The sequence below is a fragment of the Rattus norvegicus genome, chromosome 15 (assembly GCF_036323735.1).
Source record: "Rattus norvegicus strain BN/NHsdMcwi chromosome 15, GRCr8, whole genome shotgun sequence".
Lineage (NCBI taxonomy): Eukaryota > Metazoa > Chordata > Mammalia > Rodentia > Muridae > Rattus > Rattus norvegicus.
In genome coordinates, this window is record NC_086033.1 from 64,442,125 (window position 1) to 64,514,213 (window position 72,089).

Here is a 72,089-nt window from a genome sequence, read left to right on the forward strand (position 1 = left end):
ATCTACGGCTCCTTGTCTCTTCCTTTGGTTTTTTATATCCAGAGTTCTCTCCCTTCATTCTTTCTTTATTGCTTCTATTTCCATTTTTAATTACTTCACCTGTTTGATTGTGTTTTCCTGCATTTCTCTAAGGGAGTTCTTTATGTCTTTCTTGAAGTCCTCCATCATCATGATCAAATGTGATTTTAAATCTAGATCTTGCTTTTCTGGTGTATTTGGATATTCAGTGTTTGCTTTGGTGGGAGAATTGGGCTCTGATGATGCCATGTAGTCTTGGTTTCTGTTGCTTGGGTTCCTGTGCTTGCCTCTTGCCATCACGTTGTCTCTGTTGTTACCTTGTTCTGCAATTCTGACAGTGGTTAGACTGTACTATAGGCTTGTGTGTCAGGAGTGCTGTAGCCCTGTTTTCCGGTTCTCTTTCCGCCAGTTATAGGAACAGAGTGTTCTGCTTTCAGACGTGTAGTCGTTCCTGTCTACTGGTCTTCAGGTGTTCCTGTGGGCGTGTGTCATTAGTCCACCAGGCAGGTCACTTGGAGCAGAAAAGTTGGTCTTATCTCTTGTCTCAAGCCTACAGTCGCTTCTCATATCTGGGTTTCAGCATTCTGTGAGGGCAGCAAGCAGAAGGGCCAGCCCTGCCTTTCTAGTGACCCTGTGCACATGGAGCCCAGATGGTGCTAGGCATTTTCCTCTAGAGTCAGAAATGTGGGCAGAGAGTAGTCTCCTCTGGCTTCCCAGGCGAATCTGCTCCTCTCAAGGTCTAGTTCTCTCTCCCACCCAGGATTTGGGTGCAGGGAGCTTCTTGCCTGGGTCCCTTCAGATCCAGGTGGTGTCTGGACTGCAGGGTGGAGTGACCCTTAATTCCTGTTCCCAGAGGCCTTATGCAGTTTCACCTTGGGCCAGGAATGTGGCCAGGGGTGTGTAGTACTTGCGGTCTCTCCTGCCCTGCAGTCTCAGGAGTGCCACCTGTCTGGACTGTGAGCTCTCTCTCCCACGGGTTTTGGGAGCAGGGAACAGTGGACCGGGATCAGCAAGGTTCTGGCCCCATCTAGAAACTGCTCTTTATTTCTTTCAATAATTATCTAATTATTTAATTAGATAATATTCTTTAAATATTTAATATTAAAAGCTAGTAAAAATTCCTTTCTTCAACCTAAAGTATGAACAATTACAAGTAAAAACAATTAAATTAATCAGCCACTTCCTATAGAAAGAATATTAAGATATTACTAAATTCTATGAACCACATCTAAAAATTTCATATTTATATATTATATAAAAATTTTATATTTATATAAATTTCATTTATGATTATCCCAATGTTTTGATAACATTTTATTGAATTACAAATAAGGGAATATGATTAATTAGACATTTTTTACATAAAGAAACTTACTCAAAGTTTTCTATGTCTGAAAAGTTTAAAAGTGTTTTAATTAATTTTGAAGATTTATTGATTTTTATTATATTTGCATGTCTTCAGATACATGCCAGATATACACGCCAAATAGACAAGAGGGTCAGAATTCTCAGACCCACGAAACTGTATTATAGATAGTTGTGAGTCATCAGGTAAGGTTGCGTATGGAACCTAGATTTTCAGAATGTTTTCTTTTTCACTTTATATCCTGAATAATTTACCCCTCCCCAACCCCATACAGTACCTCTCCCTCTCCGCATCCTCATCTCTTCTGAGAGAATGGATGCCCCCTCCTAGGTATCCCCTCACTCTGGCACAACAATTTTTTACAGACATTGGTGCTTCTCCTACTGAGGTCAGACAAGAAAACCATGCTAGGGGAACAAATTCCATATATAGGTAAGAGCTTTAGTGATAGCTACTTCTCCAGTTGTATAAGATCCACATGAAGACTAGGCTTCACGTTGGCTACGTATGTGAACAAAATTATGACGATGGGTTGACGCAGTGTATGCTCTTTGGTTAGTTTGTTTTGTTTGTTAGTTCAGACTCTGAGAGCCCCAAGGGTCCAGGTTAGTTGAATTTGTTGGTCTTTCTGTGGAGTTCCTATCCTTCTCAGTGCCTGTAATTCTTTCCCCAACTCTTCCATCAGAGTCCCCAAGCTCTACTCAATGTTTGGCTGTGGGTCTTTGCATCTGTTGGAGTCAGCCACTAGGCGGGGCCATAGAGAACAGCTATGCTAGGCCCATATCTGCAAGCATAACAGTACTTTTAGTAGTGTCTGGGATTGGTGCTTGACTGTGAGATGGATCCTAAGTTGGGCTGATTAATGGTTGGTCATTCCATCAATCTTATTAATCATTAATTTGGAGGCTTTTTCAGAAAACTGTGAATAGCTCTGCCTCATGATCCAGCTGTACTACTCCTGGGTATATACCACTATACCATAGGGCCACTTGTTCACTTATGTTGATAAAAGCTTTATTCATAAAAGCTGGGAACTTGAAACAACCTCAATTGAAGAATGTTTATCAATTGAATGTATAAGGTGGTACATCAACAACATAGAATACTATTCAGCTGTTAAAAACAAAGACATTACACATTTCTCAGGCAAATGGGTGGAACTTGAGTCCTGACTCAGGTAACACAATCCCAAAAGGATACATATTCACTAATAAGTAGATACTAGCCATAAAATAAACGATAACTGTGCTATATTCCACAGGCCTAAAGAAGCTAAAAAAGGATTCATGACTCTTACTTAGAAGGGTGAATAAAAGAGTCATAGGAGGAATCTGGAGAGAGGGAACTTGGTGGGAGAATAGATGGGGAGCAGAAGGGGGTTTTCAGGATCAGGTGTGGGGAGTAACAGGAAAAAATGACAAGGTGGGCATGAGAATGAATGGAAATCTGGAGATGGTGAGTGGGGTGCATGGAGGCCATTTCAAGGACATGCCAGAAACCAGGGACAAGGGAGGCAGCCGAAAATCAAAGTATATAAATTTAGCTGAATTTCACAGCAATAGGGATATGGAACCTGAAGAAGACAACTTCTATAGCCAGATAGGAACTGCAGTGGAGTGATAGAGACACCAAGCCACCCACAAACTTTCAACTCGGAGAAGTCGTGGCAGGACAATGGAAGCTGACATAAGATCTTGCTCTGTGTATTTACAGGTTGTTATCAATGTTCTTAAGGGATGGATGGTACTGGGATTTGTATGTTTAGGTGGGAAATTATACTTTATCAATTGAATCTAAGGTTATTGTGTTGTGTGTTCTTTTATGTGATGATTTGAGTGTAGCCAAGTGTGCGGCGGCAGGAGACACTGGGCTGTTGAGGAGTTGGGATGTGTTTCCGCCAAGATATCTAGCAGATATCTTAGGGCACCACAGTGCCAGACCTAGTGAGGTAAAAGACAACTATATCTTTTTTATTTTTTATATTTTACAACAACAGGTGGCGAACCGATGTGATGGGCAAGAATCCTGTAATAATCCTAAGAGTTGAGAGAAAGTTTTTATTTTCTAAGAGGAGGCCAGCACCATGTTAAGTCATGTGATCTCTCAAGGGCGGGGGAATTTAACAAAGAAACAGGGAAGTAGCCTGGGCTGCCAGTGTGTAGATCCCAGGCTGTGAGATAAATAATGGCAGCTCAGAGAGTTAGAGATTAAAGGCTGCTTTTTAAAAAAAATCTTTTAGAAAATCTTTCAGGATACTCATATTCTTTTTAACGTGGGCTCCACGGGAATTTTGGGTTAAAATCCTAGTTTGACAAGCTACTTCTTAATTACAGGTGTTATTAAAAGGTGATTAAGTTTGTTTTTAGAAAGAAGAGAGTAAAGAAGTTATTAAGGTTAAAGAAAAATCTGTGGCTCCGGGTACAGAGCTTAACAGATGGATATATTTTGGGCTAAAGACCTGGCTTGATATGTTGCTTATTGATATTGGAATTGATAGAAGGTATTTGGTTTATTTTATGAATTACCCCGCTAAAGGCCATATGGCTCGTTGATGCTGGCTAGCGAGGGTTTGTGGTTATTTTTGATATCTACCACAACAGGAAGCTCAGATTCCCTTAACATGGGCTACACAGGAATTTTGGGTTAATTTCCTGATATCACAGAGTGCAAAAGCCTATCATGCTCATTGTTTAGCTTACTTCCTTTTTAAAAAAATTGTTTATTCTTCATAATGGGTGTGACTTTGAGTTTTATAGTTATATTATTACTCTAGGAGTGAGTGCAAGATAAAAGCTTTTCTGGTTACAGACTAAAGAACACAGTATTTTGGGAGAAAGATTTTGTCTTTGTGTTTTTAAAAAGTGTGATTAGTCTCTGGAAACCTCACAGAGTCATACTGATCAGAGTTGATAGAGTTAGACCGCACAAAAAAATTAATGCAGGAGAATCAAACAAAAAGATTTCAAGTCTAAACTTTGGTCTTGAGAGTTGTATTTCACAAAGTGTGCCTACTTGGATTCCTGGTCTCAAGGACTTTCAGCTGGGTCCAATCAGAACACATCGGCGACAGCATTTGCTTCATTCTTCCTACCTCCTACCCCTAAGGATATCTCAAAACCCATGTACAGCTTGAAGAAGTTGTATAGGTGTCGTCGCCCCAATTCCCTGGACTTTGGGGGATTGAAAGTGGTTATTCTAAAGTTGTTTTATGAGGAATTTAGAAATGGTTGTAATTTAACAGGAAGGAATTATCTAGATTGAGTTATACAGTCGTAATCTCATTTGTTAATTAAGCTAAAATCATATCTTTGCTTTAATAGAGAATTTATTTGTTAAAAGTTTAAAAGTACAAGGTTTAGACTCCTGAGGCTGCAGAGCGGAAGAGACCACCAACACTGCTCACCCCTGCCCACATCCCTGGCCCAAGAGGAAACTGTATAAGGCCTCTGGGCTCCCGTGGGGGAGGGGCCAGGAGCAGCAGGACCCCTGCCTGAGACACCACCGGAACCTGAAGGAAATAGACCGGATAAACAGTTCTCTGCACCCAAATCCCATGGGAGGGAGAGCTAAACCTTCAGAGAGGCAGACAAGCCTGGGAAACCAGAAGAGACTGCTCCCTGCACACACATCTTGGACGCCAGAGGAAAAAGCCAAAGACCATCTGGAACCCTGGTGCACTGAAGCTTCCGGAAGGGGCGGCACAGGTCTTCCTGGTTGCTGCCGCTTCAGAGAGCCCATGGGCAGCACCCCACGAGCGAACTTGAGCCTCAGGACCACAGGTAAGACCAAATTTTCTGCTGCAAGAAAGCTGCCTGGTGAACTCAAGACACAGGCCCACAGGAACAGCTGAAGACTTGTAGAGAGGAAAAACTACACGCCCAAAAGCAGAACACTCTGTCCCCATAACTGACTGAAAGAGAGGAAAACAGGTCTACAGCACTCCTGACACACAGGCTTATAGGACAGTCTAGCCACTGTCAGAAATAGCAGAACAAAGTAACACTAGAGATAATCTGATGGCGAGAGGCAAGCATAGGAACCCAAGCAACAGAAACCAAGACTACATGGCACCATCAGAGTCCAATTCTCCCATCAAAACAAACATGGAATATCCAAACACACCATAAAAGCAAGATCTAGTTTCAAAATCATTTTTGATCATGATGCTGGAGGACTTCAAGAAAGACGTGAAGAACTCCCTTAGAGAACAAGTAGAAGCCTAGCGAGAGGAATCGCAAAAATGCCTGAAAGAATTCCAGGAAAACATAAATAAACAAGCAGAAGCCCATAGAGAGGAGGCACAAAAATCCCTGAAAGAATTCCAGGAGAAACACAATCAAACAGTTGAAGGAATTGAGGATGGAAATAGAAGCAATCAAGAAAGAACACAGGAAAAGAGCCCTGGATATAGAAAACCAAAAGAAGAGACAAGGAGCTGTAGATACAAGCTTCACCAACAGAATACAAGAGATGGAAGAGAGAATCTCAGGAGCAGAAGATTCCATAGAGATCATTGACTCAACTGTCAAGGATAATGTAAAGCACAAAAAGATACTGGTCCAAAACATACAGGAAATCCAGGACTCAATGAGAAGATCAAACCTAAAGATAATAGGTATAGAAGAGAGTGAAGACTCCCAGCTCAAAGGACCAGTAAATATCTTCAACAAAATCATAGAAGAAAACTTCCCTAACCTAAAAAAAGAGATACCCATAGACATACAAGAAGCCTACAGAACTCCAAATAGATTGGACCAGAAAAGAAACACCTCTGGTCACATAATAGTCAAAACACAAAACGCACAAAATAAAGAATATTAAAAACAGTAAGGGAAAAAAGGTCAAGTAACATATAAAGGCAGACCTATCGGAATTGCACCAGACTTTTGCCTGAATCTATGAAAGCTAGAAGATCCTGGACAGATGTCATACAGACCCTAAGAGAACACAAATGCCAGCCCAGGTTACTGTATCCTGCAAAACTCTCAATAAACATAGATGAAGAAACCAAGATATTCCATGACAAAACCAAATTTACACAATATCTTTCTACAAATCCAGCACTACAAAGGATAATAAATGGTAAAGCCCAACATAAGGAGGCAAGCTATACCCTAGAAGAAGCAAGAAACTAATCGTCTTGGCAACAAAACAAAGAGAAGAAAAGCACACAAACATAACCTCACATCCCAATATGAATATAACAGGAAGCAATAATCACTATTCCTTAATATCTCTCAATATCAATGGCCTCAACTCCCCAATAAAAAGACATAGATTAACAAACTGGATACGCAACGAGGACCCTGCATTCTGCTGCCTACAGGAAACACACCTCAGAGACAAAGACAGACACTACCTCAGAGTGAAAGGCTGGAAAACAACTTTCCAAGCAAATGGTCAGAAGAAGCAAGCTGGCGTAGCCATTCTAATATCAAATAAAATCAATTTCCAACTAAAAGTCATCAAAAAAGATAAGGACACTTCATATTCATCAAAGGAAAAATCCACCAAGATGAACTGTCAATCCAAAATATCTATGCCCCAAATACAAGGGCACCTACATACGTAAAAGAACCCTTACTAAAGCTCAAAACACACATTGCACCTCACACAATAATAGTAGGAGATTTCAACACCCCACTCTCATCAATGGACAGATCATGGAAACAGAAATTAAACAGTGATGTCGACAGACTAAGAGAAGTCATGAGCCAAATGGACTTAACGGATATTTATAGAACATTCTATCCTAAAGCAAAAGAATATACCTTCTTCTCAGCTCCTCATGGCACTTTCTCCAAAATTGACCATATAATTGGTCAAAAAACGGGCCTCAACAGGTACAGAAAGATAGAAATAATCCCATGCGTGCTATCGGACCACCACGGCCTAAAACTGGTCTTCAATAACAATAAGGGAAGAATGCCCACATATACGTGGAAATTGAACAATGCTCTACTCAATGATAACCTGGTCAAGGAAGAAATAAAGAAAGAAATTAAAAACTTTTTAGAATTTAATGAAAATGAAGGTACAACATACCCAAAATTATGGGACACAATGAAAGCTGTGCTAAGAGGAAAACTCATAGCGCTGAGTGCCTGCAGAAAGAAACAGGAAAGCGCATATGTCAGCAGCTTAACAGCACACCTAAAAGCTCTAGAACAAAAAGAAGTAAATACACCCAGGAGGAGTAGAAGGCAGGAAATAATAAAACTGGAGCAGAAATCAACCAAGTAGAAACAAAAAGGACCATAGAAAGAATCAACAGAACCAAAAGCTGGTTCTTTGAGAAAATCAAAATGATAGATAAACCCTTAGCCAGACTAACGAGAGGACACAGAGAGTGCGTCCAAATTAACAAAATCAGAAACGAAAAGGGAGACATAACTACAGATTCAGAGGAAATTCAAAAAATCATCAGATCTTCCTATAAAAACCTATATTCAACAAAACATGAAAATCTTCAGGAAATGGACAATATCCTAGACAGATACCAGGTATCGAAGTTAAATCAGGAACAGATAAACCAGTTAAACAACCCCATAACTCCTAAGGAAATAGAAGCAGTCATTAAAGGTCTCCCAACCAAAAAGAGCCCAGGTCCAGACGGGTTTAGTGCAGAATTCTATCAAACCTTCATAGAAGACCTCATACCAATATTATCCAAACTATTCCACAAAATTGAAACAGATGGAGCAATACCGAATTCCTTCTAGGAAGCCACAATTACTCTTATACCTAAACCATACAAAGACACAACAAAGAAAGAGAACTTCAGAACAATTTCCCTTATGAATACTGACGCAAAAATACTCAATAAAATTCTGGCAAATCGAATTCAAGAGCACATCAAAACAATCATCCACCATGATCAAGTAGGCTTCATCCCAGGCATGCAGGGATGGTTTAATATACGGAAAACCATCAACGTGATCCATTATATAAACAAACTGAAAGAACAGAACCACATGATCATTTCATTAGATGCTGAGAAAGCATTTGACAAAATTCAACACTCCTTCATGATAAAAGTCCTGGAAAGAATAGGAATTCAAGGCCCATACCTAAACATAGTAAAAGCCATATACAGCAAACCAGTTGCTCACATTAAACTAAATGGAGAGAAACTTGAAGCAATCCCACTAAAATCAGGGACTAGACAAGGCTGCCCACTCTCTCCCTACTTATTCAATATAGTTCTTGAAGTTCTAGCCAGAGCAATCAGACAACAAAAGGAGATCAAGGGGATACAGATCGGAAAAGAAGAGGTCAAAATATCACTATTTGCAGATGACATGATAGTATATTTAAGTGATCCCAAAAGTTCCACCAGAGAACTACTAAAGCTGATAAACAACTTCAGCAAAGTGGCTGGGTATAAAATTAACTCAAATAAATCAGTTGCCTTCCTCTATACAAAAGAGAAACACGCCGAGAAAGAAATTAGGGAAACGACACCCTTCATAATAGACCCAAATAATATAAAGTACCTCGGTCTGACTTTAACCAAGCAAGTAAAAGATCTGTACAATAAGAACTTCAAGACACTGAGGAAAGAAATTGAAGAAGACCTCAGAAGATGGAAAGATCTCCCATGCTCATGGATTGGCAGGATTAATATAGTAAAAATGGCCATTTTACCAAAAGCAATCTACAGATTCAATGCAATCCCCATCAAAATACCAATCCGATTCTTCAAAGAGTTAGACAGAACAATTTGCAAATTCATCTGGAATAACAAAAAACCCAGGATAGCTAAAGCTATCCTCAACAATAAAAGGACGTCAGGGGGAATCACTATCCCTGAACTCAAGCAGTATTACAGAGCAATAGTGATAAAAACTGCATGGTATTGGTACAGAGACAGACAGATAGACCAATGGAATAGAATTGAAGACCCAGAAATGAACGCACACACCTATGGTCACCTGATTTTTGACAAAGGAGCCAAAACCATCCAATGGAAAAAAGATAGCATTTTCAGCAAATGGTGCTGGTTCAACTGGAGGGCAACATGTAGAAGAATGCAGATCTATCCATCCTTATCATCCTGTACAAAGCTTAAGTCCAAGTGGATCAAGGACCTCCACATCAAACCAGACACACTCAAACTAATTGAAGAAAAACTAGGGAAGCATCTGGAACACATGGGCACTGGAAAAAATTTCCTGAACAAAACACCAATGGCTTATGCTCTAAGATCAAGAATCGACAAATGGGATCTCATAAAACTGCAAAACTTCTGTAAGGCAAAGGACACTGTTGTTAGGACAAAACGGCAATCAACAGATTGGGAAAAGATCTTTACCAATCCTACAACAGATAGAGGCCTTATATCCAAAATATACAAAGAACTCAAGAAGTTAGACCGTAGGGAAACAAATAACCCTATTAAAAAATGGGGTTCAGAGCTAAACAAAGAATTCACAGCTGAGGAATGACGAATGGCTGAGAAACACCTAAAGAAATGTTCAACGTCTTTAGTCATAAGGGAAATGCAAATCAAAACAACCCTGAGATTTCACCTCACACCAGTGAGAATGGCTAAGATCAAATCTCAGGTGACAGCAGATGCTGGCGAGGATGTGGAGAAAGAGGAACACTCCTCCATTGTTGGTGGGATTGCAGACTGGTACAACCATTCTGGAAATCAGTCTGGAGGTTCCTCAGAAAATTGGACATTGAACTGCCTGAGGATCAAGCTATACCTCTCTTGGGCATATACCCAAAAGATTCCTCAACATACAAAAGAGACACTTGCTCCACTATGTTCATCCCAGCCTTATTTATAATAGCCAGAAACTGGGAAGAACCCAGATGCCCTTCAACAGAGGAATGGATTCAGAAAATGTGGTATATCTACACAATGGAATATTACTCAGCTATCAAAAACAACGAGTTTATGAAATTCGTAGGCAAATGGTTGGAACTGGAAAATATCATCCTGAGTGAGCTAACCCATTCACAGAAAGACATACATGGTATGCACTCATTGATAAGTGGCTATTAGCCCAAATGCTTGAATTACCCTAGATCCCTAGAACAAATGAAACTCAAGACGGATTATCAAAATGTGAATGCTTCACTCCTTCTTTAAATGAGGAAAAAGAATACCCTTGGCAGGGAAGGGAGAGGCAAAGATTAAAACAGAGACTGAAGAAACACCCATTCAGAGCCTGCCCCACATATGACCCATACATATACAGCCACCCAATTAGAGAAGATGGACAAAGCAAAGAAGTGCAGGCCTACAGGAACCGGATGTAGATTGCTCCTGAGAGACACAGCCAGAATACAGCTAATACAGAGGTGAATGCCAGCAGCAAACCACTGAACTGAGAATAGGCCCCCGTTGAAGGAATCAGAGAAAGAACTGGAAGAGCTTGAAGGGGCTCGAGACCCCAAAAGTACAACAATGTCAAGCAACCAGAGCTTCCAGGGACTAAGCCACTACCTAAAGACTATACATGGACTGACCCTGGACTCTGACCCCATAGGTAGCAATGAATATCCTAGTAAGAGCACCAGTGGAAGGGGAAGCCCTGGGTCCTGCTAAGTCTGAACCCCCAGTGAACTAGACTATGGGGGGAGGGCGGCAATGCGGGGAGGGTTGGGAGGGGAACACCCATAAGGAAAGGGAGGGGGGAGGGGGACGTTTGCCCGGAAACCGGGAAAGGGAATAACACTCGAAATGTATATAAGAAATACTCAAGTTAATAAAAAAAAAAGTACAAGGTTTAGAGCCAGTCCTTCTATTGATGTCATTACAAACTTCTGAGTTGATTACACATGTGAGGGCCAAATAGCCAACATATTGTGAGAGTACTTTCAAGATATTATTAAGATATAAAGACAACAGTACAGACTGTCTTATATAGGTAGATAGTTTTCAAAAATGTCAGAAATTCACAAAATTTAAGATTTAAAGTTATTTATCTTTTCTTGAGACATGTCTGCTCCTAACAGTTCCCCTTTGGCGGAATTAACAAAGGATTTGAACACCTCTACCTCCAGATGAGGCAATACTTTCTGGATAGGCTGCCCCTAGACAAAACTGCCCATTTCATCTGCAGACTAATACTGTCCAAAAAAGGACAAATTATGCAGAATTGTTGACTAATAAACTCTGCCAAGACAGGGTGATCAGCCCTTCAAAATCTGCATTTCAAGAATCTGTCAGTTGACTTTGGGCCAGAAGGCTGAAGACTTGCACTCACAGTGTTGCTAACAGGGTACTGTGCTATTGGAGATTTGTCTCTACAACCTCTCAGTTCTGAAAGCCCTGTTAGGCTTCCTATGTGTCATTCCTATTTGGTCATTCTCAGATTTCTGATGGGATTGAAGACTGATTATAGTCTCATAGACCATCAGGCTGTTTAACTCTGAATATACATATTTTATTGGATAGTTATCAGATAGTATACAAGCTAGCCAAGATATAATATAGATTTTAAGCCTTTCTTATCTGGAATGGATAACTAAATGTTCTCTTTAATGGATATAGTGTTGGACTGGGGGTTGGATATATTTTATACTTTTAATTATAAAATAACAATAGTTGTGCTCAGCTTATATTTGAGAGAAAAGGTTTTTTTAATTAGACAAAAAGGGTGAAATGTGGGATGATATCACAAGTGAGGCAGGTACAAGATAGAAGGTGGTCTGTCATTGGATGAAAAGAAAGGATGGGCAAGTGAAAAGTTTGAGGGAAGAGAAGACTGGAAAGAATAGAGAGGAAAAGAGGAGGAGGAGAGGCTGAGAAGCTGTGGCAGGACAATGGAGGCTGACGTAATTTACAGGTAATCAATGCTCTTTTTTATTTATTTATTTATTTTTTTATTAACTTGAATATTTCTTATATGCAATTCGAGTGTTATTCCCCATTCCAGTTTCCGGGCAAACATCCCCCTCCCCCTCCCCTTTTTTATGGGTGTTCCCCTCCCCACCCTCCCCCTTGCCACCCTCCCCCCAACAATCTAGTTCACTGGGGGTTCAGTCTTAGCAGGACCCAGGGCTTCCCCTTCCACTGGTGCTCTTACTAGGATATTCATTGCTACCTATGAGGTCAGAGTCCAGGGTCAGTCCATGTATAGTCTTTAGGTAGTGGCTTAGTCCCTGGAAGCTCTGGTTGCTTGGCATTGTTCTACATATGGGGTCCCGAGCCCCTTCAAGCTCTCCAGTTCTTTCTCTGATTCCTTCAATGGGGGTCCTATTCTCAATTCAGTGGTTTGCTGTTGGCATACGCCTCTGTGTTTGCTGTATTCTGGCTGTGTCTTTCGGGAGAGATCTACATCCAGCTCCTGTCGGCCTGTACTTCTTTGCTTCATCCATCTTGTCTAATTGGATGGCTGTATATGCATGGGCCACATGTGGGGCAGGCTCTGAATGGGTGTTCCTTCTGTGTCTGTTTTAATCTTTGCCTCTCTCTTCCCTGCCAAGGGTATTCTTGTTCCACTTTTAAAGAAGGAGTGAAGCATTCACATTTTGATCATCCGTCTTGAGTTTCATTTGTTCTAGGCATCTAGGGTAATTCAAGCATTTGGGCTAATAGCCACTTATCAATGAGTACATACCATGTGTGTCTTTCTGTGATTGGGTTAGCTCACTCAGGATGATATTTTCCAGTTCTGACCATTTGCCTATGAATTTCATAAAGTCATTGTTTTGGATAGCTGAGTAATATTCCATTGTGTAGATGTACCAGATTTTCTGTATCCATTCCTCTGTTGAAGGGCATCTGGGTTCTTTCCAGCTTCTGGCTATTATGAAAAGGCTGCGATGAACATAGTGGAGCACGTGTCTATTTTTATATGTTGGGGCATCTTTTGGGTATATGCCCAAGAGAGGTATAGCTGGATCCTCAGGCAGTTCAATGTCCAATTTTCTGAGGAACCTCCAGACTGATTTCCAGAATGGTTGTACCAGTCTGCAATCCCACCAACAATGGAGGAGTATTCCTCTTTCTCCACATCCTCGCCAGCATCTGCTGTCACCTGAGTTTTTGATCTTAGCCATTCTCACTGGTGTGAGGTGAAATCTCAGGTTTGTTTTGATTTGCATTTCCCTTATGACTAAAGACGTTGAACATTTCTTTAGGTGTTTCTCAGCCATTCGTCATTCCTCAGCTGTGAATTCTTTGTTTAGCTCTGAACCCCATTTTTTAATAGGGTTATTTGTTTCCCTACGGTCTAACATCTTGAGTTCTTTGTATATTTTGGATATAAGGCCTCTATCTGTTGTAGGATTGGTAAAGATCTTTTCCCAATCTGTTGATTGCCGTTTTGTCCTAACCACAGTGTCCTTTGCCTTACAGAAGCTTTGCAGTTTTATGAGATTCCCATTTGTCGATTCTTGATCTTAGAGCATAAGCCATTGGTGTTTTGTTCAGGAAATTTTTTCCAGTGCCCATGTGTTCCAGATGCTTCCCTAGTTTTTCTTCTATTAGTTTGAGTGTATCTGTTTTGATTTGGAGGTCCCTGATTCACTTGGACTGAAGCTTTGTACAGGGTGGTAAGCATGGATCGATCTGCATTCTTCTACATGTTGCCCTCCAGTTGAACCAGCACCATTTGCTGAAAATGCTATCTTTTTTCCATTTGATGGTTTTGGCTCCTTTGTCAAAAATCAAGTGCCCATAGGTGTGTGGGTTCATTTCTGGGTCTTCAATTCTGTTCCATTGGTCTCTCTGTCTGTCTCTCTACTAATACCATGCAGTTTTTATCACTATTGCTCTGTAATACTGCCTGAGTTCAGGGATAGTGATTCCCCCTGAAGTCCTTTTATTGTTGAGGATAGTTTTAGCTATCCTGGGTTTTTTGTTATTCCAGATGAATTTGCAAATTGTTCTGTCTAACTCTTTGAAGAATTGGATTGGAATTCTGATGGGGATTGCATTGAATCTGTAGATCGCTTTTGGTAAAATGGCCATTTTAACTATATTAATCCTGCCAATCCATGAGCATGGGTGATCTTTCCATCTTCTTAGGTCTTCTTCAATTTCTTTCTTCAGAGTCTTGAAGTTCTTATTGTACAAATCTTTTACTTGCTTGGTTAAAGTCACACCGAGGTACTTTATATTATTTGGGTCTATTATGAAGGGTGTCTTTTCCCCAATTTCTTTCTCGGCTTGTTTCTCTTTTGTGTAGAAGAAGGCTACTGATTTATGAGTTAACTTTATACCCAGCCACTTTGCTGAAGTTGTTTAACAGCTTTAGTAGTTCTCTGGTGGAACTTTTGGGATCAATTAAATATACTAGCATATCATCTGCAAATAGTGATATTTTGACTTCTTCTTTTCCGATCTGTATCCCCTTGACCTCCTTTTGTTTTCTGATTGCTCTGGCTAGAAGTTCAAGAACTATATTGAATAAGTAGGGAGAGAGTGGGCAACCTTGTCTAGTCCCTGATTTTAGTGGGATTGCTTCAAGTTTCTCTCCATTTAGTTTAATGTTAGCAACTAGTTTGCTGTATATGGCTTTTACTATGTTTAGGTATGGGCCTTGAATTCCTATTCTTTCCAGGTCTTTTACCATGAAGGAGTGTTGAATTTTGTCAAATGCTTTCTCAGCATCTAATGAAGTGATCATGTGGTTCTGTTCTTTAAGTTTGTTAATATAATGGATCACATTGATGGTTATCCGAATATTAAACCATGCCTGCATGCCTGGGATGAAGCCTACTTGATCATGGTGGATGATTGTTTTGATGTGCCCTTGGATTTGGTTTGCCAGAATTTTATTGAGTATTTTTGTGTCAGTATTCATAAGGGAAATTGGTCTGAATTTCTCTTTCTTTGTTGGGTCTTTGTGTGGTTTAGGTATGAGAGTAATTGTGGCTTCCTAGAAGGAATTCGGTAGTGCTCCATCTGTTTCAATTTTGTGGAATAGTTTGGATAATTTTGTTATGAGGTCTTCTATGAAGGTCTGATAGAATTCTGCCCTAAACCCGTTTGGACCTGGGCTCTTTTTGGTTGGGAGACCTTTAATGACTGCTTCTATTTCCTTAGGAGTTATGGGGTTGTTTAACTGGTTTATCTGTTCCTGATTGAACTTTGGTACCTGGTATCTTTCTAGGAAATTGTCCATTTCAAGCAGATTTTCATGTTTTGTTGAATATAGGTTTTTATAGGAAGATCTGATGATTTTTTGAATTTCCTCTGAATCTGTAATTATGTCTCCCTTTTCATTTCTGATTTTGTTAATTTGGACACACTCTCTGTGTCCTCTCGTTAGTCTGGGTAAGGGTTTATCTATCTTGTTGATTTTCTCAAAGAACCAACTTTTGGTTCTGTTGATTATTTCTATGGTCCTTTTTGTTTCTACTTGGTTGATTTCAGCTCTGAGTTTGTTTATTTCCTGCCTTCTACTCCTCCTGGGTGTATTTGCTTCTTTTTGTTCTAGAGCTCTTAGGTGTGCTGTCAAGCTGCTGACATATGCTCTTTCCTGTTTCTTTCTGCAGGCACTCAGAGCTATGAGTTTTCCTCTTAGCACAGCTTTCATTGTGTCCCATAAGTTTGGGTATGTTGTACCTTCATTTTCATTAAATTCTAAAAAGTCATTAATTCTTTTTTATTTCTACCTTGACCAGGTTATCATTGAGTAGAGCATTGTTCAATTTCCACGTATATGTGGGCATTCTTCCCTTATTGTTATTGAAGACCATTTTTAGGCCGTGGTTGTCTGATAGCACGCATGGGATTATTTCTATCTTTCTCTACCTGTTGAGGCCCGTTTTTTGACCAATTATATGGTCAATTTTGGAGAAAGTACCATGAGGAACTGAGAAGAAGGTATATCCTTTTGCTTTAGGGTAGTATGTTCTATAACTATCTGTTAAGTCCATTTGGCTCATGACTTCTCTTAGTCTGCCTATGTCTCTGTTTTATTTCTGTTTCCATGATCTGTCCATTGATGAGAGTGGCGTGTTGAAGTCTCCTACTATTATTGTGTGAGGTGCAATGTGTGTTTTGAGCTTTAGAAAGGTTTCTTTTACGTATGTAGGTGCCCTTTTATTTGGGGCATAGTTATTTAGGATTGAGAGTTCTTCTTGGTTGATTTTTCCTTTGATGAAGATGAAGTGTCCTTCCTTATCTTTTTTAATGAATTTTAGTTGAAAATTGATTTTAATTGATATTCGAATGGCTACTCCAGCTTGCTTCTTCTGACCATTTGCTTGGAAAGTTGTTTTCCAGCCTTTCACTCTGAGGTAGTGTCTGTCTTTGTCTCTGAGGTGTGTTTCCTGTAGGCAGCAGAATGCAGGGTCCTCGTTGTGTATCCAGTTTGTTAATCTATTTCTTTTTAATGGGGAGTTGAGGCCATTGATGTTGAGAGATATTAAGGAATAGCTATTATTGCTTCCTGTTATATTCATATTGGGATGTGAGGTTATGTTTGTGTGCTTTTCTTCTCTTTGTTTTGTTGCCAAGACGATTAGTTTCTTGCTTCTTCTAGGGTATAGCTTGCCTCCTTATGTTGGGCTTTACCATTTATTATCCTTTGTAGTGCTGGATTTGTAGAAAGATATTGTGTAAATTTGGTTTTGTCATGGAATATCTTGGTTTCTTCATCTATGTTTATTGAGAGTTTTGCAGGATACAGTAACCTGGGCTGGCATTTGTGTTCTCTTAGGGTCTGTATGACATCTGTCCAGGATCTTCTAGCTTTCATAGATTCAGGCAAAAGTCTGGTGCAATTCCGATAGGTCTGCCTTTATATGTTACTTGACCTTTTTTCCCTTACTGCTTTTAATATTCTTTATTTTGTGCGTTTTGTGTTTTGACTATTATGTGACCAGAGGTGTTTCTTTTCTGGTCCAATCTATTTGGAGTTCTGTAGGCTTCTTGTATGCCTATGGGTATCTCTTTTTTTAGGTTAAGGAAGTTTTCTTCTATGATTTTGTTGAAGATATTTACTGGTCCTTTGAGCTGGGAGTCTTCACTCTCTTCTATACCTATTATCCTTAGGTTTGATCTTCTCATTGAGTCCTGGATTTCCTGTATATTTTGGACCAGTATCTTTTTGTGCTTTACATTATCTTTGACAGTTGAGTCAATGATTTCTATGGAATCTTATGCTCCTGAGATTCTCTCTTCCACCACTTGTATTCTGTTGGTGAAGCTCGTATCTACAGCTCCTTGTCTCTTCTTTTGGTTTTCTATATCCAGGGTTGTTTCCATGTGTTCTTTCTTGATTGCTTCTATTTCCATTTTTAATTCCTTCAACTGTTTGATTGTGTTTTCCTGGAATTCTTTCAGGGATTTTTGTGACTCCTCTCTATGGGCTTCTACTTGTTCATTTATGATTTCCTGGAATTCTTTCAGGGATTTTTGCGATTCCTCTCGCTAGGCTTCTACTTGTTCTCTAAGGGAGTTCTTCACGTCTTTCTTGAAATCCTCCAGCATCCTGATCAAATATGATTTTGAAACTAGATCTTGCTTTTCTGGTGTGTTTGGATATTCCGTGTTTGCTTTGGTGGGAGAATTGGGCTCCAATGATTCCATGTAGTCTTGGTTTCTGTTGCTTGGGTTCCTGTGCTTGCCTCTCACAATCAGATTATCTCTAGTGTTACTTTGTTCTGCTCTTTCTGACAGTGGCTAGACTGGTCTATAAGCCTGTGTGTCAGGAGTGCTGTAGACCTGTTTTCCTGTTTTCTTTCAGCCAGTTATGGGGACAGAGTGTTCTGCTTTTGGGCGTGTTGTTTTTCCTATCTACAGGCCTTCAGCTGTTCCTGTGGGCCTGTGTCTGGTGTTCACCAGGCAGGCCACTTGCAGCAGAAAAGTTGGTCTTACGTGTGGTCCCGAGGCTCAAGTTTGCTTGTGGAGTGCTGCCTACAAGATCTCCGCGGCGGCAGCAACCAGGAAGATCTATGCCACCCTTTCCTGGAGCCTCTGTGCACCAGGGTTCTAGATGGCGTTTGGTGTTTTCCTCTGGCGTCAGAGATGTGTGCAGAGTGCAGTTTCTTCTGGTTTCCCAGGTGTGTCTGCCTCTCTGTAGGTTTAGCTCTCCCTCTCATGGGATTTGGGTGCAGAGAACTGTTTATCCGGTCTGTCCCTTCTGGTTCCAGCGGTGTCTCAGGTGCAGGGGTCCTGCAGCTCCTGGGCCCTCCCCCACGGGAACCCTGAGGCTGTATACAGTTTCCTCTTGGGCCAGGGATGTGGGCAGGGGTGGGCAGTGTTGGTGTTCTCTTCAGCTCTGCAGCCTCAGGAGTGCCCACCTGACCAGGCAGTGAGGTCTCTCTCCCAAGGAGTTTGGGAGCAGAGAGCTGCTGTGGGCCAGGATCCGTGGGTTTGGGACTCCCAGTAAACAGGGGAATTGCCCAGTCCTAGAGGAATTTTGCCTCTGTGTTTCCTGAGTTCACCAGGCAGGTCTCTTGGTAATCAATGTTCTTAAGGGTTGGATGGTATTGGGCTTTGTATGTTTAGGTGGGCAATTATATCTTATCAATTGAATCTAAAAAAAAAAACTTTCAACTCAAAATTTATTCTGCCTCATAGAATGTTCTTACTCTCTCTGGGTATTTGGTGGAGTTCTCTAAGACATGTATGGATAAAATAAAGTATAAAATTTGAGGTTTGCTTTTAGTAAATGATAATATGGTTTTAATTCTAATATATTTTTTTTCTTTTCACATCCTTTAAAATTCTGTACCATAAAAACATGCACAGAGAAAGAAGATTTCTTAGAGGTTAAATTATTTGCCATCTGTGCCTTAAATTTCATTTTGATGTTCAAAATTCATAAAAACCAAGATGAAGTGCCACTCATTTGTAATTGCAGCACTCCTATGGAGGGATAGGAGGCAGATATAGGAGAATCATCCAAAAGCTCATATGTAAGCTAACGTAGCATATGTGGTACAGGATAAACTTCAGAGACAAAAGTTTGCTCTCTGAACACAGTCAGCAGGGACTCATTGCCAAGAACAACATGTACACAACTCATGAAAACAGAGTTGGAACTGGTTATTTTATTCTTCTGTTAGTTTTCAGAGAGGAAATTTTGTTTTATCATTTAGGCCTGGGTTGGAGATTTCCATGGGACCCTCTTGATCAACAACTTAACTGAATTTAACCTAGTCCCTCTACTACAAGTGTCACCTGGCTATAAGAAATGGCCAGTTGTGACTCTGTACCAGGTGTCCTCATTATGATCACGTTAACAAATTCCATGAAATTTCCACTGCTATGTTTTCACATCTCACCTCAAGTGTGTTCCACCCCCATATCTAGGCTTCTCTTTCTGCATTCTGTCTCAAAACCCACCTGTCCTCAGTCAGCCCATAAAAATCTATTTTATTTCTTACTCTCAGAGAGATCCCAGCTTCACTCCTATACCCTTCTTATTTACTTAACCTCTTCGGGAATTAGAGCTTAATTATTACTTACTTGAAGGTTAATGTCCCTATGTAAGGGAATCCATTCCATATTTATCTTCCTGGGTTTGTGTAACCAGAACTTAACTTTTTTAATATGTCTTCTAACCTATGACATCCCTCTGCATCACTGGATACTAGAAATATATCAGACTTTGAAGTGTAGAATTGCCAGAACCCTTCTGTCTATCTGAGTTTTAAAATAACAATCACTGAGTCCTATTTTTTTCTCAAAAAACATGAAAATTAAAACTTTCTATTTTAGTTTTTTCAATCCTCTGCTGTTTCCTTCAACTATCTAATTGTAATATATGCATTTTATATATGATGAAAATCAAATTATACAAAATTGTCTACATTGAAATAAAAAGATTACAGACTTAGACTATAAGAAGATGATTTTTTAAACACCTCTGGCCTTTTACTTAAGTTCAATTTAACTCATTGTTTTCTTATGTACTGTTGCTATAGCTAAAGATTTTACAGTTGGATGGTTCTTGTTAAATGCAGCTTTGTAGTTGTTATTGTCATTTCATTGTTTAATTTACTTTTACTCTGTCTCTTTTAGGTCATTCTTTGAATTTTTGTTGAACCTACATAACTGATGATATAAGGAAAATAATGTATGATATGTAACACGTTGAAGGAAGGAGATGCTAATTAAGGCAATGTCTAATCCTGTGCACTAAAAAAGACATTGGCAAGATAGTTATTGCCTCTTGGAAATGTGCATAGATAATGGTGTTCCAACTGTTTCTTATTTATGAATGCTACAAAGGAAATTAAAGATGAAAATATCCATAAATTATTTTCAGACCCAAAATGTAGTCACTAAAATTAATTCTTAATCTTAAATAAAAAAGTAAATAGAATTTAATAATATACATTATTTAATATCAGAAGGTATCATATTGCCATACGTTATTTGACATCGCACATCAACTATATCATTTTGCCAAATTTATCACACATTAAATAGAACAAATGATAGAGCATTATTCAAAAATTAAGATAGTTATATATATCTACATATATATCCCTATATAAATTATCTATTTATAATTTTAAAATCACCAATTTACTAGAATTTTTGTAACTTGTACTGGCATTAACATCATTATTAAAGTCATGACGCAAAGATGAAGACATTTTGATGTTAATGTCAGTGTCAGCCTCAACAATCATCTAGTAAGTAAATGTATTTCCTTGCTAAATATTACCAAATATTTTACTGCTGTTTAAGGAGTACGCTTATGCCATAAGCTTGTTGGGCTTCATAATTCAGTTTTTAAACCCAGCAACAGATGATTTTTGGTAATTTAACTAGAAACCAATCTCTAAATGTGTCCACCACTACTACAACATGAAAATTTCCAATATGTTCTACAGTTACTCAAGCTGAAAATAGGAAGACAACAGATTTTTGCTTTACTTTGTCACATATGATTACTTCTGTTTCAAAGTTTGCTTGGATCTTAGACATAAATATCAATACTTGTTCACATTAAAAAGTAAAGAAACTTCAAAACTTCTTTTTCCCTCTTGTCTTGTTAGGAAATATTTTGTTGTTTTGGGGGCATTTGCTTTTGACACAGCACAGGTAGTTTCTGGTGAGGAACAGAAGACTTACTCAGCACAGGTAGGATGGAATAATTGAAAGATTCTAAGAAAAACATTTATTGGATACCTACAGTTATTACAGGGTTCAAGGTTCCTTTGTTGTTTAATCACTCAGAAGGAACAAGGCTAGGTCAGAAGTGAAGCTGTTGGAGAAGTATTAGAGTAGTCACAGTTACAGGTATTTGTAAATATGTAGTTAAGAGAGTTGTATAAAAAAATTAAAGAGAATTTTTTCCAAAAATTTCCTTGTGATTGTTATGTTGCACATAATTAAATGTTTTTGCCTATTTATTAAATGCTGAACATCACATAAAGTTCTTTATAAACATTAATATATTTTATTAGAAGTTAAGCATGATTGCTATAGTAGCACATGCATGATTAATTAGCAACGAGGCAATAATTATTTCACATAATTAGTAAGTTATTTGTTACTTTATTGAAATTCAGGGGAAATCAAAAGCAAATGTCAATCTACCACTGATGGATTCAAACCATATGCCACATTAAAGCAAGACCACAGGAATATTTTAGACCAACAGATGAATGGGATGGTAGAAGAGTGTGGTTCCTAAGTAGAAGAAGCATATTTTTCTTACACACACACACACACACACACACACAAAAATACACACACATACAAACACACATACACACATACAGACATACACACACAAACACACATACACACATACAGACATACACTCACATACACACATACACACATACAGACATACACACACATACATACACACATACACGCACATACACACGTACACACATATACACACACATACACACATACACACATACACACATACACATACATGTACACACACATACACACACATGTGCACACACATACACACACATACACACATACACACACAAACACACATATACACACATTTACACACATATACACATATACACACATACACACATACACACATATACACACATACACACATACACACATATACACACATACACACATATACACACATACACACATACACATATACACACATGTACATATACATACAAACACACACATACACACATACACACACATACACCCCACACACACATACACACACACACAAATCATTGAAAATTTTCATAGTAGCCAACTTTAGAAAGCTCATTTTATGTTAATTATAGGTCGTTGGAATAAATTGTCCCTACTATCCCTATTTTAAGGTTTCAGTTTTTGAATATTTATTTATTGCAAATTGAAATTCTGTTCCTTTATGTTAAATACTGAAAATTAATAGGATATCTTATTTTATTCTAGAATGTGATATCTGATATTATTCATCCTATGATAGTCATACTAATTTATTATCATTTGTTTGGAAAGTACAGTATCAAATTTATTAACATATAAACATACTCTTAGAATCATAGTATTGCTTTTGCATTGTGAAACAATGCATGTTTTAATAATTCTTTTACAGTGCTACCACAAAGATAAAAATGAGATGTTATTTCTTTATACAAACTTGCTTATTTATAGTGATTTATTTTAAGTACAGTTACTGTCTGCATTCTCCAGTCTCTGTGTCAATGTTAGACTATGAAGCCCTGAGTGTTATATCAGCTCAGTGTCCATGGAGACAAATCCTTGGATTCATAATAGCAACAGGATTTATAACACACTGTCCCTACAGTGGATCACTTTGGACTTAATATTGTATAAGATAACAGAAAAGACCCTAAACACCAAAGCACTCAAATCCTCATTTAAGAGAATAGAATGCAATTTATTGTGAAAGTGTCACAGTAACTATTTCCAAATGATATAAAGAATGCAACAAACATCAGATAAGTTTATCACTATTTGTGTGAACTGTCAGAAAAAAATTAATCCATTGAGCATAGTGAGGATTGTTTTCCAATAACAGGCATAAAAATCAACACAGAAAGTCAGTCAGGACCATATAGAGATACATAGATATGCATATATATATATATATATACATACATGCAAATATTTGAAGATATACATAATCTGTATTTTTTACCCTAAGTAAATATCTAAGAAATAAATGAATGGTTTTATAGCTGACAATAAAACAGTTATCTTTTCTGAGAAAGACTATCTTAGTCTTCTACAATAGTCATCTATGTAGTCATCTATTGTTTTTCAACTTATATGGTTAATAATCAATAATCAAAATACTTGGATTCATCAAGGGTAATTTCAATTGCATAAAAATCCTAATTAACTGTTCTCCACACTTAAATACATGGGTTCACACAATCCCTTTTTTTTTAGTCAAGAGAGATCAAACATTTCAAAACATTACTGAGCTTCAGTCCAAGTAGAGCCTCTTATAAATCCTATTTGTATGTTAGGTATAAACTTAGGTCACTGAAAGCTTATACTATTTCCTTCATCTTCAATGTTTCGTTTAGTTTCAAAATTTAAAATTGTGTATCATTCAGCTCTCTCTATAAAACCAGCTTTTTAAATTTATTCTGAATGAAAGTTTGGAATCCAGATTCAGTTAACTTCACTTACATAGCATTCATGCTTTTGCTAAGTACTTATATTTAAGAGTGGTGTCGAGATTCAGAATCAAGAAGATGGCTCAATGGTTGGAATTTACTGAAATTCTAAAAACTTGCAACACTTGAAAAAAAAAGAACAGTAGCTTTTGGATCTTTTACATTGTGTTTATTTTTCATGTTTATGAACATTTGCATATATATATGCAACATTTGCATGCTTAGTGTGTGACTGTTTCTCACAGAAACTGAAGAAAGCTCCACATCACCTGGAATTGCAATTATTGGCAGCCATGAATTATCTGGGAGATGGCAGTGGGACCTAGGTCCTCTACAAGAACACCAAGTCAACTTAAGAACTGAGACATGCATCTAGAAATCAGCACTTTAAATTTTATATCGGACCTCTTTATTTTACTCACAAGAAATTGTAACAATTCACTTCATTTAAACATAGAAGGTAATGCATTTAAAATGAGGTTTTATTTTCTCTTTTAAGGTCAAAATTTGTCATGAGATAATTTCTATTTCCAAGAAAGGAATGCTAAATGAAATTCAGATCTCTCTGGCTGATGATTTTACAATTCACCACAGTTTCTGACACTTGACTAGGGTACATTAGTCTGCAATTAGAAGAGAAAGTTGTCATTTGTATCTAAGACAAATCTGAGTTTCCTGTCTTTTGGCTGAAAGATTGAAAGGAAAAAAATCTGTACCCTTAACATGTAGTTTTTGCAGAACTGATCGGTAGGTAAATAAAAGCATTATATTCATTAGCTTTTATAAATAATTAAGGAAAACATAAATGCTTTGTGAAATTCAGTAAGACACAAAATTTCTCCTAATTCCACAAACATGTATACTATTGCCAAAAGGTTTTAAAACTATTAGTTTACTGCAAAAATCCATTGTTGAAAGCCAAATCTTATTTCTACTAATGTGGTATTAAGTATTTTGACCAAAGGAAATTAGGGAGGAAAGGGTTTATTTATTTTGGCTTAAATAACTCAGATCACAGTCTTTTACTGAAGAATGTCATGGCAGAAACCCATGTCAGGCACCTGACATCTGAAACTGAAGCAGAGGCCATAGAGTAATGGCTGTTTACTGTTTACTTGCTACCCATGGCTTTCAGGGCTTATATAGAGTTGATGTATTATTGCCTGCTGTGACTGTACCCTTGTATATTAATCGTGGCTTCGTACACTACACTGGAATCCATTTAAATATCCACTGAATCTAAGAATAGGCACAGGACTGACATCCTGTATCTTTCATTCTCCTTTTCTACTCTAACACTTACAATACTTGACACTTGGAGTTTTGGCTGTTACATAATCTATTGTATAATTTATACTATTCATGCTTTGTTTAATAAATATTTAAAATTTGAACTATTATTAAAATGTGGAGCATCATGAATGACATCACTTGTTCATTTACAATAAGGCAATTTTCTTTAAGCATTTGTACTTATCTAATTAATATGTTTTATTTTATGTTATGTCTTTTATTTTATCAACTAGCACCTTTGTTCAATTCTATTAATACAAGGGTACAAGTCATTGAAAAGCTTCTTTAGTATTTGCCATGATGTCTCTGACTGGGCTCCTCTAAGTCCATTTCCTCTCGTACCACCACTGAATCGCTACTGTTGTGTTTCAGTGAGGATTGTCTGTGGACAAAGGTACTTTAAAGAGTTTAAAAGTCCATTTTCTACAAGTTGTTATTTGCCAGTTGACATGGATCTCTTATTCCTTTAAGTTTGAAATGTGTCATTTTGGGTGATTGTTCTATTTGCTGCACTGCACCCACTCCGTGGGACTCATCACTACTTATTGACACCCTTTCCTTGGGTAAATTCTGAACTTAGAGCAGATGTCTTGTCACTGACTCAGGTTAATGATCAGGCTTCATTGCTTTTCAGTTGTTTTTTTTTTTTGTTTGTTTCTTTCTTGAAAAAGTAAAACCTTTTAAAATCCTTAAAGTTGAAGGTTAAGACAAATATTTATGTCATTTAACAACAACAACAAAAGAAATCCCAATGAATTCATCATGGCAAAAACATTTACTTCATGAAAGTCTCACTTCATGCTGTACTGTGTTTTGAATAAAAATTTCTTAGGACAATATTATGCAATCCACTACAGAGATAAATTAAACAGTTAAATGAATCAAATAAGTTATATGAATCATAAAAATATGATATAAAATGTGATATGAAAATAATGAAGTGGTAAATAGATTTTTGTTTTAGACTACTTTATTGAAATCTGCATATTAGACTGATACTGCATTTGTGTGATGACCAATAACATGCAGCCCTGTGACAGTCCGATATTTATTAAATGAGGCATCTACTTCTGTGCACATGCACTTGAAGCAATTATGATGGAAATAAAAGAACACTGGCACAACTTATACAGCATTCTTTAAAATTCCATAGGTTATGAAGTCATTTCAGTACATCCATTGGAATAATTAGTATTTTGTTGAACAAAAGGAATAAACGTAATCACTATCTAGACAAACAATGACAAAGAACCTACAGCCCATCTTCAGAGTACACACAAATGACTTGAAATTCACTACATGTGATACCTGATTTAATCCATGTGATATTTGGTATGTTGATTAACAATAAATAGAATATGTATATGAGTAAAAGTATCGTTATTTAGCAAACACAAAGGAAATTATAGTTTAGCAAGAGAAGATGCTGCATTATATAAGAAATGGACAAAGAGATGATACACAAATCATATTTGGTAAAATTATATAATGATCTTTAGCAGATTGAATTTACTGAAATAAGTTTCTGATTAAATAGATTAGAGCAGAATATGGGCATGTTTCTACGTCAATATTGAAGAGGCCAAAGCAACAGGGCAGACTCCATCTTGTCCTCCAAACCCCATTTTAAGCTTCTGTCATTAGAATGACATGTGGCCCTCAAATTTCGGCTCTGGGAAAGAGAGCACAAAGTCTTCCCAGCAGGCAAAAATAGACATAACAGGTGTGTCCAGCTTGGAATAACAGGAAAAACTGGCCACAACAACAGGATGAGTTAAGAAAACATGAATCATTCCTAAGTGAAGATGGCCCTTTTAGAAGTGTAGTCTCTCCTTGGTTTGAACAAGCGCTATGCACCAATCAGTTTAAACATTAACATTCCTTTAGCCATTTATCTAATCATGTAATGCCAAAGCCTGAAAACCCCTGCTTGCATTTTCTTTCCCTATATAAACCCTAAGCCCCTGGACCTGAGCATCAATCTCCTAATCTGTTGCTTCAGGGAAGTTTATGACCCAACTGAAGTCAGAATAAACACTCTCCTGTGTTTACATTAGAGTTGTGGTCCCTGATGTTCTCCTGAGGATCTCGTGAACTAGGCATGAAAATATCTAAAATTTCTAATGAGTTAAAGTAATGTCCATCCTGTAGACATTTTGACAAAGCCTTTTGTTAGACATGCCTGCCATGAACTTACTATTATAATTAAACAAATAATGAATTATAATAAAAATAATTTTAAAAACCAGCAAAATAAAAATATACATAAAGGAAATTGTAAACACAGATACATAAAATAAAATCTGTCATCAATTTTCAAATATAAAAGATTATAACAAAGATGCAAGTAATGGCAATAGTAATAATTATAAGATCAAAATGCAGATAATTACACCCAACCATTGGACTGATGGTGGGGACCCCTGTGGTTGAATTTGGGAAAGGCTAGAAGAAGCTAGCCTTCCTATGGGAGGAGGGTTACCCCATAGGAAGACTTGCAGTCTCATTTAACCCAGACTCCTGAGATCCGTCAGATAATGAGCCAATACCAAGCAGCATTCATGAACTGGTCGGAGGCCCCTGATGCACGCACAGCAGAAGATTGCCTAGTCCGACCTCGGTGGGAAAAGATGCTCCTAAGCCTGAGAGATGTGAGGCCCTAGGGAATGAGGAGGCCTGACAGGAGGGTGGTAGGGACATCCTCTTGGGAGACAAAGGGGAGAAAGAATGGGTTGAGGAAATACAGGAGAGGAGTCTGAGAAGGAGGTAATGACTGGACTGTAAAACAATAAAAGTAACAATGTCACCAAAGGAAAAGATAAATTTCATTAACAATCTCTAGTTTAGATAGTAAAAGAAAAATAGCACTTGCTATTTTCTGGCAGCAAATGAAGATGATAATTCACTATATCAGAAATTTCATGAACATAATTTGCAGAAAATAAAATGGCCTCTTAAATATCATTGTAATATCTCATTGTATGTCATTGCTTAATGCAAATGGCTACAAAGGAAACATTTAATGAGATTCTGTAAGTTGCTATAATAAATGAATCAAAGTCTTTTATTCATCTTTAAAATATGGAGAACTTTTTAGAGCTAGAGTTAGTTCAATTTTCTGAAATCATAAGAAGCAGCAGACCAGGCTGTGTTGAGTGGGCCACAGGATTGCTTCGGACAGATTTAAGAGTTCTATCACCTGGATTCCTACCACAGTCCAGTAGATAGATGAGTTTTGTTTTTAAATTGGAAAATTCATCGTTCATTAATCCAACCACATTGTTTTAATTTTCATTCTACTCATCCATAACTTATTAATTCTAAATATATGTTTTGCACAAGAAAACAGCAAGTGACAAGGCAGAGTTATTTAAAATTTCCAATTAAATAGAAAATGTGGTTTTGGATCACCTTTTCCTGAACAGATGTTACCAGAACCAATATATTTCTCAAACATGATCACAGTCACAGTTAACAAACAAGCTATTCTTTTATTTACTCACAGTTACACTTAGCATAAAGTAAAATTCTATGTGTAATTCCACCACAAATCAACCTGTTTGACAATAAATGTGCTCTGAGCTGGCATTGCCACACTGAGGATCTTACATTCTTCTTTGTGCACTGAGAAAGTCATGTAGCTTGGCAAAAGGTTATTTCTTTGTGGATACAACTATAAATGGGTGAAGGAAAAATAAGTTAAATAGAAAATTGCTCCATTCTACAAAAAATGTTAAATTTATAAAATGTAAATATCCTTCTATTTTAAATCGGTATGAGAATGAGCAAAATTCATTATGATGATATCATGTCCTGTGTCCAAGCTCAGTAATAGACATGCATGGTACTGGCTCTGTGGTTTACTTCCTAGTTTTTATCTTTATGAATCCCCGATAGGAAATACCTATTAACCTGCTACATAAATACAACACAAAAATAGCTGTCACACTCTGTATAATGACGTATAAGTCTTTTGTATAATACAGTAATAATTTATGGGAGTAAATGTTTCAGACAAAGCACAAGTATGATACTATGGATTAGTTTACACAGGTAAAAAATGAATATGTTGTTATCTTTAAAAGTTCAAATAGACAAATGTGTTCTAAATTATGGAAAAACAACAATTTAATAAATATTGTCATTAGAACGTCATTCTTTCAATAAAATCAGGCCTAGGTGCTTCATTACTTATTAATTAACTTGAAAGGAAATATATTTCTCTATGTTTGTATTATGATTTGTAAGAAAGCAAAGGATTCTTCTCCATTTTTATCCCTGCAGTTCTTTTAGACAGGAACCATTCTGGGTCAGAAATTTTAACTGTGGATTTGTAACTCTGTCCCTCCACTTGAGGCCCTGTCTATCGGTTGGAGGTGGACACTTTGGGTTCCCTCTTCCCAATAATGAGCATTTTTGCTAAGGTGACCCCCTTTGTGTCCTAAGAGGCTTTCACCTCTCAGGTCTCTGGTACTTTCTAGAGGGTCCTCCCACCTTCCACCCCACCCCCAGGCTGCATATTTCTAATCCTTCTTCTGACCCTCTGGATTTCTCTCCTACCCCTCCTACCTGATTCTGTTCCCCTTTTCCCCTGACCTTCCCCTTTCCCACCCAGGTCCTTCCCTCCCTCCCTCCCTCCCTCCCTCCCTCCCTCCCTCCCTCCCTCTTGTTTTCTTGTTTTGTTTGGTTTTTGTTTTGTTTTTGTTTTTTGATAAACTATTTGGTGGTATTTAGGAATCCATGTAGTCTACACACAGTGCTCTAATCAGGAATGGCTCTAATCTAATCATAGTGCTGTGAGACCAATATTCTTGATATGGAGCCAGGAAGATCAAACTCCTCATTAGATGGGTATAAGTCTAGTCTAAAATACATTGAAATACAACTCAGTCAATATCAAAACATTAGAAATATAATCTTTCTATATTTAAAAATAATGTAAAAACTTAATCTTACCTCCAGCTTTGAAATATATAGAGACTATACATTGAGTCTACTAAAAGAAAAGATGAGAACAAAAGGGAAAAAGTAAAAAAAATTAAAATAAAGATAAAAGGAAAGGAAGAGAGGGCAAGGTGTGAGATAGGAGATATGAGGAGGGGAAATGGATGGGAAATGGGAAGGGAAGAAGAAGAAAGGGAGAAGTAAAGGCAGGTAAAGAGAAGGGATGAGAAGTAAAGGAGGATGAATAAAAAGAAAGAAGGAAAGGAAGAGGGGAAGGAAAAGGGCAGGGAGAAAAGTAAAACAAAATTAAAAAGGTAATTGTAACATCTATAAAATATGTGTTCAGTAGTAATTTGAAAACCTGAAATTTAAAGAAATAATTAAATTTAGTTATGATTTCATCTTTCATCTGAATTGTGATTCTCAAGTTTGGTATTACATTCAATCAGTTTAGACTTCGGTTGCTTGTTTTTGTTATAGTTCTTGTTTGTTTGTTTTTGTTTTTGTTTTGGGTTTTGATTTTTGATTTTTTTGTTTTTGTTTTTGTTTTCTCGTTTTTTATTCTCTCTCTCTTTCTCTCTCTCTCTCTTTCTCTCTGAGTATGTAAATATGAAATCCATTTACTTGGGGTTCTAAAATTATCCTTATTCATTCAATTCTGTGTCCTGGGGAAAAATCATACCCCTGTACACTTGGATACTCTTCAGCTCCAAAGCTCCTTGAGAAGTTACAAGTATTTTATGTGGCATTTCACCTTCAATAGGCAAGTAGAGCTTGACCTCAGAAAGAGTTTAATAAAAACAGGGGAACAGATGTCCCACATATAATGTGTATGTATTCTTGTTGTATTGTGCAATGTTATTTATTGCTAGACTTTTCCTGATTCCTGTGCTTTGTGCATTTACTCTGGATTGAGTTTTCATAACAGAGTCTTCAAGAAATAGATGTCAGGTTTTTTTAAAGCAATAGGTGAACGTTTTTGTCTTGATGAAATAAAAGGATTGTGGCCTTTATAATTATGACACCATTTCCATATTAGTGATTATATTTACTCAAATCTGTACATATTTTTCTTTTAAATTTTTTATTAATCATTCTATTCATTTACATCTCAAATGATATTCCCCTTCCCAGTTAACCCTCCGCAACCCCCTTATCCCATCTGCCCACTCCCTTCTCCCTTCTGCCTCTATGAGGGTGCTCCCCCACCTACCCACCCACTCCTGCCTCACCGCATCCCCCTACACTGGTCACCAAACCTCCACAGGACCAAGAGTCTTTCCTCTTGTTAATGTCAGATAAAGCCATCCTCTGCTACACATGTATCTGGACCCACGGATCCCTTCATGTATACTCCGGTTGGTAATCTCTGGGAGCTCTGGGTCGTCCAGCCACCTGACATTGTTCTTCCTATGGAGCTGAAAAACACCTCTGCCCTTTCCAGTTCTTCCCCAAGTCCCCACAGAGGTTCCTGAGCTCAGACTGATGGTTGACTGCAAGAATCCTCATCTGCACTGGTCAGGTGCTGGCAGAGCCTCCCAGGGAACAGCCATACCAGTTTCCTGTCAGTGCCTCTTGGCAACAGTAATAATGTTGGGGTTTGGTGTCTGCAGACAGGGTGGATACACAGGTGAGGCTGTCCCTGGATGACCCTTCCTTCAGTCTGCTCTATTCTTTTGTCCCTGTTCTTCCTTTGAATAGCAACATTTCTGGGTTAAAAACTTTGTGGTGGGAGGGTGGTTCCATCCCTCGACTGGGGCCCATTTCTATTTACTATAGGTGGTCTTTACAGATTCTATCTCCACCCAGGCATCTGGGACCCTGCAGTGGTTACTCCTAGTTCCTCATCCCCAACTGCCACATATTTTTATTTGATTTCCTGATCCTCTCTCTATCTCTCTTCTGTCCCTTCCAATACCCAATACTGCCCAATTTTTCCCCCTCCCTCCTCTCTCCCTCCCATGTACTGCTCCTCCCAATGTCCTCCTCATAGTATGTGATATCTGACAGTTACAAATACTGAACCTAAGTTTGAGTGAACTTCAGCTGCTTCAGATAATGTTGTTGTCTCTACAGTTTGGATGTGTGGAAATATGGATGCATGATCAGGAAAAGCTGAGTCCACATAAAAGTCAAGACTTCAACTATTTCTTACCTAGTAGTCAGAAAATATTACCTTTTCCCACAAAACTTTTTCTACTGTATAAATATGTTTATATATGTATTTTTCACTCTGTTAAATAATCATAACAAACCAAACATGTGTGATACACAATAACTGACCTAAAACTGATTTTCAATGTGTTCTGATTAAAAAGGTCTTTGTTCAGTTACAAAATCACTTACTATTTAATATTAAGGATATGAATTTGATCCAAAGAAAGTAAAATTTTAATGTGGAATAGTAAAGCTATATATTATTTCAGGCTACAATTACTTTAATCCAATAGGATTATTTGTAATTTATCTTACTCTATGGAAATTAAAGACATCTAGGCAAAATACTTTCAGTTAAATTAAAGCATATACACTTTTTGTTTGAAGTTAACAAGTAGACACTTCTCAAACCAATATATACTTGTTAATTTGACTCAAAAATACATAAAATCTTTCTTAGAAAAAGTTCCAGTATGTATTTTTTGAAAACTGTAAAGCAGCAGAAGGAAGTTTTAGCCCCAGTTGTGCTGGTATTTAGGCTCTTGCATTGAAGATATGCACAGGGAGCAAAGATAAACAGTTTTCTAAGAAAATGTCAATGTAATCCCTTGTTAGTATTGATTTTAAAAGACTGTGACAGTATCTTGGTTCCATCGCTCTCAGAAGTATAAAAAAAAATTGAAAGGTGACTATATCATCTGTTGAAAGTAAACTATCACAAGACTTGGGAGAATGAGAACTACTTCTATTTGCCAATTCCAGCAGTTGAAATTATATTTAATTTCCTTGAGATGATACACGAGTCCAAAATAAATATGACAGAGACATTTACTGTTCCACACAGCCTTCCCAGCAAATATTCATGGTGAAGGGATGCACAGTTTAGTCTGTCAGTCTTGTAACCAAGTTGAAATGAATGCAAAAAAATTTTTTGCCACATATATTATGACAGCCATATCATATGTCTCTGTAGCATGTTTGAAAATCAGTTTAAAAATAAACATTTGTTTGTTATGGAATTTTTCAACAAATGATGGTCATAAATGTTCTTATAAGCAGTTAATTAATGGATTCTATCTGAAATGTTAAACACTCTACAACATATGTACTTTTAAAGGCAAACAGCAATTCTGAGCATTAGCTACTCAGTTACCTTGATCTTAGCAATGATAAAAGCTCATGTGGATAATAGTTAAGAAATTCTCCACAGTTTCCTGCTCTGACAAATTGCTTCTTCAAAGATCCAATCTTCTGGTTCGGTATAGATAAAACTCATGTTCAGCCCTGCCAAGGAGAGATACAAACCCTTTAGGTTACTACATAAATTTTTTAAGTGATTAGCTGAATAGGTGAGCACAATGTTTCAGGGTGTGTGTGTGTGCGTGTGCGTGTGTGTGTGTGTGTGTGTGTGTGTGTAAGTCCTCGTCTTTCTTTATTAACAAACATGTTTATTTCCATTGTTTAAGTTTGTAAAATATTATTAAATGTATTATTAATTGCCTATATTAAAATTAATTTATTAAATTAAAGGATAATTTAATTAAAGGATCATTTTCCTCCCATTTTTTCTCCCCCAAACATATCTCCTTCCTACAACCATCCTCCAGGTACCACCTCACTCTCTCTAAAACCCATGGACTCATTCTCTTTGATTACTTATACACACACACACACACACACACACACACGCACACACACACACACACACGCAAACACACAATATCCTGTTCAGAGAGTTTTGTGTACATATATTTTCAGAGCTAGCTCCATTGTTTTCTATAAATTATAATATATGATCATTATGTTTTGTATATATTAATTAGTGCTGGAAAGTCATACAGTGGAATTATTCCTTAACTGGCTTTTTCCAAAGTAACAACACAAAGACCTTTTAATATTTCAAAGCCTTAGGTCTTAGCTGGGGGGACTATCAACTAGCTCATCTAAGTTTTCCAGCTACCTAGCCTCATCCAGTTACATGGCTAGCTCTACCTTCCAGGACTTTAATCACATCGAACTCCTCCCACATCTCTTGGTGAAAACCTCTTTTCCTTCTTCCCAGAATTCCTTTCACCTTCATAGGAAGTCCCACCTTCTATTTCGGGCCCAGTTAATTGGCCATCAGATTTTTATTAAAGCCAATTAGAGAATGCCTTATATAGTTAAGGAAGGACCGAAACACAATTTCATACAATGTAGCCCAACAGTATTTTGTAATGAAGTAGGAAGTCATTTTTGGGAGGAGCTAATTATTCCTTAGTTAGTTGCCTCTAATTCCTTGTATCTAGCTACATCCCCTACATGCCTTACCCCCTCACAGTTAGCATATCTATTAAAATTGTCACTGTTCTGGTATCATTTGGCAAGATATGGTATTTAGATAACACTAAACACTGAAGGGTAGTACTCTTGTCATTTGTAGTAGCTTAAATCTTATACCTGACTTCCTGGGTCTCATAATCTTTTTAGCCACACTTTTGCTTTGTTCCCTGAGCTTCCTTATCAGAGTTAAATTGTAGAGTTATTTATTGAGAGTAAGGGAGGGAACTACTTGATCTCTCTACACTAGTTGTGATTTTCTAACATGAACTTCATTTGCTATAAAGAAAAATATCTTTGATGACAAGTGTGAGCTATACTTACCTGGTTGTATTAGGATAAGTTTTGGAAATACGATTGTGGTAGCTTAGTAAAGTGGTGGTCTTAGGTTCTCTTTTGACATCAATGACCATACTAGCTGTCGGCAGTTGGCTAGGTTTCTAGTATTACGTGTGATTTTTCTCCCGTTTAATATCCTTTAAGTCTAAAAGTCACCTGTTGGCTACCACCAATTTAAGAGTGCCACTATTGCACCTTCATGGATATCCTGCCTTATGGTATTGTAATTTATTGATGTTACATCTGGATAGCACTATTGATTGCTTAGTTATATTCACAACTAGCATAGTATCTCTAGATTCTATAAAGCTAGACACATTCAAAGGAGGCTTTCATGTTAAACTCAGCTCCAATTTTCTGATTCCTGTGACTGAATTGGGTTGCCTCTTTAGAAAGAGGATTACCTTCAGTCTCTAAGAAGCAACCAAGAGAAACAAGCAACAATTGCTAATATTTCTTTGGAATTTACTAGAAATACTCTTAACCAGAAAACAAAAAAGTAGTATCTTATAGTTGCTACTGAGGAGTTTTATTTTGTTTTGTTTTGTTTTGTTTTGTTTTTGGTGGCCTATGCCTTTCATAAAGAGCATTGTTGTGTTTGTTGTGTGTGTGTGTGTGTGTGTGTGTGTCTATGTATTTGTGTATGTATGTGTGTCATTATGCATGTGACAACTTTCTAAAATATTAGATAAATATAAAATAATTCCTCAAGGCTTTATCAGACATCTATGGTGTAATTTGTTACTTTTCCCTCCCACAAGTTTTCTTTTGAACTCTGTGGTGATTTGAATATGCTTGACCCAGGGAGTGGCACTTTTAGCAGGTGTGACCATGTTAGAGGGAATATAAGTGTGTCAACATGGAGGGGTGGGCTTTGAGAACCACCTGCTAGCTGCCTGAGGACAGTCTGCTATTGACTTAATTTAGATTAAGATGTAGAATTCTTGGCTCCTCCAGCCCCATATCTGACTATAAGCTACCATGATTCTCACCTTGATGATAATAGACAGAACCTCTGAAAATGTAAGTCAGCCTCAATTAAATGTCATTTATAAGAATTGCCTTTACCAGGTGTCTCTTCACAGCAGTGGAAACCCTAAGACAAATCAAGCATGCCTTCCCTGCTTCTAGTTCTCTCCCTGTTTTTCACATTTCTTTCTTCATATAACTTGGCTTTGTTATTTCTCACTGGTAATTTTTCCATCCCTCAACTCCATGGTCATTTCTTTTTTTTTTCTTTTCTATTCTTTTCTTTTCTATTTTTCGGAGCTGGGGACCGAACCCAGGGCCTTGCACTTGCTAGGCAAGCGCTCTACCACTAAGCTAAATCCCCAACCCCTCCATGGTCATTTCTTATGCTCCTGGATGAATACACCGTATTGTATACAGCACATCAAATATTTAGAACTAAGAACCACACAGATGAGAGAGAACATATGAATGGCTTTTGTCTTTCTTTCAGGTTCAGGTACTTTTTTAAACCTAAGTAACTTAACTTCCCTCAGTGTCTGGAATACTGACCATTTCTCCTCACATATTAATGCTTTTTTTATTTTTGAAAACTAGGAAAAAATTACTGAAAATTCCCAACTCAATTAAACACAGATTCCAGTGGCTCATCCCACTCTGATTCCACACCAAATTTGTCTTTTGGGGACAATTTGTGATTTTTGTCTTTTTGTTTTTGATATTTTGATATTTTATAGAATCATACTTTCTGCTTAATTTTTGAGGCATTTTATAATCCTAATTGCTGTGAGTTCTTCCTTTTACAGACTTCATGTGACTATCTAGAATACAATTATTTTAATTGGTTATTACATTAAGAGATATTAAGATATTAAGTTAATACATCAAGAGATGCATTCTTGAGATCATAGGTGCAAAGATCTAATATCCTATGAATTAACAAGGCATATTTTGTCATATTTAATTAACAGTGTCAAATCACTTAAGTATTGATGAATATGAAGTGTTCTCCCTCATTTCTCTTGATAACTTTTGGTTGAAAGTCTATTTTATTGGATATTAGGATGGCAACTACAACTTGTTTCTCGGGACCATTTTCTTGGAAGACCTTTCTCCAACCTTTTACTCTGAGATAGTGTCAGTCTTTGTTATTGAGGTATGTTTTTCATATGCAGCAAAATGCTGGATCCTGTTTGTGTATCCAGTTTATTAGCTTCTGTTTTTCTGTTTTTCTGAGTTCATTAATATTGAAATATAGTAAAGACACATGACTGTTAGTTCCTGTTAGGTTTGTTTTTGTAGGTGGCTATATGTGCATGTGGTTTTCTCCTTTTGTTTTATTTTTTTTTTTTTGGTTTTTTTTTTTTTTTGTGAGATGATAAATATCTTGTATTTTCTTTGGTGTAAGTACCGTACTTGTGTTCAAGCTTTTCTTCTATAATCCTCTATAGAGCTGGATTGGTAGATAAATACTGTTTGAATCTGGTTTGCCTTGAAATATTTTGGTTTCTCCACCTATGCTAATTTCAAGTTTTGCTAGGTATTGTAGCTTGGGCTGGTATTTGTGTTATTGTAAACTCTGTATGACCTCTGATTAGGCTCTTCAGGCTTTTAGTGTCTCTATTGAAAAGTCTGGTATAATCCTGATAAATCTACCTTTGTATGTTACTTGGCTCTTTTCCCTTACAGCTTTTAATATTGCTTCTTTGTTGTGTGCATTTAGTGTTTTGATGATTATGTGATGAGAGAACTGTCTTTTCTGGTCCCATTTATTTGGTGTTCTATAGGCTTCTTTTAAATTTCTGGGCATCTCATTTTTTTAGGTTGGGAATGTTTTTTTTTTTTCAATGATTTTGTTGAAGATGTTTTCAGGTCCTTTGAGCTGGTAATGTTCACTCTTCTCTATTCAAATTATCCTTAGATTTGTTCTTTTCATTGTGTCCTGAATTTCCTTGATGTTTTAGGTTAGGAGTTTTCAATGTTTTAAATTGCCTTTAACAGTTGTGCTAATCTCTTCTGTGGTATCTTCTACACCTGAGATTCTCTCTTCTTTCTCCTGTGTTCTGTTTGTGATACTTACATTTGTAAATCCTGACCTCTTTCCTAGGTTTTCCATTTCCAGGTTTGCCTCCATTTGTGTTTTCCCTATTGTCTCTACTTCTACTTTTAGGTGTTGGACTGCTTTATGAAATTCCTTCAATTGCTTGATTTTGTTTTTCTGTATTTTTCTAAGGGATTTATTTGTTTCCTCTTTAAGGGAGTCTACCTATTTACCTGTACTTTCCTGTATTTCTTATAGTGAGTTATTTATAGCCTACTTAAAGGATCTTCATGAAATAGGATTTTAGGTCAGCTTTCTGATTTTCAGGAGTGCTGCTATAAGAGAACTGGGTTTGATGATGCCCATGCATACTGGCTTATTTTGCTTATGGTCTTGCACTTACCTCTCACCATCTGGGTATCCCTTGTGTTTGCTGGTCTGGGTGACTCTTTCTAGAGCCTGATTCTTTTGTCCCTGATTTGCTTCAGGTCTCCTGCAAGGTCTGTGGCCCTGCCTGTAACAGACCTCCTGTGGGGCCTTCTGACTATGAGGTCAATAATTTTGGAGGTGGATTAGTGTCCCCATCTTTCCACTGGGAGCCCTGTTTATCTACTGGAGGTGGGCTTTTCAGGTTCCATTTCCTCACTGTTGGACATTTCAGATAATAACATCCACAATGTGCCATGCGAGAACAGAGTTATGAAACACCCTTTTTTCTTTTAAAGATAAATAGAAACACAATAGAAGAAACCAAATTGGTCTACAAGTTTATTGTAGAAAACAGTCTCCAAAACTGAAACATTAACTATTTAGAGCAGGCAGTATGTTGTAATTTGTTATGAATACCCTCACCAATGAATATAGCTGGTGACGCTATACCTTCACACATGACAATATCATGATCATGGTTTCTTATCAGCTACAATTCATGATGCATATCTCAGGTATTAACTAGAATACATTGTCAGGAGACAGAACTTACTTCTGCTTGCAGGATGTTTGTCTGGTACTTATTACTTTGTCATTGTCAAGACTGAACAAATTCCTCTCTCTTGTGTAACATTGGTTACATTCTACAGTGTGGTGTCTGTACCCAAAAGCAGATCTGACTGCCTCTTGTTACAACACCTGTAAGTTATATTAATCTATCCTAGTTATTATAGATACACACTGTGATAACAACTGGGCCATGAGGTTAATATAAAGATTTATAAGGTGATTTGTATAAAGACTTAAAGACACCCGTTTGTCTTATGTTGAAGTTTCTCAGCCTATTTTATCCTTTATGCCCTGTTATTCTTTTTCTACCTTCTGGCACAGGAAATTGTTTTCCACCAAGACATCTTTAGTTACGGCAAGTGATTATCATTCTTTTTAAATATAAAGATGCATGTGCTCCTTATACTATGCAAGTAAGTTTCTATCTGAATCCACAGAAATGAAAGTAACTTGTGGTAGGAGAACCCTGGTTTCCCTAATCCATCACCCACAAATCAGGAAACAAGTGTGTTTCCAAATTTTTTCCTGTGATAAAATATAGACCATAAGTAAGCATCAAATCAGTTACTGTCATTTGATCTGTTCTGTATCTTTGGGGAATTTGGTTTCTTTCAGAGCTTCAATGTAAGCTTGTAGGAAGCTATATCAAAAATGGGCTGTATGCTACAGTTTTCTTTTCTTCTTTTGAAAAGCATATTATGATTATAAGTAGACTTTGTTAACTCTATACTGTATTATACCAGCACTAGCCAGCACTGTACTGTAGACTCTGTGATAAACCAAAGAAAAAAAATTTTTGAAATATTTGTTTTAAAATGTAATGACATTTTCACAAACTGATGAGGCAGACCATACATGACAACACACACAGAGCAGAAATGATCTTTGACCAAGCTGCCAAGATTTTACAATTAAGAATGGATAATCATTTCAACAAGTTATACTGGAAATTCTGAACACTTACAATTCTAAAGTTATACCAATAATGTATTTTAAATTGTGCCTAAAATGATTTAAAATTTGAAATACTAGAAATGATCCATAGCTTATGTATTTTTTGCTTTTTTGTTTTTTTCTGTCTTCATTAGATATAATGAAAGCTCAATTAGAAGAAGAAATACTGGGTGCTACCTCAAACAAAACAATCAGCACAATAGTTGAAGTCGTCAAAAGAGTTACTGGCATTCTAGAAAAAGGGAGAAATTATTGTCAAATAATGCATATAGAATAACAAGTTAATATTCAAGGTTAATAAATAATTATGCAGCAGAATAGAAAAAATATTAAAAACCAAATAAAATATGTTAATGAGTTAGGAGACAAGTCTCTGAATATGATACAAAAAGAGTTTAATAATATTGACAAGGTTCTCAAGTCCTTTTCAGACTCAGGAATAGGTAAACTAATTGCACCAATGAGAAGTTACCTCAATAATTCATGGTGGTTATTATGTTTCATTAAAAAATATTTATTTAAATGGATAAGTAAAACAGAATTATGGAATGGTAAGTGTATCAACAAGTAAAAGGAAGCTGTCACTCATCCTGAAACTGGGATTTCTGAATGTGATCCTTGGGATGAATTGTAGGAGAAAAATAGGACCACCAAATTGTACAACCACTTTTACACACAGGCCTGCAAGTGCATACACACATGAACATGCACATGCATACAGTTACTTCTGGTTCTTCATCTGAGCCCCATACTCCCAGAAATGACTCAGACTCAAAATACATTTCTAAAATCCTTGACCATATTCCTAGGTTTTTCTCATATTAGATCATAACTAAAATAACCTATTTATTTCAACTTATATTGTGCCACATACCTTGTGACGTAGGCTTACTTACCATGTGGCCCTTTCCTCTCAACTTCCTGTGTGAATTTCCTTTCCTGGCTCTATTCCAGAATTCTTTCTGCCTCCTAGATATCCTATCTTTTATTTCTTACATGAGTCAGAGTACATTATATTTATTATTGACAAGTGCCACATCTATACAGACTTAAGATAGTCTCTATAAAAAGGCACACAGACATAGATACACATATACACATGCACATATACACATAGGTTAGAAAAGTTGAATTGTATACATTGTATAAATTGTGCAGCTAAGAAAAACTGAATACAGGTTCTGCAAAAATACTAAAATTTACAAAAAATTAATACTGCTATATAGAAATCCTACCATTTGTTTATTTATAAAAACTTTCATAAGAGGGACTGTGTAAGCTCCCATACTAGTTAAAGCATTTTTAAAATGATAAAATGGAGAAACAACCTAAGTGGACCTAGATACATAAATATGTATTAGAAACTTGTGTAAATGTGTCATAAATGCTATTCAGTCTGAACTGAAGTCATATAAGATATAAAAGCATAGATGTACTCTTAGGTGATTGTATTAAATGAAATATTAAATTTTTATGTTAAGCCAATTACCAAAGAACATAAATCCACTAGCAATGTGTTTTAAAGAGTATGTCTCATACCTCACACATCTCAGAAAACAGGCTTCAATGCTTGTGAGAATCTGGCAGAGGATGAGACGGAGAGTTCTAAACACAACACATAAAGCTTTATTACATAAGATGAGTACGTTCTTGGTATGTACACAAGTTACTCCTAGTGAAGACAGTATTGCACATTAAAAGTTCTGCTAAAATGGTAAAGGTAAGATTAGAAATACAAGAAAACACAACAACAATAAAAACAACAACAACAATAACAAATAAACAAAACCTCAACAAACAAAGGTCATATATAAACTATACCAGTTGGAAACGTCTATGTACTCAAAATCTTTCTTGGCAACAAGTATCTGAAAGTTGTCACTGAATTTTGCTACACAGCAGGATGCTGTCAGAAATTTTATTAATAGACAAGAACCAGAGAAGTGAATCAGAAATCTCAGCATGTCCTTTTGAAGGCCAACAATCTGACATTCCTGTTATATTAAACTCCAGGAGAAGCTAAAGGCTTGTAAAAGGAGGATGCTGTTGGCTCTGGAATGCATGAAACTTGAAATTTCTTTATCAGACTTATCCTTGGAGAATTTTCCTGGGTCTTATAGATAATGGTGAAAATATATAAGTTATGAAATGTACATATATTCTAATTGTATAATTGTACTACACACACACACACACACACACACACACAGTAATTCTTATTTGAAAGGTCTGATAAACCAAAACAATTCAGAAAAAAATATGAAAACCAGATCCTTGTATGCTAGCTATTTTTCTGTAAAGAAGGATGTATGTTCAGAAATCAAAATGTACTGATTGAAATGTAACACAGGTTCATCAATGATGAAAGTCAGAAGGCATTCCTGTGGGACGTGAGGAGAGTTATCGGCTCTGTTGTAGGAAGTAAACAACAACAACAACAACAACAAAAACAAAAACCAGCAGGAAAATAGGACACAATCAGCAAAAAATAAACTAAATTGTTTGTGAGGCACAGCTAGACACACTGTGTATCCAGAGGTGTCCATCTTTAACTATCACAGTTTATGATCACATATTAAACAGCTTCTGTTCCATTGAAATTACACTGCTATAAGCATATTTCAGTGGTCCTCTAGAGTTCGGAAGCTGAAAACTGCAAAAATAAAAAATGTAACTAAGCCATAAACTCGGTAAGATCTATGTAAAGTGAATAGATGACATGGAAAAATAACATTTTCTTTCTTTAATTCTTCTGTTTTCCACTGTTATTTTGAACATGTCAGACACTGGTTTTTCTCTCTTTTTGTCTCTATCTTTACTCATTTTTACATGTTTGGAGTGAAAAATACAATTATATCATTTCTCATTTTTTTTCTGCTTACAGCACTTATCTTGTAATAATCACCTTGCTTTCACTCAAATTTATGACCATATTTTCCTTCATCGCTATTACATATATACACCTAAATATGTAAATAGAACCTGTACAGTCTGTATACAGTTTTGTGTATGACTTTGTATTGGATAACCTTGGGGTATGCTCTTGCCTGAGGAAGTGGATCTCTACTTCTCTCAGCTCTCTTTAGATGACTGTGCTTCTTTGTTTATGAGTAAGGCCTCTTTGGCTTTACCCCTTCCACTAAGTGTACCAGTACCATTGTCAGTGATATTTTAATAAATATGACAGAAAAATCGTATTATTCTGTAAAATACGATATACTTGAAGGTTGTCAATGAGTTTCACATCTATTTTATAATGTTTGTTATTTTTGTAATTAAAATATTGTATTTCCCCTTTCCTACTTTTCCTTTTGCCTCTCCCTAGTTCCCTCCCTTTCAAATTGATACACTCTTTTTTATTCTGAGTGGTGTGTGTGTGTGTGTGTGTGTGTGTGTGTGTGTGTGTGTGTGATCAATAATGGGATTTGATGTTGAGTTCATATTTTTTAAAGCTGACTACTTTTCTCTTCTTGGGTAATCAGTTAGAGGTCACTTTCTTGGGAGTGACTTATTTTCCTTCTATTAATAAGCATTAATTACCTCTAATATCTTCTCTAAAGCTAGGCCTTCATAAGATTTTACTATTCTGATTTGACCTATTGATCTTGTCATTGTCAGATATTGTTTAGACAGTCTTATTATTGATTTATCTTAGGTGAATTTCCCTGACATTTTGAGGAGAAATAATTTCATACTATACTTTATGATTTTCTTGCTCTGTAATTTTTCTTCTTCCTATTTTGAATACTCATTGAGCCTGTATTGTAGTTGTTTGTATTTGTTTCTGTACAAATTCGTATACAATGAATTAATACGTTTCTGCGCATGACCAATTATGATATTCTGTCCTAGTCTTCATTTGCTGTCAAAAGAAATGTTTTTGGGGTGTGTGTGTGTGTGTGTGTGTGTGTGTGTGTGTGTGTGTGTGTGTTTATTGTGTGATTGGAAGATAGTGAGGGCCTAGAAGGAATTTAGAAGGAAAAACCAAAATCTGATTATACTGTATTAAAAAAGTATATATTTTTCAAGGTTGGGGTTTTTATTTATTTATTTGTTTGTTTGTTTATTTACTTATTTGTTTGTTTTTACACTCCAGATTTTATTCCCCTCCAGGTTCATCCCCTGAGAGTTCCACACCCCATACCTCCTCCTTAACTCCCTCATTCCCCCCATTATTTTCAATAAAAATAAATCAATAAAATTATGATTGTTTCATTTTTATATATTAAGTATGTATTGAGAATGTGCTTCCAAATGAAAATACTTTTAATTTAAAGTTCACAGAATTTGATGTTAGAAAATATAACCGTTGATGGGTTCAGTTTTATAAAAATTATATTATATCAGCACTGATGTGTCATTTTCAAACCCGTTGCTGAAACTTTGTTTGCTTTCATGATTGTTTTATTTGCCTGTATATAGAACATGATATTTATTACATTTTTTCCATAGCCGTTTTCTTACATTGGTGTGTATGTCTCACATTATGTTTCCATTGTAAGCCAGATTAAGGCATGAGATGTCCTAAAACTAAATTTACATATGGTCGAGCGCCACGAAATTAAGATTGAACTCATTTCTGTCTGCTCCAAACAGCAAGCATGCTTAACCACTGAGGAATCTACTAATCCCCTTATATATCTCTTTAAAGTAAATACAATGTATACAGTTTTCTTTGTCATCAACTTAACTTGATTAAAATACTTGTAAATTATTTATTGCAGTAGTATCAAATTATTACCTCATATTTACTAACTTTTTTAGTTATTCTGAACTTCTAAGGCTCACCTACCTTCCTTGTGTTTTGAAGTTCTATGAGTCTTAGTTATTTCTAGGTGCATGTTACAAAGAACCTTCACAATTTTTAATCGGAAAATTCAAGCCTTCCATTTGTAAGTTTACTATTTTTTTTATCATTTTCCACTGTACTCACGATCAAATGTGTTGTTACTAAGATTTAATGATGTATAGCGAAGCTTTTGATGAACAAACACATTTCTGCCACTCTTGATATCATGAGGCACATTCAATATAACCTGCTTTTCCAGCCACAAATGAAGACATCTTCACTGTGCACATACATCACACTGATTTCAGTCATCTACTGAATGGTTCAGCATTTATATGTGGGTTTATTTTACTTGCTTGTGTATTTAATAACACAAAGCTAATCAATGAGTAATTAAAACACTATTTTAGATAACTGCCAACTGAAACAGAATAGATACAGGGAGCATGTAATTAATTACTTCCTCCAGGCTCTTGTAAGGCTTTATCAGACTTCTCAGTTGATGTGACACTAACTTAGGACTGTTTAGATTGTAAGTAAAAATAGACTAAATTTACCCTTGGGAAAAGAAGGTAATATATTTTGAAGATGTAGGACTCTCATAATAGAAACATCCAGGATCATGAGTGACTTCTTTAGCCATCACTCAAAGATCAGATGTTCCTTAATGCTTCTGCTCTTCTCTAGGCTTCCCTTCCATTATCTCTGCATTGCTTCTGCTGAGTGACTTCTTTCCTCAGATCAAAACAGAGAAAATTTGATTATTGACAAATCTTCTGGAAGGGTAGTGAATTTTACATAATACATGGAGTTTCACAAATCAATTCCTATAAGGATTTTTATCTTACTGTGTTTTCTTCCATTTATCTATAAAAAAGAAAGATTCAACCTTTTAATTGTTTCTCTAACAGTGCTTTTTTCTGTACTTATATAGTAAATATATTTTTCTTACCCTATAGAAATCTCTAATGGATTTAATAAACTATGTAATGAGTATTGTCAAAGACATCTGCAGGTTATAAAATCAGACTTTAGCTTTATTACCTGCATATCTCTTAATTGAACTTGACCACCCCATGAATGTCATGTATGTGTCCTGTTCACTGGAATATCCTTTTATTGGAGAGTTTGACTTTGTTTTGTTTTTCTGTTCTGACATTTCTTTCTTGTTTCAGTGGGGAATTTTACCCGTCTTATTTCAAAGACTCTCCTAGTTCACAGGTTAAAAACTTCACTACTTCCACAAGGATATTAAAAACTCAACAAAATGCATTATGATGCAAATGTGGCTTTCAGATCCTGGTGTGAATAGAAATAACAGGAACTTGCTGGTTGCATATACCTCTAAGTTCCTGTTTATACAACAAGCAGAGCTAATCAGAAGAATGGTCAACCTGATAATAAATAAACCACGATTTCATTTTTTATGGATTTATATATTTCAACCGTAATATAAAAATCTGAAATGAAAACACGAATATAAGCTAATTTTTTAAAGAATACAGTATATCACAGAAATAATAGAAAATGAAAGAAATCTTTGTTCAAAAGGCATCACATTTTTAAAAATAAGGTCTACAGATATTGAATGTTTTAGTTTTCATTAGAAAATGTCTGTTCAAGAATAGGGTCACTTTAACCCAAAAGCAATACAAATATCCTAAGTTTAAAGAGATCACTTAAAATAGTTAGGTGGAAACAATGTGTTTTCTCAGATGAGCAGAATTATCCCCAGACAATCACTGCAACAGTTTCCTGTTACTGATTGAATTGTAAACCTGGAACTATGACTATGCTACCAATATATGCAAAAAGTGGAACTAAAAGTTAATGAAAAATAAATAAAGGGCCTGAGGAGATGGTTCTATAATATTCTTAACAAAAACATCATGACAATGTTAATTTTAGTAAATTTAAGCAAAAAGCAGAAAAATCTTGATAAATTTGAGAAATGTTCATATACTATATATAATTTTTTGCCTCAAGCACTGTGAATTTATTAATTTTAAAAAACAGGTGAGGTTAGTCAAGGATGGATTCAAGTTCTGATATGAAGGTCACTATTGACTTTGATTACCTAAGGTATCTGGAGTTCATGCTACTTACCTTAGAATGAGATAGTGAAAATATTCTGTATTTGTGCACGGAAAGGTTTCAGTGACCACCATGCGAGATGGTAGACATAAAAGTCATGGATATATTAAAATATTACAATAAAGGGAACTTCATAGTGTCACTGTTAAAAGAAAAGAAAATAAAACCTTTTTTATATCAGAGTTCAATAATATGAAACAGCATTACCCTTCATCCAAACTTACTTTTAACAAATAAATATAGCCAAAAATATATAATATGAATACCAAATTATAAAAATTAGGCATGATATGTTATGTACCATAGGTTTCTACAATATTTGCTATCATAGAAAAATAAAAAAATAAATGTAAATTTTCAAATGCTTTGAAACACTTATTTTTTTCAATATGCATCAGCTTCCTTAATGTTCCCAGCATGCTAATGATCATTTTAGATTAAAGCAACTTCTCTGTACACTGTGATGGAAAAGAAACTCAATCTTTTCTTTCCATCTTTATTAAATTGGGTATTTCTTATTTACATTTCAAATATTATTCCCTTTCCCGGTTTCCAGGCCAACATCCCCCTAACCCCTCCCCTCCAATTCTCTCTGGGTGTTCCCTTCCACATCCTCCCCTCATTACCGCCCTCCCCCCAAGAATCCCGTTCACCAGGGGTTCAGCCTTGACAGGACCAAGGGCCTCCCCTTCCACTTGTGCTCCTACTAGGCTATTCATTGCTACCTATGCAGTTCGAGCCCAAGGTCAGTCCAGGTATAGTCTTTGGGTAGTGGCTTAGTCCCTGGAAGCTCTGGTTGCTTGGCATTGTTCTTCATAGGGGGTCTTGAGCCCCTTCAAGCTCTTCCAGGTCTTTCTCTGATTCCTTCAACGGGGGTCCTGTTCTCAGTTCAGTGGTTTGCTGCTGGCATTTGCCTATGTATTTGCCATATTCTGGCTGTGTCTCTCAGGAGAGATCTACATCCGGTTCCTGTCAGCCTATACTTCTTTGCTTCATCCATCTTATCTAGTTTGGTGGCTGTATATGTATGGGCCACATGTGGGGCAGGCTCTGAATGGGTGTTCCTACTGCTTCTGTTCTAAACTTTGCCTCCCTACTCCCTCCCAAGGGTATTCTTGTACCCCATTTAAAGAAGGAGTGAAGCATCTGTATTTTGGTCATCGTTCTTGAGTTTCAAGTGTTCTGTACATCTAGGGTATTTCGAGCATTTGGGCTAATATCCACATATCAATGAGTGCATACCATGTGTGTTTTTCTGTGATTGGGTTACCTCAATCAGGATGTTTTGTTCCAGTTCCATCCATTTCCATATGAATTTCATAAAGTCATTGTTTTTGATAGCAGTTTAGTATTCCACTGTGTAGATGTACGACATTTTCTGTATCCATTCCTCCGTTGAAGGACATCTGGGTTCTTTCCAGCTTCTGGCTTTTATATATAAGACTGTTATGAACATAGTGGAGTATATATCTTTGTTATATGTTGGAGCATCTTTTGGGTACATGCCCAGGAGAGGTAACCTGGGTCCTCAGGTTATACAATATCCAATTTTCTGAGGAACCTCCAGAATGATTTTCTGAATGGTTGTACCAGTCTGCAATCCCACCAACAATGCAGGATTGTTCTTTCTAGACATCCTTGCCAGCATCTGCTGTTGCCAGTGTTTTTGATCTTAGTCATTATGACTGGTGTGACATAGAATCTCAGGGTTGTTTTGATTTGCATTTCCCTATGACTAAAGATGTTGAACATTTCTTTAGGTTTTTCTCAGCCATTTGAAATTCGTCAGCTGTGAATTCTTTGATTAGCTCTGAACCCCATTTTTAATAGGGTTGTCTCCCTGAAGTCTAAATTCCTGAGTTCTTTGTATATTTTGGATATAACCCCTCTATCAGTTGTAGAATTGGTAAAGATCTTTTCCCCAATCTGTCGTTGCTGTTTTGTCCTAACAACAGTGTACTTTGCCTTAAAGAAGCTTTGTAGATTTAGGAGATGCCATTCATCGATTCTTGATCTTAGAGCATAAGCCACTGGAGTTTTGTTCAGGAAATTTTCTCCATGACCATGTGTTCTAGATTCTTCCCCACTTTTTCTTCTATTAGTTTGAATGTATCTGGTTTGATGTGGAGGTTCTTGATCAACTTGGACTTAAGCTTTGTATGGGGTGATAAGCATGGATCAATCTGCATTCTTCTACATGCTGACCTCTAGTTGAACCAGCACCATTTGCTGAAAATGCTATCTTTTTTCCATTGGAGGTTTTGGCTCCTTTGTTAAAAATCAAGTATTCATTTCTGGTTCTTCAATTCTATTTCACTGGTCTATCTGCCTGTCTCTGTACCAATACGATACAGTTTTTATCACTATTGATCTGTAATACTGCTTGAGTTCAGGTTTAGTGATTCCCCCAGAAGTCCTTTTATTGTTGAGGATAGCTTTACCTATCCTGATAATTTGTTATTACAGATGAATTTGCAAATTGTTCTGTCTAACTCTCTGAAGAATTGGATTGTTATTTTGATGAGGATTGCATTGAATCTGTAGATGGCTTCTGGTAAAATGGCCATTTTTACTATATTAATCCTTTTAATCCATGAGCATGAAAGACCTTTCCATCTTCTGAGATGTTCCTCAATTTCTTTCTTCAGAGGCTTGTAGTTCTTATCATACAGAACTTTCACTTGCTTGTTTAATGTCACAACGAGGTGCTTTATATTATTTGGGACTATTTTGAATGGTGTTGTTTCCTTAGTTTCTTTATCAGCTCCTTTGTCTTTTGAGTAGAGGAAGGCTACTGATTTATTTGAGTTAATTTTTACCCAGCCACTTTGCTCAAGGTGTTTATCGGCTTTAGTAGTTCTCTGGTGGAACTTTTGGAATCACTTAAATATACTATAATATCATCTGCAAGTAGTGATATTTTGACTTCTTCTTTTCCAATCTGTGTGGCTTTAATCTCCTTTATTTGTCTGATTGCTCTGGCTAGGTCTTTGACTACTATAATGAATATGTAGGGAGAGAGTGGGCAGCCTTGCCAGTCCCTGATTTTAGTAGTATTGCTTGAAGTTTTTCTCCATTTAGTTTAATGTTTGTTACTGGTTTACTTTGTATGGCTTTTACTAAGTTTAGGTATGGGCCTTGAGTTCCTGTTCTTTTCAGGTCTTTTATCATGAAGGGGTGTTCAATTTCGTCAAAAGGTTTCTCAGCATCTAATGAAATGATCAATGTGGTTTTTATCTTTCAGTGGATTATGCTGATGGTTTTCCATATATTAAACCATCCTTGCATACCTGGGATGAAGCCTACTTGATCATGATGGATGATTGTGTTGATGTGGTCTTGGATTCAGTTTTCAAGAATTTTATTGAGTCCTCGATTCTGTTGCTTGGTTTCCTGCTCATGCTTCTCGCCATGAGGTTGTCTCTGTTGTTACCTTTTTCTGCTACCTCTGACAGTGGCTTGACTGACCTGGGGGTCTGGAGTGCTGCAGACCTGTTTTCGTATTCTCCTTCATCCAGTTATGGGAAGAGTGTTCTGCTTTCAGTCTTGTACTCGTTCTTCTCCACTGGCTTTCAGCTGTTCCAATGGGCATGTATCCTTAGTCAACAAGGCAGGTCATTTGGATCAGAAAAGATTTTCTTACCTCTGGTCTCAGGACTAAAGTTGCCCCATAGGGCAGAGTTTCAGCTATCCGTAAGGACAGGAAACAGAAGGGCCTGCCCCTATTTCTGGGTTCCTTTGTGCAGGTGACCGTGATGGCTCTAGGTGTTTTCCTCTTGAGTCAGATACGAGGGAAGAGAATAGAATCCTCTTGTTTCCTAGGAGTGCTGGCCCCTCTGAAGGTCAAGCTCTCCCTCCCACGGGATGAATCTTTTTTCTTGATTCCTATATTATAAGGACAAAATAACCTTTCATGAAAGAATATAACTTCATGATATATAATTAATACAGAATATACAAATTAGAGTGATATTATCTAAGCTATATAACATGCTATATCATGCAAGCATTTAAACAACCATACTCCAGATTTGTGGATTACAACTGGGCTAGCAAGTAGATTTCCTCTCATTGTTTTAATTTGTGAAACATTATTTAGAAACTGCATCTAAAATCATGCTGAATTTGCATCAAGGAAAACTTAAAATAAAGGACCTGGTCTGCTTTTACATATTCTGATAAATACAAAGATCAAACTGAATCACATAAAAAGGTGAAAAAACCTGTCTCTTTCCTGAAAACTGAAAAGTTTAAATTCTGCCATCTCAGTCTTTTCTATTTTCCTTTCTATTTTTTATTGGATATATTTCATTTACATTTTAAATATTATCCCCTTCCCTGTTTCACATCCATAAAGCAAGCCTCTATCCTATCCCCTTCCACCTGCTTCTATAAGGGTGTTCCCCCACCCTCCCATTTCTGCCTCTCCTCTCTGACATTCCTCCATACTGGAAGTGGGGTGGGCGGGGCTGGTCCAGACAGGGCAGAACCAAGAGATTCTGTTCCCACTGTTGCCCAACAATGACATCCTCTGCTACCTATGAAGCTGGAGCCATGGGTCTGTCCATGTGTACTAATTGGGTGGTGGTTCAGTGCCTGGGAGCTCTGTTTGGTTGGTATTGTTTTTATTGTTGTTTTCCTTCCTCTAACTCCTCTACTGGGGACCATGTTCTCAGTTCAATGATTGGCTATGAGCATCCACCTTTGTATTTGTCAAAATCTGGCAGAGCCTCTCAGGAGACACCTATCTCAGTTTCCTGTCAGCTAGCACTTCTTGTCACCAGCAATATTGTCTGGATTAAGTAGCTGATTCCCAGGTGGGGCAGTCTATAGCGGGCGTTTCCTTCAGTCTCTGCTCCAAACTTTGTCTCTGTATTTACTCCTATGAATATTTCTCTTCCCCGTTCTTAGAAGGACTGAAGCATCCACACTTCAGTCATCCTTCTTCTTCTGCTATATGGTCTGTGGATTGTATATTGGATAATTCGAGCTTTTGGACAAATATCTACTTATCAGTGAGTGCATAAAGTGTGTTTTATTGTGAGTATGTTATCTCACTCAGGATGAAACTTTCTAGTTCTGTTTGCCTAGAAATGTCATGAAGTCATTTTTTCTAATTGCTAAGTAGTACTTCATTGTGTAAATATACCACATTTTCTGTGACCATTATATCCATTCCTAAGTTTAAGGACATCTAGGCTATTTCCAGCTTTTGGCTTTATAAGTAAGGTTGCTATGAACATAGTAAAGAATGTGTCCTTATTATATTTTGGAACATTTTTTTGGTTACATGACCAGGAGTGATATATCTGAGGCCTCAGGTAGTACTAGATCCAATTGTCTGAGGAACATCCTGACTGATTTAGAGTGGTTGTAGCAACTTGCAACCCCACCAATGATGGAGAAGTATTCCTCTTTCTCCACATCCTCAACAGCATCTTTTGTCACTTGAGTTGTTGACATTAGCCATTCTAAGTGGTGTGAGGTGGAATCTCAGGGTTGTTTTGATTTTCATTTCCCTGATGGCTAAGGAAGTTGAACATTTCTTCAGGTACTTCTCAACCATTTGATATTCCTCAGTTGAGAATTCCTTGTTTAGGTCTCTATCCCACTTTTAATAGAAATATTTTGTTCTCTGGAGTCTATCTTCTTGAATTCATTGTATATATTGGATATACACCCTCTATTCGATGGATGTAAACCCTGTATTGGATGGATGTAGGATTGGTAAAGACCTTTTCCCATTCTGTTGCTTGCTATTTTGTCCTAATGACAGTATACTTTGCCTTACTGAAGCTTTGCAATTTTATGAAGTCCCATTTGTCTGGATCTTAGAGCACAAGCCATTGTTTTTTCTGTTCAGGAAAATTTCTCCAGTGCCCATCTGAAACTCTTCCCCAATTTTTCATCTATTAGCCTGAGTGTATCTGGTTATATGTGGAGGTCCTTGATCCACTTCGACTTGACTTTTGTACACACAATAAGAATGGTTCCATTTGTATTGTTCTACATGTTAACCACCAGTTGAACCACCACCATTTGTGAAAATGCTATCCTTTTTTATTGGATGGTTTTAGCTCCTTTGTCATAGTCAAATAACCATAGCTTTTTGAGTTCATTTCTGGGTCCCCAATTCTATCCTTTTGATCAACCTGCCTACCTCTGTACCAATATTATAATTTTTTCATAATTGGCCTTTTATAGAGCTTTACGTCAGGGATGTTGATTCCCCAACAACATCTTTTAAAGAAGTTCTTTTAATGTTGAGAATTTTATTTTGCTCTGCCTTGTTTTTTGTTAATCAAAATGAATTTGCAAATTTCTCTATCTCACTCTATGAAGAACTTAGTTGGAAATTTGATGGGGACAATATTGAATGCATAGATTGTTTGGGCAAGATCATCAGATTCAGTGGATTTCACAGCAATGGAGGTTTTCAACTCTCACAGATTGGAGTCATAGATGTTGACTGCATATTTCTATGAGCGTGTAAATAAATTTTGCAGATCCTCCATAGTGCATTGCTAGTTACAGAAATGAAATTAAGAGAAGAATAGCCTCGTGGTCAATAGTTATGCATTCTCCCATAACGTGAAACTCCACAAGAAATGACTTTTTTTGCCCCTGATATACTTAATAATATCATTGAATTCAGCTACTCATTTGTTTAACATGATCACAGAGCAATGATCAGTTTCATTAGTATCTTTCAGTTTTGTTTATATAGTGGATCATGTTGATGGTTTTCTATGTATTAAACCCTGCATACCTCGAATGAAGCCTACTTGATCATGATGGATGATTGTTTTGAATCTGGATTCGGTTTGCAAGAATTATATTGTGTATTTTTCCATTGAAATTCATAAGGGAAATTGGTCTGAAATTCTCTTTGTTGGGTCTTTGTGCGGTTTATGTATAAGAGTAATTGTGGCTTCATAGAAGGAATTCGGAAGCCTGTTTTGTGCCAGATTATATGGTTAATTTTTCAGAAAGTTCTATGTCATGGTGAGAAGAACCTATAACCTTTTGCTTTAGAACAGAATGTTCTATAAATATGTGTTAATTCCATTTGGTACATAGTTTCTGTTAGTCTGTTTATGTCTCTTTTTAATTTCTGTTTCCATGATCTGTCCATTGGTGAGAGGGATTGTTGAAATCTCCTACTATTATTGTGTGAGGTGCAAAGTGTTCTTTGACCTTTAGTAAGGTTTATTTTAAGTATGTAGGCGCCCTTGTATTTGGGGCATAGATATTTCGGATTGAGAGTTCATCTTGTTGGTTTTTCACTTGATGAATAAGAACTGTTCTTCCTTATCTCTTTTAATGACTTTTGTTTGAAAAAAGATTTTATTCTATATTAGAATGGCTACTACAATTTGCTTCTTCAGACCATTTGCTTGGAAATTTTTTTTTCTAGCCTTTTACTCTGAGGTAGTGTCTGTCTTTGTTTCTGAGGTGTGTTTCCTGTAGGCAGCAAAATTCTGGGTCCTCATTACATATCCAGTTTGTTAATCTGTGTCTTTTTATTGGGTAATTGAGTCCATTGATGTTGAGAGATATTAAGGAATAGTGATTTTTTGCTTCCTTTTATCTTCATATCTGGAGTTGCAATTATGTTTGTGTGCCTGTCTTGTTGTTTTGTTGCAATATGATTACTTTCTTGCTTTTTCTAGGGTGTAGCTTGCCTCCTTCTGTTGGGCTTTACCATTTATTATCCTATGCAGGGCTGGATTTGTAGAAAAGTATTGTGTAAACTTAGTTTTGTCATGGAATATCTTGGTTTCTCCATCTATGATAATTGAGAGTTTTGCTGAGTAACTGGGCTGACATTTGTGTGGTCTTAGGGTCTGTATGACATCTGTTCAGGATCTTCTGGTTTTCATGGTCTCTGGTAAGAAGTGTGGTGTAATTCTGATAGGTTTGTCTTCATATGTTACTTTACCTTTTTCCCTTGCTACTTTTAATATTCTTTCTTTGCTTTATGCAATTGGTGTTTTGACTATTATGTGACGGGAGGAGTTTCTTTTCTTCTCCAATCTATTTGGAGTTCTGTAGGCTTCTTGTATGCTTATGGACCTCTCTTTATTTAGGTTAGGGAAGTTTTCTTCTGTGATTTTGTTGAAGATATTTACTGGTCCTTTGAGCTGGGAGTCTTCACTTTCTTCTCTACCTATTATTTCTTAAGTTTGATCTTCTCATTTTGTCCTGAATTTCCTGTGTGTTTTGGGCCAGTAACTTTTTCCATTTTACATTATCTTTCACAGGTGTTTTGATGATTTCTATGGAAGCTTCTGCTCCTGAGATTCTCTCTTCTATCTATGTATTCTGTTGGTGATGGTTGTATCTACAGCTCCTTGTCTCTTCCTTTGGTTTTCTATATCCAGGGTTGTCTCCCTTTGTGCTTTCTCTATTGTTTCCATTTCCATTTTCAATGCCTTCATCTGTTTGATTGTGTTTTCCTGTAATTCTGTCAGGGATTTTTATGTTTGCTCTCTAAGGCCTCTATTAGTTTACTTGTGTTTTCCTGCATTTCTCTAAGGCAGTTTCTTTAAATCTAGACCTTGCTTTTCTGGTGTGTTTGGATATTCAGTGTTTGCTTTGGTGGGAGAATTTTGCACTGATGATACCATGTATTCTTGGTTTCTGTTGCTTGGTTTCCTGCTCCTGCTTCTTGCCATGAGGATGTCTCTGTTGTTACCTTTTTCTTCTACTTCTGACAGTGGCTTGACTGACCTACAGGCCTGTGTGTCAGGATTGCTGTAGACCTGTTTTCCTGTTTTCTTTCAGCCATTTATGGGAACAGAGTGTTCTGCTTTCAGGTATGTAGTCAGTCATGTCCACTGGCTTTTAGCTGTTCCAGTGGGCCTGTTTCCTGAGTCAACCAGGCAGGTCACTTGGAGCTGAAAAGATTTTCTTACCTCTGGTCTCATTCTTGAAGTCACTCCTCAGGTCTAGGTTTCAGCTCTCCATGAGGGCAGCAACAAGAAGGGCCTGCCCCTACTTCTGGGTTCCTTTTGCAGGGGTCCCTGATGGCACTAGGTGTTTTCCTCTTGAGTCAGAAATGTGAGCAGAGAGTAGTATCCTCAGGTTTCATAGAAGTGTCTGCTCCATTGAATGTCTAACTCTCCCTCTTACAGGATGAATCTTTTTTCTTGATTCACTTATAATAATTGCACAATAAACTTCCATGAAAGAATCTAGACTTTCATGTGAAATAATTAATAAAGTATATGCAAATTACAGAGTGATATTATCTAAGCTATATAACATGCTATATCATGCAAGCATTTAAACAACTATATTCCAGATCTTGTGGATTACAACTGGGCTAACAAGTAGATTTCTTCTCATTGTTTTATCTGTGAAACATTATTTAGAAACTGTATCTAAAATCTTGTTGAACTTGCATCAAGGAAAACTTAACATAAAGGATCTGGTCTGCTTTTACATATTCTGATAAATACAAAGATCAAACTGAATCACATAAAAAGGTGAAAGTCCTGTCTCTTGACCTGAAAACTGAAAAGTTTAAATTCTGCCATCTCAGTCTTTTTTTTTTCTTTTTTCCTTTTTCTTTTTTAATGGATTTTTTCATTTACATTTTAAATGTTATCCCCTTTCCCTGTTTACCATCCATAAAACCTCTATCCAATCACTTTCCACTTGCTTCTATAGGGTTGTCCCCGACCCACACATTTCTGCCTCTCCTCTCTGACATTCCCCTACACTGGAGGGAGCGGGGCTGGTCCAGACAGGGCAGAACCAAGGGATTCTCTTCCCATTGTTGCCCAACAATGATATCCTCTGCTACCTATGAAGCTGGAGCCATGGGTCTGTCCATGTGTATTAATTGGGTGGTGCTTTAGTACCTGGGAGCTCTTTTTGGTAGGTACTGTCTGGTAGGTATTGTTGTTTTTATGGGGTTGAAAGTCCCTTCAGACTGAACCCCCAGTGAACTAGATTGTTGCGGGGAGGGCGACAATGGGGGGAGGATGGGGAGGGGAACACCCATAAAGAAGGGGAGGGGGGAGCGGGATGTTTGCCCGGAAACCGGGAAAGGGAATAACACTCGAAATGTATATAAGAAATACTCAATTAATAAAAAAGAAAAAAGAAAAAAGAAATTAGTGGAAAAAATATTAAAATATAATTTCTTGAGTTTTTTTTTTTTAAAAAAAGAAAGTCCCTTCAGCTACTTCAATCCTTTCTCTAACTCCTCTACTGGGGATGCTGTTCTTAGGTCAATGGTTGGCTATGAGCATCCACCTTTGTATTTGTCATAATCTGGCAAAGCCTCCCAGGAGACACCTATCTCCGTTTCCTGACAGCGAGCCCTTCTTGTCATCAGCAATATTATCTGGGTTAGGTAGCTGATTCCCAGGTGGGGCAGTCTCTGGAGGGCTTTATCTTCAGTCTCTGCTCCAAACTTTGTCTCTGTATTTACTCCTCAGAATATTTCTCTTCCCTGTTCTTAGAAGGACTGATGCATCCACACTTTAGTCATCCTCCTTCTTGAGCTTTATGTGGTCTGTGGATTTTATCTTGGATAATTTGAGCTTTTGGATGAATATCTACTTATCAGTGAGTACATAACATGTGTGTTTTTTTGTGAATATGTTACACTCAGGATGATACTTTCTAGTTCTATCTGTTTGCCTAGAAATGTCATGAAGTCATTGTTTTAATAATTAAGTAGTAGTCCATTGTGTAAATGTACCACATTTTCTGTGACTATTGTATTCATTCCTATGTTAAGGGTGCTATGAATATAGTGGAGCATGTGTTCTTATTATATGTTGGAGCTTTTTTTTTTTGTTAAATGACCAGGAGTGATATATCTGAGACCTCAGGTAGTACTAGATCTGATATTCTGAGGAACCTCCAGACTGATTTACAGAGTGGTTGTAACAACTTGCAAACCCACCAATGATGGAGGAGTATTCCTCTTTCTCTACATCCTCAACAGCATCTTTTGTTACCTGAGTTTTTGATATTAGTTATTCTGAGTGGTATGTGGTGGAATCTCAGGGTTGTTTTGATTTTCATTTGCCTGATGACTAAGGAAGTTGAACATTTCTTCAGGTGCTTCTCAGCCATTTGATATTCCTCAGTTGAGAATTCTTTGTTTAGCTCTGTGCCCCATTTTTAATAGAAATATTTTGTTCTCTGGAGTCTCCCTTCCTGAATTCTTTGTATATGTTGGATATAAACTCTCTCTTGAATGTAGGATTGAAAAAAATATTTTCCCAATCTGATGCTTGTTATTTTGTCCTAATAACAATGTCCTTTATATTGATGAAGTTTTGCAATTTTGTGAAGTCCCATTTGTCCAATCTGGATCTTAGAGCATAAGACATTGCTTTTCTGTTCAGGAAAATTTCCCCAGGGCACATGTGTTTGAGACTCTTCCCCAGTTTTACTTCTATTAGTTTGAGTGTATCTGGTTTTATGGGGAGGTCCTTGATCCACTTGGACTTGATTTTTATACAGGCAATAAGAATTGTTCTATTTGCATTTTTCTACATGCTAACCACCAGTTGAACCACCACCATTTGTTGAAAATGCTATTCTTTTTTATTGGATTGTTTTAGCTGCTTTGTCAAAGATCAAATGACCATAGGTGTATGGGTTCATTTCTGGGTTTTCAATTCTATTCTTTTGATCAACCTACCTGTGTCTGTATCAATATTATAGTTTTTTCATGATTGCTCTTTTATAGAGTTTGCAATCAGAGATGTTGATACCCCACGAAGTTCTTTTAATGTTGAGCATGTTTTTTTGCTATCCTGGGTTTTTTTTTTTTATACAAGTGTATTTGCAAATTGCTCTTTCTAACTCTTTGAAGAATTTAGTTGGAACTTGGATGGGGACTATATTGAATATATAGTTTGCTTTGGCCAGGTTATCAGATTCAGTGGATTTCACAGCAATGGGGACTTTCAACCTTCACAGATTGGAGTCATAGATGTTGACTGCCTTTTACTATGAAGGTGTAAATAAATTTTTCAGATCGTTTATAGTGCATTGCTAGTTACAGAAATGAAATTTAGAGAATATCTTAATGATCAATACATGTGCATTCTCTTATAATGTGAAACTGCACAAGAAATGAATCTTTTTGCCCCTGATATACTTAAAAATATCATTGATTTTAGCTATTGGTTTTACTTTATCATGATCACAAACCAACATTTTCCTCATTACACCACCCTATATTAAGGCCGACACATTTCATTTTTCATTATTTCTATCAATAGAACAGCCACTTTTGCACAATGAAGAAATTAAAAGTGAGAGATGCTTATATTGTTGAGAATTGTTTAGGATATGCTGTTTTTTTGGTATTCTTGATAAATTTCAGAATTGCTCTTTCTATCTCTGTGAAGAGTTTAGTTGGAATTTTTATGGGAATTGTATTGAATATGTCGATTGCTTTTGATAAGATGGCCATTTTTATTATGTTAATCCTCCTGATACATGAACATGGGGGGGCATCATTCCATGCTTTGAGATCTTTTCAAGTTTTCTTTTGAAAGACTTGAAGTTTTTGTCTTACAGATCTTTCTCTTGCCTGGTTAGTGTCACACTAAGAACTTTTGGGGTTATTACCATCTCTGGCCTCAAGAGCAATATTGATATATTACAGAGCAATAGTGATAAAAAACCGCTTGATATTGGTACAGAAACAGGCAGATAGAATTGAAGATCAAGAAATGAACACAAACACCTTTTGTCACTTGATCTTTCATAAAAAGCCAAAACAATCCAATGTGGGGGGTGGGGATAGGATTTTCAACAAACTTGTGGTCAGCATGTAGACAAATACAAATTGACCCTTCCTTTTCTCCTTGTAAAAAGCTCAAGTCTGGGTGGATCAAGGACCTACATATAAAACCAGCCATGATGAATCTAATAGAAAAGAAAATGGGAAAGTACCTCAAGCACACTGACAAAGGAGAAACTTCTTGAACAGAACACCAGTGGCTTATGGTCTAAGATCAAGAATTGACAAATGGGACCATATAAAATTGAAAAGCTTCTGTAAGGCAAAGGACACTATCAGTAAGTCAAAATGGAAATCCACAGATTTGGAAAAGATCTTAAAAAACCCTATATCCAATAGAGGAATAACATCCAAAATATATCAAGAAGTTAGACTCCAGAGAGCCAAATAACCCTATTTAAAAATGAGGTAAAGGGGCTGGGGATTTAGCTCAGTGGTAGAGCGCTTGCCTAGGAAGCACAAGGCCCTCGGTTTGGTCCCCAGCTTCGAAAAAAAGAACCAAAAAAAAAATGAGGTAAAGAGCTAAAGAGAGAATTCTCAACTGAGGACTCTCACATGACTGAGAAGCACTACAAGAAATGTTCAAAACTCTTAGTCATCTGGGAAATACAAGTCAAACCAGCCCTGATATTCTGCTTTACACCAGTCAGAAGGGCTAAGATCAAAAACTCAGGTGACAGCAGATGCTGGCAAGTATGTTCAGAAAGAGGAACACTCCTTCATTGTTGGTTGGACTGCTAGCTGGTACAACCACTCTGGGAATCAGTCTGGCAGTTCCTCAGAAAATTTGAAATAGTTCTGCCCACCCTTCTATACCACTTCTTGGTATGTATCCAAAAAAATAGTGCTCCAGCAGAACACACACTTCACTATATTCATAGCAGCCTTATTTATAATATCCAGAAGCAGGAACAACCTATATGTTCGTCAACAGAGGAATGGATACAGAAAATGTGACAAATTTACACTATGGAGTACTACTCAGCTATTAAAAAGCTTTACAAAATTTCCAGGCAAATTTATAGAACTAGAAAAATATCATCCTGAGTGAGGTAACCCAATCCCCCAAAAAACACATATGGTATGCATTCACTAACAAGTGGATATTAGCCAAAGAGAAGCTTGGAATATTCACAATACAACTCAGAGACCGTATGAAACCCTAGAAGAAAGATCACACCAAAGTGTGGATGCTACAGTATTACGCAGAAGTGGTAAGAAAAAAAAATCTCTGAGAGAGAGAGAGGGAGGAGGGGGGAAGGGAGACAAGTTCAGATATTGGAAGAGATGGGGCGGGGGAATTAGAGAGGTCATGAATTTGAAAGCAGGTTTTTATCACAGGGGAAAGAGGAACTGGGGCTAGCCCCTAGATAGCCCCAGATGCCAGGACCCAAGAAGTTCCCAGGACCAACAAGAAGGGCATCAATTGAAATACCCAACAAAGGAGAGATGGAACCTCTAGAGACCATATCCAGTGATTAGGACGGCCCCGTTTGAGGAATGGGGCAACCATCCACTTCAAAAATATAAATCTAGGATTCCCCATGTCAAGAGAAATGCAGGGACAAAGAGTGGAGCAGAAACCGAAGGAAAGGTCATCTAAAGACTGCCACACATAGGAATCCATCCCATCTGCAGACACCAAACCTAGTCACTATTGTTGATTCCAAGAAGTGTTTACTGAGAGAAGCATGGTATAGCTCTCCACTGAGAGGTTCTGCCGGAGCTGGACCAAGACAGATGCGGATGTACATAGCCAACCATCTAACTGAGAGTGGGGGCCCCAATGGAGAGGTTAGGTCAAGGACTGTAGGAGCTGAAGAAATTTGCAACACTGTAGGAAGAATAACAGTATCTAACAACCAGGCTCCCCAAAGCTTCCAGGGACTAAACCTCCAGCCAAAGAGTACACAGGGGTCACCCCATGGCTCTAGCTGGACATGTGGCAGAGGACTGCCTTACCTGGCATCATTGGGAGGGGAGCCCCTGGCCCTGTGGAGGCTCGATAACCCATGGTAAGGGAATACTAGGATGCTGAGACAGGAGTGGGTGAGAAATTCGGGGAGCACCTTCTAGAGGCAGGGGAGGGGGAGGGGATAGGTGCTTGTGAAGGGGAAACTAGGAACAGGGATAATATTTGAAATGTAAATAAGCAACCAATAAAAACTGAAAAAGAAATATAACATTTTAAATAATAATAAAAGTAAGTGATGGTACTTTAAAAGTTTTTATTTGTTAAATGACAGTCTATAAAATAATCTATCCAGAAACTTCAGATTCAATGTGGATGCTATATTTTATATCACATAATAGATCTGGGCCTTTCCTTTAAACTAGTGCCATTTCACCAGTAACATGATAAAATCAGAACACTTCACCATGTCTGAGGAGACTCCAGTTAAACCCAGTATGTTTTCTCTTTGCCCTCATGTGTGTCTGCCTTTAATATTTGCCAGACTTAGGTATCAGTAGTTTTAGTGTTCTTCACATGCCAAAATTCTGTTTTCACCTTAGGCCTGATGGGTTATTGTATATTAACTCTGCCTTGGTTACACCCATAAGCAGTCTCTATTTTTAATCATTTTCTCCATTATATCTTGCCTACAGGCAGTAATATTTATCGCTCTTCAAGTGGATTAGGATATTCAGGGCTTGTTGTGGTCTGATGGTGCCAAATTACATTGGCTTCTGTTACTTAAGTTCTGCTGTCTTTTACCATCTGGTTATCTCTGGTATTAACTTTCCTGGGTGACTTGGGTTGGAGCAGTTCTCCTTGGAGGCAGACAATTCAGTCTCTGTTGAGAGTAGGCCTACTGTGTCCTGTCTCTGAGCAGGAATGGTGAAAGCAGTCTTCCTGTGTCTCTAGTTAGGACAGACCTCCTGGGAGACAGATAGCCTTTGGAGTTGAGGAGTAAGCAAGCTGATTTGCCAGGGGTACAGGTGGAGATGTAAACAGCAAGGATAATGGGGCTCCAGCAGAGAGGGACAGATCCCATGTCTGCTGGACTCCTAGATTCTGAGGGTCCCAACTGGCATAAGTATCAGAGCAATAGTGTCCCCTATGTCCTTAGGGGGACCTCCTGTGAGATAAGCAGGCTCTGAGGTCCAGAGGCAGTCATTCTACTCTGCCGTGGATGCAGATGGAGCTGTGCACTAGATGGGCTGGGCTGCATACTCCTTTGTTAAACAACCACTTTTTACACTATCTAAAATAAGTATCATAACTTTCTGCCACTCTATACCTTCTGAAATAATTAGACAAGATTGGGTCAGAGTGAGAAGAATATATTCAATTGGTAGCTAGCTATACCAGGTCTCCAAGTTGCTACATTATGTAAGAATGCTTAACAGTTGCTCACTTGTTTTTGAGTGTAAGAATTATAGTTTTTATGAGTAGACTATGAAATTTGAAATTAATGTAATGAGGTTAATTAAAAAGTCAGTATAGTTCTGATTTCACTAACGTAGTCAACTCCTCTCACCATTTATTATAAATCTTAATACTATTTAATATATATTCACAAATACTCTCTTAATTCCAAAAATAATAAAATATCTCCTTTCTATATGATCATGTTAGCCTGTTTGGCATATTCTAGCCACTCAATATTAATACTTCTTTATATTTCTGTTTAGGTTTCTGTTTCCCAATATGATAAGCAATAGAATAAGCAGTGTCAGAAGACATCATCAATCATATTTTGTTTCTTTTTAATTGGATTTTTTTTTACATTTCAAACATTATCCTCTTTTCTGATTTCCTGTCCATAAACTCCCTATCCCATGCCCCCTCCCCCTTCTTGTATGAGGGTGTTACTCCACTGAACCACCTACACTTCCCACCTCCCTGCCCTAACATTCCCCTGCACTGGGGTGTCCAGACATAGCAAGACCAAGGGATTCTCTTCCCATTGGTACCCAACAAGGACTTCCTCTGCTACTTATGCAGCTGGAGCCATGGGTCTGTTCACGTGTACTCTTTGGGTAGTAATTTAGACCCTGGGAGCTCTGGTAGGTTGGCATTGTTGTTCTTATGAGGTTGCAAGAACCTTCAGCAACTTCAATCCTTTCTCTAACTCCTCCAATGGGGGACCCATTCTTAGTTCAATCTTGTTGGCGTCTAGCATCTGCCTCTGTATTTGTCCTGCTCTGGCAGAGCCTCTCAGGAGACAGCTATATCAGGCCCCTGTCAGTATGCCATTCCTGTCATAAACAATATTGTCTGGGTTTGGTGGCTGTATGTGTATGGGCTGGCTCCCCAGGTAGGGCAAGCTTGAATGGCCATTTCTTCAGTCTCTGCTCCAAACATTGTCTCCATATCTACTAACTCTATGCATATTTTTCTTCTTCCTTTTAAGAAGGGTTGAAACATTTGCATTTTGGTCATCCTTCTTCTTGAGCTTCATGGGGTCTGTGACTTGTTTCTTGTGTAATTCAAGCTTTTGGGCTAATATCCACTTATCAGTGAGTGTGACATCCTCATATTTCAAGTTGATGATTCATTAATTTTCATGACAAAACTAGAGAGATTGCCTATATTGGACTTTTACAGAAGCTAAAGTCCAGAAACAAGTTTGGACATGTACAAATATTAAAGGACAATGTTTGTTTTCCTTGTACATTTCTTTATGGAAAGGCAACAACCTATACATATTATGAAGAATATCTCTTTAGGATTGTGAAATTTTTGTAATTAAAAAAAATCTACACTCATATAGAACTTGCCATATGCCAGGCAACTCAAATTTGCATGTGAGTTCATTTAATCCTCCCAACTATTAGATAGTATCTGTTATTATTTTGGATTTAAACATGAAAAGACCAAATGATTTAATATCCTCTGGGCCCCTGCTATTACATAGTGAAATGAGACTATAGCCATGCTGCACTGGTTCAGTAAGCACAAGTTCAATAAAACCTCTACACTAATTGCCTCATGGGATATACAGCCCATTGTCTAGATACAATAGAGTTTTCAAATACAATACTATACATTTGCCTTTGGATTCATGCCTATTGTAATATAAATTACTTCTTCTTGTATTCTCTTCCTTAATAATAGTGAGCTGTTCTACTCACACTAGAAATCAGAATGTTATACTTAATTGTTTCTATTTTACAATCTAATGGACATTAAATTACTAGACCTACTATCATGTTCATCTCCATGGCTATAGGCATCAAGAATGATAGATGCTGAACAAAGAATATCCTATAAGAAATTAATTAATTAAGTTAGTTAAATCATGATTGCCAGTGTTCTCAGTGAAATTCATACTACATATGAAATCCTAGATTTAATCTTCAGAACTTTGTACATATGTATGCATGTACAAAACCACACACTAATGTTAAGAAAATTAAAAATATCTTTTATATTTACATCCATAATGTTTTGTGGTTTTGAATATCTTCTTTATCAGCACTAGATATCAATGTAATGATTTCATCTTGCTCCACAATTTTTTCTGTTCAGTGACTATTATCTGCTTTCAATGGTACAAACTAGGGTGCCAAAGACAGGCACAAACTAGGTTTTACATATAGCATCATTTAAAATTCAATTTTGGAACAAAAATTGATATACAGTATAAAAAAGAAAGAAACACAATAAGAGATAAGAGAAGCAGGCATGTGGAGAAGGAAAGCAGAGAAAGAAGGAATTATATTTAGTAATCACAGTAAGAACTAAGAATGGAAAAATAAGTCAGACTTATGGATTTAAGGACACCTGTGGTTCTTAATATTGCTTTAAAAACCTAGAAAAAATGAAAAACTGTAATGCAGATAAGTAAATACAAAAATATTTTTGTCTGTGTTCTAAATTACTTTAAAAGTTTAAACTTAATCATAGTACTTAAGTCATGTGGATTTCAACTATTATTTTTGAATACATGAACAGATGTTAAAACACAAAACTACCATGTACATTAAATGTTTCCTCCCTTTCTAATTTTATATCATTCCTCACAATTTCAATGCAGCAGCAAGTGATTCTCTGAGATGTCTACTGGATGTCCATGAACTTGAAATTGGTTTCTTACAAAAGTCAAGTTCATCTGAGATTCTTTTTTTCAGTATCAAATCAGTAAAAGAAAATGCTGTTTTAAATTTGGTAAACCTAACTTCCAGAGAAATTGGAATACAATGAAAGGACAAAACCTAAGAGTATAAGAAAAGTTGAAAACGAAGATTCCCAGTTCACAGGGACAGAAAACATCTTCAAAAAAATCAAAGAGATAAACATCCCCCCTCCAAAAAAGATGGCCACAAACATACAAGAAGTCTGCATAATACCAAATAGATTAGATTAGAAAAGAAAATCCTTCTGCCACACAATAATCAAAATATTACATGCACAGATCAAAGAAAGAATATTAAAAGCTGTAAGGGAGGGTTGGGGATTTAGCTCAGTGGTAGAGCGCTTGCCTAGCAAGTGCAAGGCCCTGGGTTCAGTACCCAGCTCCGGAAAAAAAACAAACAAACAAACAAACAAAAAAAAACAAACAAAAAAACAAAAAAAAGCTGAAGGGAAAAAGGACAAGTAACATATAAGGCATATCTATCAGAATAACATCAGACTTCTCAAAAGAGACTCAAAAGAAGATTCTGGACAAATGTCATACAGAACAAAAGAAACCACAGTTGCTATCCCAGACCAGCAAAACTCTTAATCATCATAGAGAAACCAAGATATTCCATGAAAAATCAGATTTAAACAATATCTTTCTACTAATCCAGCCCTACATAAGATACTAGAATAAAAACTCCAAAAACAAAGACTTTAACTAAACGGAAGAAAAAACAGGAAACTAAGCACCTCATAACAAACACAATTTCTTTTAAGAACATTGATATAAAAATACTCAATAAAATACCTGAAAATTGAATCCAGGAACATATCAAAGGCATCATCCTTCATGATCAATTATACTTCATCCCATGGATGCAGGGATGGTCCAATATATGAAAATCTATCAATGTAATCCACTAGGTAACCAAGCTCAAATCTTAAAAGTCACATGATCTTCTCAGTAGATGTAGAAAAATCCTTTGACAAAATCCAACACCCTGTCATGTTTAAAGTCTTGGCTAGACTGGGAATTTATGTCATATACCTAAACATAAGAAAAGCAACATACAGCAGACTAACAATCAAATCAAATTAAATGGTGAGGAAACCTGAATCAATACCATTAAAATCATGGAAGGGATTAAGGCTACCCCCTCTTTATCTATTTAATGTAGTATTTGATATTCTAGCTAGAGCAGTAATAGAATGAAAGGAGATCAAAGGGATTCAAATTGGAAAGGAAGAAGTCAAGGTATCACTATGCTTGATACAATGAATCATATCATATCATGATAACATGATATGTATATATATATACATATACACACATATCATATATACATGCTACTTATGTATATAAGCGACCCCTAAAATTCTGCCAGAGAACTTATGCAGCTTAGAAAAGACTTCATTAAAGTTCCTGTACATAAAATTAACTCAAATAATTCGGTATTTTCCATTATACAAATGATTAATAGAGTGAGAAAGAAATTAGGGAAATAATATTGTTTATAATAGTCACAAATAGTATAAAGCAAGTGAATGATCTGTATGACAAGAACTTCAAATCCCTGAAAAAAGAAATTGAAGCATCAGAAGTTGGAAAATTCTCTCATGCTCATTTATTGGTGGGATTAACATAGTGAAAATGGCAATTTCACCAATGCAATCCCTATCAAAGTTTCAATATACTTTTCATCATTGAAAGAGCAATTCTTGACTTCATATGGAAAAAAACTAGGATAACAAACACAATCCTGAAATGTAAAAGAACTTCTGGGGAAAATCACCATCCCTGAAATCAAACTGCACTACAGAGCAATATTGATAAAAACCACATGTTATTGGTACAGAGATAGACAGGAATGGAAAAGAATGGAAAACCAAAAAATAAACCCGTATAGTTATGGACAATTGATCTTTTACAAAGGAAAAGACAAAAGCATACACTGGAAAAGAAAGCATCTTCAATAAATGGTGCTTGTCTAACTGAAGATCTGCATGTAGAAGAGTACAAATTAGTCCATATTCATCACTGTGCACACTTTTAAAGGACTTCAACACGTAACTAGTTATACTATATCTAATAGAAGAGAAAGTGGGAAATAACCTCCAAGGCATTGATTGGTCCATGAGAAAATTTTCCTGAACAGAATAACAGTGGCTCTGGCTCTAAGAACAAAATTTGATAAATAACACCTTTTGAAACAGAAAAGCTTCTTTAAGACAAAGGACACAGTCAATAGGACAAAATGGCACCCTGCAGATTGGGAAAAGATCTTCACTAATCCTATACCCAATAGAGGACTAACATCCAAAATTTAAAAAGAACTCAATGAGGTAGACTCAAAAAAAAAAAAAAAGAAAATACAACAATAACAACAACAAAGCAGCAACAACAAAAACCCAAATAACCTAATTTTAAAAATGGAGTACAGACCTAGAGAGTTCTCTACAGAGGAATCTCAAAGGTCTGAGTAAGGAAGTAATTAAGGAAATGTTCACATTCTTAGTCATCAGGGAAATGCAAATCAAACAATGCTAACATTCCATTGAACACAAATAAGAATGGCTAAGATCAAAAACTCAAGGAACAACATGCTGGCGAGGATGTGGAGAAAGGGGAACACTCCTCCATAGATGGTAGGATTGCAAACCTATACGTCCATTCCAGAAATCAATCTGGCAGTTGCTTAAATAATTGGCATAGTTCTACCTAAACACCAAACTGTACCACCTCTGCACATATACCTGAATATGCTCCATTATAAGGACATGTGCTCAACTCTAACAGCCTTATTCATAATAGCCAGAAACTGGAAGCAATCTAGTTGTCTTTCAACCTAAAGGATGCATACAGATTTTTTTTTCATTTACAGAATGCAATAAATAGTATTCATCTATTAAAAATGAGGACATCATGAATTTTGCAGGCAGATGGATAGAACTAGAAAATATAGTCTTGAGTGAGGTAGCCCAGACCCAAAAACACATGCACAGTATGTACTCACTGATAAGTATATATTAATCAAAAAATACAGAATGCCCATGATACACCCTGGAGACCCAAGGAAGTTAAAGAAGAACGAAGATCCTTGTATCCCACTTAGAAGGGAGAACAAAATAATCACAGGAGGCAGAGGAAGGGAGGAACCTGGATGACAAAGGGGAGGGAGAGGGAAAAGGGAGGATCAGATATGAGAGAAGACTAGTGAGAAGCCCAGCGTTCCAGGAGAATGAATGGAAATGGCAAACTCTAGAATGTCTCAGAGACCTGGGATACGAAAACCTCCCAGGACTCAATGGGATTGACATTAGCTGAAATGCCCAACAGTGGTGATATGTGACCTGAAGAGAACGCCTCCAGTAGTTAGACAGGGGCCCCAGGGAAGGGATGCGAACAACAGACCTCCATAATATTTGACTCATAATAGTTCCTGTCTAAAAGAAATAAAAAGGAAAAAGAATAGATCTACCTGAAGATCCAGATACACCACCCTTAGGCATATACCTAAAGGATGCCCCATACTATGACACAGAGCATGTGTTCCACTTCATTAATAGTAGCTTTGTTTGTGATAGCCAGAATATGGAAACAACCCAGATGTCCTACAACAGAAGAATGGATACAGAAAATGTGATTCATTTATACAATGGACTATTACTCAGCTATTAAGAACTAAGACATCCTGAGTTTTGCAGGCAAATGGATGGAACTGGAAAATATCCTGAGGGAGGTAACTCAGACTCAAAATAGCATGCATGGTATGTATTCATTAATAAATGGATATTAGCCCTCCCCCCCTATCCAAAATACAGAATACACAGGATACAGTCCACAGAACTCAAAAAGGTAACCCAAATAGCCCAAGTGAGGACACCTCAATCCCACTTGGGAGGGAGAAGAAAGCAGCCAGAGGACAGGAGAGGGAGGGTCCAGAGTGGGAAAGGGGATGAAGGGAGGGAGAGGGGAACATGATCATATATTGTATGTGGGGAAAATGACTGAAGCCCTAAGGACCAACAGATAGAATAAAAACAGGCAACCTCAGGACGTAGGACGTGGGAGGACCCTCCAGAATGTACCAGTGACCTGGTAGGTGAGAGACTCTCAGGAGTCAAAGGGATGAACCTTAGATGAAATGCCCTACATTAGGGAGAAGGGACTAGTAGAGCCTACTTCCAGCATAATGACAGGGCATCAAGTGAGGAATGCGGTTGCCATCTCATAGTCAAAACCCTGACCTGTAATTGGTTCTATATGAAAGAATTGCAAGAACAAAACTGGAGAAGAACCCAAGGAAAAAGAGGTACAGAATCAGGTCCAAAGTGGGATCCAGCTCAAGGCGAGGTCCCAAGGCCTGACAACATTACTGAGGCTATGGAGTACTCAAAAAAGGGACCTATCATGACTGCCGTCCGTAAGAGCCAACAAGATGTTGAATCAGATGCAGATATTTACACCAGACTAATGGACAGAAGCTGCTGACCCCCGTAGTTGGATTAGGAAAAAACTGGAAGAAGCTGAGGAGGAGGACGACCCTGTAATAGGGTCAGCAGTCTCAATTAACCTAGACCCCTGAGATCTCTCAGACACTGGACTGCTAACTAAGTAGCATACACCAGCTGAGATGAGGCCCCTTCCTTATACAGCAGAGGACTGAGTTTAGTGAGAGAAGATACACCTAAGACTGAAGAAACGCGAGACCCCAGTGAGTGGGGAGGTCTGGAGAGGTGAGGGTAAGGGGTGGTAGGAACATCCTCATGGTGACAGATTTGGGCTGAGGTAGGGATGTGGAATAATTCTAGGATGAACCTGGAGATAAAACTGGAGAGGGACAAAATCTGGAGTGTTTAAAAAAGATTAAATGGAATAAAGATAAATAAATAAAAATAAACGTAAAAAGTACAATAAAAACAGAGAAGAGACTGAAGGAATGGCCGATCAGTGACTGGCCCACTAGTGGGCACCAAACCCTGACACTATTACTGATTCTATGTTCTAGGTGACGATAGGAGCCTAGCATGACTCTCCTCTGAGAGGCTCTACCAGTAGGTGACTGAGACAGATGAAGATACCTACAAGCAAGCATTGGATCAAGCAAGAGACTCCTATGGAAGAGTTAGGGGGAGGGGCTGACAACCCCGAGGAAGACCAATAGTGTCAAACAACCTGGACCCCTGGGAGTTATCAGACAGAGTCTAAACCACCAACCAAAGAGCATACAGGGACTGGCCCTAGGACCCTGGCATATATGTAGGAGAGGGCTGACTCGTGTGGCCTCAGTGGGACAAGATGTGTCTAATCCTGTAAAGCCCTGATGCCCCAGGGAAAGTGGATGGTGTCAGGGGAGGAGGACCCACTAGTGGGCATCAAACCCTGGAAGGGAAGCACCGTCTCAGAGGCGAACTCCCAGAAAGGGGACTGGGAGGCAGAAGATGTTAATAAATAAAATAATTAAAGAAAAGAAAAAATTAAAGTTATTTAGATTACTGAGTGTCGCTCCTTTACTGAGAGAAAAAAGTTGCCACCTATCAATTACCTAAGCATTCCTCAGAACAAAACATAAAATAAATTCATCCAATAAAAAGTAAACAAGATGTGTTTGGAAAAAATAGAAGGAATCGTGTGTTTTTTTTTTTTCGGGAAGGTTAAGTACCAAAGGTAGGTAGTTTAGTCTACAAAATAAGTTAGTCATTTTGGCCTTTTGTAATTTGTACTGTAACATTCTTTTATTTTGTTTTAAGTATATGTTTCTCAAGTAAACAATTTAGATAATTTTCCAAACTTTTTTCTTTCTGATGCAGACTTCAGGTTAATTAATATTTTACTGCATCTGGTAATGTTTGAAGCCTAGTGACTTTTAATTTTGTTGTTCATGTTATTTCACATGCTCCATTATTCAAGCGATAAAATTGTGATGTGTTTTATAAAAAAAAGTAAACAAGAAAATTCAAAAATGTACAAGTATTTCTGTTTGTTATCATTTAGATTTATTATTATTCCTTATATGACTATCATATGCATATACCTCTAATTAGACATAAAATTATTAAAAGAATGAACTATATTCCATTGATTCCTTAAAACTATGTACTTACTGTATCTACCAGCCATGAATTATGCAATACATATATATATATATAAATGATTGTTTATTTTTATATACTAATGCTTGAACAATTAATAGCCAATAGCAAACATTCTTTTTAATACCATAAATGAAAGATCAAATCATTCAAGTAGTAATTTGAATATTTTTATGCAATGATTTATTTTCATTAACTTTAGTAAGTACATACTAATATGCTAATATCTGTAAAAATGAAACCCTTTATTATATTGTTTGATGTCTTTTATATTTTGTTACTCTCCACAAATTTAAATGTTATATGTACATATTTGTAATATGTGTTAGTGTGTGTGTGTGTGTATATGTG

At 37.0% G+C, this 72,089-nt stretch overlaps 1 long non-coding RNA gene across 1 annotated transcript; it reads right to left on the reverse strand.

Annotated features, from left to right (window-relative positions):
* Nucleotides 1-33,290: 33,290 nt before the first annotated feature.
* On the reverse strand, nucleotides 33,291-51,241 carry LOC102554138 (uncharacterized). Its single transcript, XR_001841393.3, has 6 exons — nucleotides 50,435-51,241; nucleotides 46,804-46,933; nucleotides 45,255-45,427; nucleotides 41,448-41,513; nucleotides 40,086-40,140; nucleotides 33,291-33,571 (listed from the first exon to the last, which is right to left on the reverse strand). It is a non-coding gene; the product is annotated as an uncharacterized LOC102554138 (long non-coding RNA).
* Nucleotides 51,242-72,089: the final 20,848 nt, after the last annotated feature.